This window comes from Pristiophorus japonicus, unplaced genomic scaffold, assembly GCF_044704955.1.
Source record: "Pristiophorus japonicus isolate sPriJap1 unplaced genomic scaffold, sPriJap1.hap1 HAP1_SCAFFOLD_130, whole genome shotgun sequence".
Taxonomy (NCBI): Eukaryota; Metazoa; Chordata; class Chondrichthyes; family Pristiophoridae; genus Pristiophorus; species Pristiophorus japonicus.
In genome coordinates, this window is record NW_027250967.1 from 562,237 (window position 1) to 634,325 (window position 72,089).

General features: G+C 45.9%; 5 non-coding genes across 5 annotated transcripts; 1 reads left to right on the forward strand and 4 right to left on the reverse strand.

Annotated features, from left to right (window-relative positions):
* Nucleotides 1–3,862: 3,862 nt before the first annotated feature.
* trnan-guu (transfer RNA asparagine (anticodon GUU)) lies at nucleotides 3,863–3,936 on the forward strand. The gene has a single exon. It is a non-coding gene; the product is annotated as a tRNA-Asn (tRNA).
* A 24,327-nt stretch (nucleotides 3,937–28,263) lies between these two features.
* trnaq-uug (transfer RNA glutamine (anticodon UUG)) lies at nucleotides 28,264–28,335 on the reverse strand. Its single transcript has one exon. It is a non-coding gene; the product is annotated as a tRNA-Gln (tRNA).
* Nucleotides 28,336–35,096: 6,761 nt separating this feature from the next.
* trnav-uac (transfer RNA valine (anticodon UAC)) lies at nucleotides 35,097–35,169 on the reverse strand. Its single transcript has one exon. It is a non-coding gene; the product is annotated as a tRNA-Val (tRNA).
* A 23,716-nt stretch (nucleotides 35,170–58,885) lies between these two features.
* Nucleotides 58,886–58,968, reverse strand: trnal-cag (transfer RNA leucine (anticodon CAG)). The gene has a single exon. It is a non-coding gene; the product is annotated as a tRNA-Leu (tRNA).
* Nucleotides 58,969–70,418: 11,450 nt separating this feature from the next.
* Nucleotides 70,419–70,490, reverse strand: trnaw-cca (transfer RNA tryptophan (anticodon CCA)). Its single transcript has one exon. It is a non-coding gene; the product is annotated as a tRNA-Trp (tRNA).
* Nucleotides 70,491–72,089: the final 1,599 nt, after the last annotated feature.

Consider the following 72,089-nt stretch of genomic DNA (forward strand, 5'->3'; position numbering starts at 1 on the left):
AATAAGAATTAATTTAATCACAGTTAAATAACCGATAACCTTTTTCAGGATGAAATAAATAATCATATAGTTACTGAGGGACAGTAGTATCTTTAATCATTCATTTTCTCTTTACATGTGATGAATTTTTATCCCTATCTCATTTACCTGCTGTATGAGAAATTGTAAGTGTTTATGACTCAGTTGTAAAACCATTGATTGTGTGTGTGTCTATTCTTGATAGGAGGAGCACTTGAGACCGAAGTTCCAGTTCGATATATGCATCAATAGAATCAATTTTCACCAGTTCCTTTAAACCCAATAACACAATTTATTTTAATTGGACTGGATGGAGGAACATGATCCATGTAAACAATTGTTATCGTTTTACTTGTGCTGAATGTTCATAAAAGTATTGGCGTGGGAACTCACTGGATAACAGCAAAGTTTGCAATGTTTGCGGAATATATTCGTGAAGAGAAAATGCACAATGACAACCCGGAACTGTGCGGCACCGAATCCTCGGGGAAAAACATTAAAGGGCTTCGCCCGGAGATGGGTTTGGATTACCCACCTTTCAGTTACCAGCCGAATGCGCTAAACCATAGAAACACAGATACACACTGAAAGACATGCAAAACCAGGGTGTCAGTCAGTTAAAGCTTCAGATTGCTCCGACCGGGATGGAACTTATCCACTCTCAGTTGTACTTTTCCCAAATAAAGGGTGGGACATTCATTGTGGATGTGTGGAAGCAGTCTGGTCCCGCACACTGCAGACACTTCCATGTCACCACCAACCAGCTCTCCCACAACCGGTGTGATCTACCTTCCAGCCTTCCAGTGCCTTGTCTGTGACGAAGTATGTTTCAAATATTTTGGAATAGTTGGTTCCATGGTGAAACGGTGAGGCCTCTTGACTTCAAATCTAGTGATTTGAGTTCAAATCTCAGTGAAACCTAAATTCTTGTTGTCCCAGCTGCTGAAAATTTGGGACAAACAAGTGAAAGACACCTGGTGCTGGTGGGCAGTTTTTTGCCTTTTTCATTGATGCTTGATCTACAAGTCCCGTTGTCAAATTGTGTGCTCCACCGTCAGTTATCTGCTACAAATCAGCGGAGGACAAATCACTTTGTTGTCGAATGCTGCCTTTGCCTGCACAATGTGTGCTGAGATTATCTGTGCAATATGCATTCCGGTGGATGAATAAAAGCAATGCTTTTTGAAATGCAGGCACTGCATGTTTTGCACTCGACAAAACGTTGCATTTTCTTTTCATTAATTTTACATTAATGCATTGCAATGCCAACGCACTTTTTACGTGGCAAGATCGATAATTAGCAGAGCAGAATGAAGAGAACACAAAGTTTCTGTTTAAAGAATGGACTCAGTCGAGAATATTTTGTGGATTTTATTTTTCTGAGACTATTTTCCCTGTGCTGGGGACACCCTGCGCAGATATGTGAAAAAGCTGGTTTTGTTAAAACTCCAGAGACCGCATGGCAGTTAGTTGGGACAAAAGACCTGTCTGTCATCCATTGACAAATGAGCTGTCAGCCAGGAAGGGGGGCCACTGACAAAGCCAGTCTAATTTGTAAAAGCACTTCTCACCTCCATCTCAGAAGGAGACACAGAACAATGAACCCACCAGCCTGGCCAGCCAAGGAGGAGCTGGGTCTTTCCCAACACAAAGGCTCAGAGAGATGCCCAGACTAAGGGCCATCAGCCCAATGCATGGGTGGGATGGCCCATCACTGACTAAGTACCCGTGCTTAGAAACAAATGGGTTTTAAAGATTGGCGGGAAAGATAGGGGTAGCAAGACTCCCAGAAAGACAGGGTCCTTTCCACTTTATTTATAGCTTGGAGCTTGGTGTGAAGCTTGGAGCTTGCAGTTTGCAGCTTGTGTCGAGAGAGAGCCCCCTCTCCCTCTCGCTCTCACTCCACCTATCGATGTACCAGAGGAAGGGGCCGCAGTACTGCAGAAGAAGCCACCGAGACTGTAGACCAGGCAGTGACTTCCCACAGCTGAGTTGAGCAAGAAAACGGGCTGCGTATGGTGGTGAACATGGTCGCGAGTGTCCCAAGCCAGTAACCAGATATCCCAGGCCAGCTGGGTAAGGGCTCAGGTTTTTCTCAGAAGTGAAGCTTTTCAGGGCTATTCTGGGGAGGGTAATTCATTGGTAGGGGTGGGGTTAGAATACACCAGGGAATTACTGTGTGTTACTAGGTTCATTTCTGTACTGTATGTATGTTGTTTGTAACCGGGATTTTATTCTCCACAGAGACAGTGATTTAGTTTAGCAGTGCATGTTTTAGACAGTGTATGTTAGACCAAATAAATATACTACGATTTATCACTGAAGCATCCCTTTCCATGACTCATTTAATTTACACTCTGAATAATAATTCCCGGATCTAGAACTTTCGTAAGGTGGGGGCGATTCAAACCGTCCGTCTGGCAATTGAGCGAGGATCACAAACACTTACAATATTTACGAAAGGATATACTTGCTTTGGAGGTAGTTCAGAGAAGGTTCACTGGGTTTACTCTGGAGATGAGCGGTCGACTTATGAGAAAAGGTTGAGTAGGTGGGGCCTCTACTCATTGGAATTCAGAAGAATGAGAGGTTATCTTATCGAAACGTATAAGGTAATGAGGGAGCTTGATAAGGTGGATGCAGAGAGGATGGTTCCACTGATAGGGGAGACTAGAACTAGGGGGCATAATCTCAGAATAAGGGGCCGCCCATTTTAATCTGTGATGAGGAGGAATTTCTTCTCTCAGAGGGTTGTAAATCTGTCAAACTCACTGCCTCAGAGAGCTGAGAAAGCCACGACATGAAATAAATTTAAGACAGAGATAGCTTCTTCACTGATAAGGGAATAAGGCTTATGGGGAACGGGCAGGGATGTGGACTTGAGTCCATGATCGAATCAGCCATGATCATACTAAATGGCGGAGCAGGCTCGAGGGGCCATATGGCCTACTCCTGCTCCTAGTTCTTAAGTTCTTATGTTCTGAATAGCGACACACAAAAAAATGCTTTGATCATGGTTACACCTTATCTTCACGTTTGTCAAACAGTTGGCTCGTTGGTCTCGGGCTGTGATTTCCCTTTGGAGTTGTTCATTGAAATTTACGAGGGGTTCCAGAGGAGCCCTGATATTGCTCGCATATTTTGAAATTGCATCGAACTTTTGCAAAGAAGGACTTGCATATCTGCAGCGCCTTTCAGGAACTCATGTCGCCCCAAAGCGCTTTTCAGCCATTGAGTTATGTTTGAAGTGTTGTAGTTTGGGGAAAGATGTGCCCAGATCACCAAACATGAACCTCAACTCTTTGCAGAGAGTTTGGTGCAAATAATCAGGCGTCTCAGGGACTTGGACTTTCTTTGAATAAGTTCTGTTTGTACCTGCATTCAAGCTTGAAACAGCAACTGGGCTTCCATCTCACGGGAGGTTTGGGGTTGATGTGCGTCGATTTCAATCTTTGAAATATCACCAAGCAAAGAAACGGTGAATCCAACTGTCCCTGTCAGCATTTAGTTCCCGTTGAATCAAAGGAATATCCGCAGTCAGGAGCTGAAAAGAAATTCAAACCTAATACCTGCTTCGGGACAAAAGAATACTTCGTCACAGACAAGGCACTGGAAGGCTGGAAGGTAGATCACACCGGTTGTGGGAGAGCTGGTTGGCGGTGACATGGAAGTGTTTGCAGTGTGCGGGACCAGACTGCTTCCACACATCCACAATGAATGTCCCTCCATTTATTTGGGAAAAGTACAACTGAGAGTGGACAAGTTCCATCCCGGTCGGAGCAATCTGAAGCTTTAACTGACTGACACCCTGGTTTTGGATGTCTTGCACCTTATATGTCCATCAGTCTCTGTGGCGCAATGGGTTAGCGCGTTCGGCTGTTAATCGAAAGGTTGGTGGTTCGAGCCCACCCAGGGACGAAGTGTTTAACTGTTTTTCCCCGAGTATTCGGTGCCGCACAGTCCCAGGTTGTCATTGTGCGTTTTGGCTGCACGAATCTAATCCGCAAATGTTGCCAGCAGTGCTGTTATCCAATTAGTTCCCACTCCAATATTTTATGAGCATTCAGTTCAAGTAAAACTATAACAATTTTTTACATGGATCATGTTCCTCCATCCAGCCCATTAGAAATAAATTATGTTATTGGGTTTAAAGAAACTGGTGGAAATTGATTCTGTTGGTACATATATAGAACTGGAACTTCGGTCTCAAGTGCTCCTCCTATCAAGTATAGACACACACACAATCAATGGTTTTACAACTGAGTCATAAACACTTACAATTTTAAACCATTCTCATACAGCGTGTAAGTGAGATAGGGATAAAACTTCATCACATGTAAAGAGAAAATGAATGATTGAGGATACCACTGTTCCTCAGTAATTATATTATTATTTATTTCATTCTGAAGAAGGTTATCGGCTAATTAACGGTGATTAAAAGAATTCTTACTTTTGCACGTTGGCTGCATGTCGTCAATTTTATCAGGTTTTGAATTTAAAAAGGGGTTACAATGCTGGTTGAATACATGACCCCAAAGTCTTTTTGGGATCACAGATTGAGTCTCTCTGGTGGTTTACGCTCTCTTGTAGAGCGCCTGAGTTGGGGCTCCGGTTGTTGGGCGCTGGCCTGTGTGTCTGCTGTTTGCGGTGCCTCAGGTCTGTCCGGACTGCCCACAGTGACTGGGCTCTCCTCCCTTTGGTTCCGGTGTTCGGGCACCTGTGCTAGAGTGAACTCAATATCATGTTCTTCCTCTGCTTCTTCTTTGGGTTTGCTGAACCTCCTTTTTGTTTGATCCACGTGTTTGCGGCAGATTTGTCCATTGGTAAGTTTAACTACCAGAATCCGATTGCCCTCTTTGGCAATCACAGTGCCTGCGAGCCATTTAGGCCCTGCAGTGTAGTTGTGGACAACAACAGGGTCGTTTACACAAATATATCGTGCCAGCGCATTCCTGTCATGGTAGTTATATTGTGATTGGCGCCTGCTCTCAACAATTTCTTTCATGGTGGGGTGTATAAGGGATAACAGGTTTTGAGCGTCCTTATCATTAGCAGCCCTGCGAGTGGAACCCCTGTGAGCGAGTGTGGTCGGGATCTATTGGCCAATAGGAGGCGTGATAAGTGGCTTTGTAGGGAACCGCCTTAGATTCTGAGCATACCCTGTTTCATTATCTGCACTTTTCGTTCTGCCTGGCCGTTTGATGCTGGCTTGAACGGTGCCTTTCTGACATGGTTAATTCCATTGCCTGCCATGAAGTCCTGGAATTCAGTGCTTGTGAAGCACGGGCCATTGTCGCTGACCAAGATGTCCGGTAGACCGTGGGCGGCGAACATTGCCCGTAGACTTTCTACCGTGGCAGAGGATGTGCTTGAATTTAAAATGTCACACTCGATCCATTTGGAGTGGGCGTCTACTACAACCAAAAACATTTTTCCGATGAAAGGACCTGCGTAGTCATCATGGATGGGTGACCAAGGCTTGTCGGGCCATGGCCAGGGGCTAAGGGGGGCTTCCCTGGGTGCATTGCCTAGCTGGGCACACGTGTTGCACCTGCGAACACAAACTTCCAGATCTGCATCTATCCCTGGCCACCAAACGTGTGACCTGGCAATTACCTTCATCATGACAATGCCCGGATGCTCATTGTGGAGTTCTCTGATGAACACCTCTCTGCCCATCTGGGGCATGACTACGCGGTTTCCCCACAGTAGGCAATCGGCCTGAATCGAGAGTTCATCCCTGCCCCTATGAAATGGTTTAAATTCCTCAGGGCATGCCCTGTACGTGGCTGCCCAGTCCCCGTTCAGGACACATTTCTTGACTGGAGACAATAGCGGGTCTCTATTTGTCCAGACTTTAATCTGACCGGCTGTCACAGGTGAGCCTTCACTTGCGAAAGGTTCAACAGCCATGACCATCTCAGCGGCATGCTTGGTAGCCCCCTCAGGGGTGTCTAGTGGGAGCCTGCTGAGTGCATCGGCGCAGTTTTCAGTGCCCGGTCTGTGCCGAATTGTGTCGTCATAGGTGGCTGACGTGAGTGCCCACCTCTGTAAGCGGACCGATGCGTTTGCATTTATGGCCTTGTTGTCGGCCAAAAGGGACGTTAGGGGTTTGTGATCTGTCTCCAGCTCAAATTTCCTGCCAAACAGTTATTGGTGCATTTTCTTTACCGAATATACACATGCGAGCACCTCCTTTTCTATCATCCCGTAGGCCCTTTCTGCCTGGGACAGACCTCTGGAGGCATAAGCTACCGGCTGTAACTGACCCTTGGCATTGACATGCTGCAACACACACCCGACACCATAGGGCGACGCATCGCACGTTAACACAAGTTTCTGACATGGGTCATATCGCGTGAACAGATTGTTGGAACATAACAAATTGCGTGCTCTATTAAAAGCCCTTTCCTGGCTGTCCCCCCAGACCCATTCGCGACCTTTGTGTAGGAGCACGTGTAGCGGCTCGAGCAGCGTGCTCAATTTGGGAAGAAAGTTACCAAATAGTTGGGGAGCCCCAGGAGCAAACACAGCTCCGTCGTGTTACGGGGTCTGGGTGCTCTCTGGATCGCTTCCGTCTTGGACGCAGTAGGGCTCATCCCGTCTACTCCTGCCCTCATCCCCAGGAATTCTACCTCTGGAGCTAGGAAGATGCACTTCGCCTTTTTCATTCGCAGCCCTACCCGGTCCAGTCTGCGTAGCACCTCCTCCAGGTTGTGGAGGTGTTCTTCAGTCTCGTAACCCGGGATGAGAATGTCGTCCTGAAAAACCATCGTCCCTGGAATCGACTTGAGGAGGCTTTCCATATTTCGTTGGAAGATCGCGGCGGCTGAGCGAATCCTGAACGGACATCTGTTGTACTCAAACAACCCCTTGTGTGTCGTGATGGTGGTCAGCTTCTTCAAACTCTCTCGCAAGCTTCTGGTTCATGTAAGCTGAGCTCACGTCCAATTTTGAAAAAAGTTTGCCACCGGATAGCATCGCAAAGAGGTCCTCCGCTCTCGGTAGCGGGTACTGTTCTTGGAGTGACACCCGATTGATGGAGGCCTTGTAATCACTATATATCCTGACTGACCCATCCGCTTTGAACACCGGTACAATCGGACTCGCCCAGTCACTGAATTCGACTGGCAAAATGAAACCTTCCCTCAGCAGGCGGTTCAATTCACCTTCTATTTTTTCCCGCATCACGGACGGCACCGCTCTGGCCTGGTGGTGTCCTGGCCTGTCCGGGTTTATCTGAATCACTACCTTGGCCCCCATGAAAGTGCCAATGCCGCGTTGAAATAATGAGTCAAATTTTTGTAGGATCTGTGAGCATGAAACTCGCTCCACAGAGGAAATAGCATTAACATTGCCCCAGTTCCAGTTCATGACAGCAAGCCAACTCCTCCCCAGTAGTGCGGGACCGTCCCCCGGGACAACCCAGAGTGGCAACCTGTTCTGCGAATCTTTGTGGGTCACGATTATCGTGGCGCTGTTAAGCACCGGAATGATCTCCTTGGTGTATGTCCGTACCTGTGCGTCAATCGGTGACAATTTTGGACGCCCACAACTTTTCAAACTATTTGATACCCATCAGGGACTGGCTAGCCCCCGTGTCTAGCTCCATTGATACTGGGATGCCACTGAGGAGCACTTTCATCATTATCGGTGGCGTCCTGGTGTATGAACTGTATACGTGCTCCACATGAACTCACTGAACTTCAGCTTCCAGCGATTTCCCCCAGCGTTCATTTCTGCAATTTCTGTAGGTATTTTGTTCATCTCTGCAAACTCCGGCTGAGTTTGTGCCTCCATGCCTCCAACATGAGCTGTTGTTGGAAACAAAAGATCCCTTGCTCATCAATCGTCGCTGACTACCCCTGTGACTGTCCTTGAGTGTGCCATTAACAGGTGTTGATGGCCCCATTACTGGCCACATTGTCCCTTGCAATGGTGTGAATCGCCGTTCTGCTTGCCATTATTTCTGTCGAACTCCCCCTCTGGGTTCGACTACATGTTGGGGCATGCCCGATTGCCCATGTCTGCCTGTAGAACTGTGTGCTGCTTCAACGATGTTTATTCTCTGTCCCAATCATTCCTTAACACAGTATCTCTCGTCTATTCTGCTAGCGGCCATGCTCACGTGGTTTAAATCCCAGTTTCTCGTCGCCATTGATACATCCTTACTATACAGTAGAAATGCACACGAGGCCCATGCTTGAGAGAAGGTCAGTCTGTGGCCTTTCCTTTATTCCTTAGCACTCAAGTGATGAAAGTGGGTGGAGCTTCCCCTTTTATACCTGAAGATCCAGGTTAGAAGTGTCTCCCACAAGTTCACCACCTAGTGGTCATTGTTCTCACAGTGTACAACTGAGGTCAGATTATATATGGGTTACAATGTTGGTTGAATACATGGCAATAAGCACTTAAAATTTTAAACCATTCTCCTAAAATACAGTGTGTAAACGAGATAGGGATAAAAGTTCATCACATGTAAAGAGAAAATTAATGATTGAAGCTAGTAAAATATCCTCTCGGAATAAGTGATCACAGTATGGTTGAATTTGTAATACAGATTGAGGGTGAGGAAGTAGTGTCTCAAACGAGCGTACTATGCATAAACAAAGGGGACTACAGTGGGATGAGGGCAGAGTTGGCTAAAGTAGACTGGAAACACAGACTAAACGGTGGCACAAATGAGGAACAGTGGAGGACTTTTAAGGGGCTTTTTCATAGTGCTCAACAAAAATATGTTCCAGTGAAAAAGAAGGGCAGTAAGAGAAGGGATAACCAGCCGTGGATAACCAAGGAAATATAGGAGAGTATCAAATTAAAAACCAATGCGTATAAGGTGGCCAAGGTTAGTGGGAAAATAGAAGATTGGGAAAATTTTCAATGACAGCAAAGAATGACTAAGAAAGCAATAAAGAAAGGAAAGATAGATTACGAAGGTAAACTTGTGCAAAGCATAAAAACGGATAATTAAAGCTTTTACCGATATATAAAACGGAAAAGAGTGACTAAAGTAAATGTTGGTCCCTTAGAAGATGAGAAGGAAGATTTAAAAATGGGAACTGTGGAAATGGCTGAGACCTTAAACAATTATTTTGCTTCGGTATTCACAATGGAAGACACAGAAACCAGCCAGAAATTGCTGGTCACAGGAATGTGGGAAGAGAGGACCTTGAAACAATCACTATCACTAGGGGGCTAGTGCTGGACAGGCTAATGCGACTCAAGGTAGACAAGTCCCCTGGTCCTGATGAAATGCCAGGGTATTAAAAGAGATGGCGGAAGTGATAGCAGATGCATTCGTTATAATCTACCAAAATTCTCTGGACTCTGGGGAGGTACCAGCGGATTGGAAAGCAGCTCATGTCATGCCTCTGTTTCAAAAAGGGGGCAGACAAAAGGCAGGTAACTATAGGCTGGTTAGTTTAACATCTGTAGTAGGGAAAATGCTTGAAACTATCATGAAGGGAGAAAGAGCGGGACATCAAGATAGGAATAGTGCAATCAAGCAGACGCAGCATGGATTCATGAAGGGGAAATCATGTTTAACTAATTTACTGGAATTCTTTGAGGATATAACGAGCATGTTGGATAGAGGTGTACCGATGTATGTGGTGTATTTAGATTTCCAAAAGGCATTCGATAAGGTACCACACAAAAGGTTACTGCAGAAGATAAAGGTACGCGGAGTCAGTGGAAATGTATTAGCATGGATAGAGAATTGGCTGGCTAACAGAAAGCAGAGAGTCGAGATAAATGGGCCCTTTTCGGGTTGGAAATCGGTTGTTAGTGGTGTGCCACAGGGCTCGGTGCTGAGACCACAACTGTTTACAATATACATAGCTGACCTGGAAGAGGGGACAGAGTGTATTGCAACAAAATTTGCAGATGACACAAAGATTAGTGGGAAAGCAGGTTGTGTCGAGGACACAGAGAGGCTGCAAAGATATTTAGATAGGTTAAAGGAATGGGCTAAGGTTTGGCAGATGGAATACAATGTCGGAAAGTGTGAGGTCATCCACCTTGGGAAAAAAAAACAGTAAAAAGGGAATATTATTTGAATGGGGAGAAATTGCAACATGCTGCGGTGCAGAGGGACCTGGGGGTCCTTGTGCATGAATCCCAAAAAGTTAATTTGCAGGTGCAACAGGTAATCAGGAAGGCGAATGGAATGTTGGCCTTCATTGCGAGAGGCATGGAGTACAAAAGCAGGGAGGTCCTGCTGCAACTGTATAGGGTATTGGTGAGGCCGCACCTGGAGTACTGCGTGCAGTTTTGGTCACCTTAATTAAGGAATGATATACTAGCTTTGGAGGGGGTACAGAGACAATTCACTCGGCTGATTCCGGAGATATGGGGGTTACCTTATGGTGATAGATTGAGTAGACTGGGTCTTTGCTCGTTGGAGTTCAGAAGGATGAGAGGTGATCTTGTAGAAACATTTAAAATAATGAAAGGGATAGACAAGATAAAGGCAGAGAGATTGTTTCCACTGGTCGGGGAGACGAGAACTTGGGGGCACAGCCTCAAAATACGGGGGAGACATCCATTGTGGATGTGTGGAAGCAGTCTGGTCCCGCACACTGCAGACACTTCCATGTCACCGCCAACCAGCTCTCCCACAACCGGTGTGATCTACCTTCCAGCCTTCCGGTGCCTTGTCTGTGACAAAGTATTCCGATTGTCCTGAAGCCGGTATTAGGTTTTAATTTCTTTTCAGCTCCTGACTGCGAATATTCCTGTGATTCAACGTGAACTAAATGCTTACAGGGACAGTTGGATTCAGCGATTGTTTGCTTGGTGAAATTTCAAAGATTGAAAGCGATGCACATCAACCCCAAACCTCGTCACCTACTCGCTAACCGCTACACGCTGCTTCCATGAGATGGAAGCCCAGTTGCTGTTTCAAGCTTGAATGCAGGAACAAGCAGAACTTATTCCAAGAAAGTCCAAGTCCCTGAGGCATCTGATTATTTGAACCGATCTCCTTCGCAAAGAGTTGAGGTTCGTGTGGGGTGATTTGGGCACATCTTTCCCCACACTACAACACTTCAAATATAACTCAACAGCTGTAAAGTGCTTTCTCTCTTCCTCTTGTCTGTATCCTGTGCTTTTATTTCTCTATTTATTCCCCCTGTCTCAATATCTAGTGTTTAAAAGGGAACAAAAGATGAAGTGGGTGTCACTGTGGAACAATTTCTCTCGCTCAAAGTTAGATGCACGACCGTTGCTCCATGAGGTCTCGGCAGCTAGCCGTTGATATTCAGGTCCATAAATAAATATATTTTTTGGTATTTATACAAATTATCGAAGCTGTTCTCTGGTCGCGTGGTTAAGATCTCGAGCATTAAACCTCTTTCCATTCTCAATCAGTTAATCGCAGAAACATAATTGAGGTGTGTGAGAGGATTAATGATTGCTGTAATCGCCGTTAATAACCCCACTACTATCTCCCGCTTCTCCTGCCCTTTGCCGGACACGTGTTCGGGGTTTAATTTTACAAACTGGGTGTGTTCGCTGATCGCGGGGAGATGATAGGAGCCTCTGTGGCCCCACTGTGAGGGTGTGGAAGTGAACACTGTGGCTGGGTGATCCATGACATTTCTGTAAAGGCAGCAGAGGAGAAGGATTGAGAGCTTTGAGTGTGGGACAGAAGTTGTTTAAGGTGAGCCAACACATTCCCGATCAGCACAGAGGGAGCTCACTGGTCAGCTCCCCTCTGTTGGGGTTATTTTGCCAGAGGTTTCCGTAGTGTAGTGGTTGTCACGTTTGCTTTATATGTATATGATCACTGGTTCGATCCCAAGTGCGAACTTTATGTTTAAACTTGCTGTGGATGAACAATTGGAGCCGAGTTCAGTCTCCGAGCAAATGCTGCCTGACATGCTGAGATTTCCAGCATTTGCTGTATTTATTGATTAAAGTATCAACTCTCCCTCAGTTAGCATTTCTTTCATTGTACAAAAGAAGGTGATGGGTTAATTAATGATGCTTTCCCGTGAAAGCAACACAAAAGTTTAACGAATAAACATACGGTGACTGGCAGGTGAGCGCTGCTTCTGACACCCAGTGGGAATGGGCGGGGATTTTAAAGCCCCTTTTATTGCAGAACCTTCATATAGATCAACATCTCAGACTCAGTGTTTCGGCCTCGTGGTGCAGCGATAGTGTGTCTGCCTCTTGATCAGAAAGTTGCGTGTTTAAATCATGTTGAGGTCCCTGTTTTTTTGGGCAATTACAGAATTAATATTTTCTTTGCTGTTTGGCAATAACCAGACCCTTGCTCCAAGGTCTGTCTCAATGTTTCCCCGGTGTCGGGCAGAGATACGCCTGCTTTCCTCATTTAATTCATGTGACAGGACACAAAAGTTCAAAATCAAACTGCAGGTGGCCACACATAATATTGAGCAGTCAGGATGGCCGAGCGGTCTAAGTTGCTGCATCAGGTTGCAGTCTGCTTTGAAAGCGTGTGTTCCGTAGTGTAGTGGTCATCACATTCGCTGAACACGCAAAAGGTTCCTGTTTCAAAACCAGCTGAAAACGTGCTCAATTAAATATGAGAAGCATTGAATAACGTGCATTTCTGGTTCAGTATTAACAAAGCATAATGTCTCCCAGTCCTGGTACATTTGTTGAATACTCTGTACAGTTCGGGACACATTCAAACTCTACAGTTTCCAGCCCTGACGGTGCAGAAAGCCCCTCTCAAAGCTGCACATTCCGGCTGCTTTCAGTTGAGTTGTGAGAGATTATTGACGGATCCTGCAGCTGTGAAAAGGAATGATGTGTTAGAGGGTTCATCAAACGAGGCCATGTGGGTTGAATTAAAGAACAAAAATGGGGCGATCACACTACTGGGAGTGCACTATAGACCCCCAGGCAGTTAGAGGGAGATAGAAGAACAAATATATGGGCAGATTGTTGAGAAGTGCAAAACCTCTGGAGCTGTAATAGTGGAGGATTTTAACTACCCGAATATTAACTGGTGAAATGATAGTGTGAATGGTACAGATGGTGGAGAATTCCTAAAATGCATTCAGGAGAACTTCTTTATCCAGTATGTAACAAGCCCATCAAGGGAGGGTCGGTTCTCGACTGGGTCTTGTGATCGAAGAGGGGCAGGTATGAGGGGTATTAGTGGGAGAGATCCTGACGGTACAGAGCAAGTATGTTCCCTTAAAACAAAGGTGGGACTAAAAAATCTAGAGCTCCCGGGATGTCAGGGGACATACAGGGAAAGTTAACGAAAAAAAGGGAAGCTTATGACAGATACCGATAACTCAATACTGCAGAAACTCTAGAGATGCAGAGGTGCAATTAAAAAATATATCAGGAAAGCAAAGAGAGAGAATGTTGGCAATTAAATCTGGGAAAACCCAAAGATGTTTTATGAATACATTAAGAGCATGATGATAACAAGATAAAGAGTGGAGCTTATTAGCGTCCATAAAGGGAATCTGTACGCGGAGGCGGAAGGCTTGGGTAGGATTCTTTATGAATACTTTGCATCTGTTTTCACAAAAGAGAGGGGCGATGTGGACTTTGCAATGAGGGTGGAGAAGTGTGAAATATTAGATGAAATAAACATAGTGAGAGAGGAAGTATTGGTGGTTTAGCAGCTTTGAAAGTGGATAAATCCCCAGGCCAGGATGAAATGTATCCCAGGCTGATAAGAGCAGCAAAAGAGGAAATAGCAGAGGCTCTGACCACCATTGCCCACAGGCTGGCTACAGGTGCGGGGCCAGAGGATTGGAGCACTGCTAACATTGTACCTTTGTTTAAAAAGGGAGAAAGGGATTGAGTAAATACAGGCTGGCCAGCCGAACCTTTTACAATTATTTGTAAAAATCCTGAGGGACAGGATAAATCTTCATTTGGAAAGTCATGGATTAATCAAGGATAGTCAACATGAATTTGTCAAGGGATAGTCGTGTCTGACTAAATAGATTGCATTTTTCGAGGAGGTAACCAGGAGGGTTGATGAGGGCAGTGGTATGATGTAATGTATATGCACTTTAGCAAAGCTTTTGATAAGGTCGCACTTGGAAGACTGGTTACGAATGTAAAAGCCCATGGGATTCAAGGGCAAAGTGGCAAGTTGGGTCCAAAATTTGTTCAGAGGCATGAATCAAAGCGAAATGGTTGATGGGTGATTTTGTTATCCAGTGGGGTTCCGCAGGGCTCAGTGCTGGGTCCCGTGCTTTTTGTGGTATACATCAATGACTTGGACTTAAATGTTGAGGGTATGAGTAAGAAGTTTGCAGATGACACTAAAACAGGCTGAGTGGTTGATAATGAAGAAGAAAGTGGCGGACTACAGGAAGATATCAATGGATGTCTCAAGGCGCTTTGCAGCCAATGAAGTACTTTTTGAAGTGCGGTCACTCTTGTAGTGTGGGAGACACAGCCGCCAATTTGCACACGGCAAGCTCCTATAGGCAGCAGTGTGATGATGACCAGATCATCTGTCTCTGTGATGTTGATTGAGGGATAAATATTGACCAGGACACGAATCCTGGCCACATTGATCCGCCCACCACTTCACACTGTTCTCCGAGGGACCAGCGCGATGATACTAAAACAACAAGCGAAGTTGGTAAGCTATCCATGCAGTCCATCGGAATCCAGCCACACCACCTTATACCACGGGTAACATCTCTCCATGGATTCTGGAATCTGGATCAACAAACCATAATCCCATCTTAGAAGGAATTCCGGGAGGTGCTTCAAGTTTTATTCCATATATGTTAACAGTTTTATGTTAACCCTGGTCGTCATTTTGGAGCGTGAGCAAGAACATCGGCAGGGCCCAGGTACAGAGAGGAGTGGGAAGGTCGGGGCGGATGAGCGGGGAGTGTTTGTGGCGAGATGCGGTGAATGGTTATGGTGGAGGAGCGGCGACAGATCGTGGAGGAGGTGCGACAGATGACGGTATGGGACCGAGAAGAGCCGAGGGCCCAGGGGCAGCACGGGCCAGCCCACACTGCGATATGTGTGGACACTGGGTCCATGCAGCAGAGCTGGTCTCCTGTCGTCTTGGTTAACACTTGCCACTGGACCAAGACGTCGCTCTGTCAAGCCCGTGTGGTGCCTGATGTGCAACGGTCACCCCACGTTAAAAATATCCATACAAAGGCATCTTCCACCCCCTCAATTGGAGTTCAGGACTGGAACATCGGGTCCTTCATCGAAACACCTGTGAACTCATGGAAGCAAATCGTCCTCGATCGAGGGACCGCCTATGATGATGATGATCAATGTACTGGTCAGGTGGGCAGAACTGTGGAAAATGGAATTCAATCCAGATAAGTGTGAGGTAATGCATTTGGGGAGGTTTAACAAGGCAAGGGAATATACATTAAATGGTATGACACTGAAAAGTGTAGAGGAACAAACGGACCTTGGAGTGCAGGTCCGCAGATTTCTGAAGGTAGCAGGCCAGGTAGTTAATGTGGTTAAGAAGGCATATGGAATACTTGTCTTTATTAGTCAAGGCATGGAGTACAAGAGCAAGGAGATTATGCTTGAACTGTACAAAACACTGGCTACACCACAGCTGGAATACTGCGTGCAGTTCTGGTCACCACATTCCAGGAAAGATGTGATTTCACTGAAAAGGGTGCAGAGGAGATTTACTAGAATGTTGCCTGGACTGGAGAATTTTGGCTATGAGGATCGTCTGGAGATGCTGAGTCTGTTTTCTTTGCAACAGAGGCATCTGAGCGGAGACCTGAAAGAGGTGCATAAAATTGAGGGGCCTGGATAGAGTGGATATGAAGGTCCTGTTACTCTTGGCAGAGGGGTCAACAAACAGGGGGCGTAGATTTTAAGTAATTGGGGAAGGTTTAGAGGAGATATGAGGGGACATTTCATCACCCAGAGGGTGCTGGGGTCTGGAACTCAATGCCTGAAAGGTTGGTAGAGGGAGGGACCCTCACCACAGTAAAAAGATACGTGGATGTGCAATTATAGTGCCGCAACATACAGAGCTCTGGACCGAGAGCTGGAAAGTGGGATTAGGCTGGATAGCTCTTGGTCGGCCGGCGTGGACAGGATGGGCCGAAATGGCCTCACTCTGTGCTGAAACTTTCTGATTCTATGATTCTATTAATATATATATATATATATATATATATATATATATATATATATATAATATATACAATTATCGTAATTTTCCCTTGGTGGTCGAGTGGTTAAGATCCCGAGCACTAACCCTCTTTCTATTCTCAATCAGTTTATCACATGAAAATAATTGAGTTCTGTGAGAGGATGAATAATTGCATACCTCGGGAGCCTATTATCAGCGAGGGCAGGCATCGACGACGAGGTTCAACACTGCCTCCAGTGCGCCAGTGCAGCCTTCGGCCGCCTGAGGAAGAGAGTGTTCAAAGATCAGGCCCTCAAATCTGCCACTAAGCTCATGGTCTAACGGGCTGCAGTGAGACCCGTCCTCCTGTATGGCTCAGAGACATGGACCTAATACAGTGGGCACCTCAAGTCGCTGGAGAAATATCACCAATGATGTTTCTGCAAAATCCTGCAAATCCCCTGGGAGGACAGACGCACCAACATTAGCGTCCTCGATCAGGCCAACATCCCCAGCATCGAAGCACTGACCACACTCGACCAGCTCCGTTGGACGGGCCACATTGTTCGCATGCCTGACACAAGACTCCAAAAGCAAGCGCTCTACTCGGAACTCCGACACGGCAAGCGAGCCCCAGGTGAGCAGGGGAAACGTTTCAAGGACTCTCAAAGCCACTTCATAAAATGCAACATCCCCAACAACAGCTGGGAGTCCCTGGTTAAAGACCACCCTCAGTGGAGGAAGAGCATCTGGAGGGTGCTGAGCACCTCGAGTCTCATCGCCGAGAGCATGTATAACACATGCACAGGCAGCGGAAGGAGCGTTTGGCAAACCAGTCCCATCCACCCTTTCCTTCAACCACGGTCTGTCCCACCTGTGACAGAGACTGTAATTCCCGTATTGGACGGTTCAGTCACCTGTGAACTCACTTTTAGAGTGGAAGCAAGTCTTCCTCGATTTCTAGGGACTGCCTATGATGATGATGAATTGCTGTAATCACCGTTAATAACCCCGTTACTTTCTGTTACACACTGAGTTTACAGACTCTCTGGCTTCTCCTGCCCTTTGTGGGACACGTGTAACTTTACAAACTGGGTGAGTTCGCGGCCCCTTATTCTAAGATTATGCCCCTTAGTTCTAGTCTCCCCTATCAGTGGAAACATCCTCCTTGTCAAGCCCCCTCATAATCTTATACATTTTGATCAGATCACCACCCATTCATCTGAATTCCAATGAGTAGAGGCCCAATCTACACAACCTTTCCTCATAAGTCAACCCCCTCATCTCCAGAATCAACCGAGTGAACCTTCTCTCAACTGCCTCCAGAGCAAGTATATCCTTTCGTAAATATGGAAAACAAAACTGCACGCAGTATTCCAGGTGTGACCTCATCAATGCCCTGTATAACTGTAGCAAGATTTCCCTGCTTTTATACTCCATCCCTTTTGCAATAAAGGCCAAGATTACATTGGCCTTCCTGATCACTTGCTGGTGATCTAGTTTGCTAGAAATGAAGGCCAGCTTAACATTAGTCTGATTTGATTATTTTCTGTACCTGCCCATGACATTTACATAAAAACATGTTGACTCTGTCGAATCATGTTATAATTTTCAAAGTACCCTGACACCACTTCCTTAACAATGGATTACAGCATTTTCCTGATGACTGATGTCAGACTAACTGTCCTGTAGTTCCCGGTTTTCTCTCTCCCTTCTTTCTTGACTAGCGATGTTACATTTTCTACCTTCCTATCCGCTGGGACTGTTGTAGAATCTGGACATCGTGGTGCAAAGGTTACGGGTCTAACACCCGATCAGGAGGCTGCATGTTCAAATCAGTTAATTTAGCTGTTGTTCTTCCGGAATTGATATTGTGTTTGCTGTTTCACAATAACCAGACCCTTGCTCTAAAACCTGTCTCACTGTTTCCCCAGGGGCACATTCATGTTACAATAAACATTCTGAATCAGATGCCTGAAGTGCAGTTTGTAAAATGGGATATGGTTTAACAGTTAACATGCAAAGCACAGAACCAATTATTCAATTATCGACTTTCCCTCAGTTGACATTACTTTCACTGTGCAAAACAAGCTGATTGGTTAATTAATAAAGTTTGCCCGAGAAAGCGACATAAAATTTAACGATAATGATTCGCCCAACATGGTGCTCAAACCCACAATAGTGAGATTAAGAGTCTCATGCTGTATCTACTGAGCTAGCCACGATTATGTAAATCACACATCCCTGTCGGTGATTGCTGCCAGGCGCCTGTTGGTTTCGTCCCATTTCCCAGTGTTTCCCGATCCTGTCTGTCTCTCTGGCTCTGCTTAATCTGTGTGTGGCCACCTCCAGTTTGATTTTGAACAAATACCTGTGTTTGTGTATTCAGTAAAAACAGAAAATGCTGGAAACACTCAGCAGGTCGGGCAGTATCTGTGGAGTTGGGGAAGTGGGAATAATCGATGGGTTTGTTTGCGGCTTTGCTCTGTTGCTAGGAAGTGAGGCAGCGCTGCAGGATGCTTTTTTTCGAGGTGTAGCAGAGGTTTCCGTCGTGTAACGGTTATCACCTTCGCTGCACATGTGAAATATCCTCGGTTTGAGCACGGACAGAAACATTATTTTGGAGAATATTTTTCTGTGGAATACATTTTTTAAAAGTAGCCCGAGGTTCCTTTTATCATGAGCGATGAACATCTTAACTCACTCTCCTAAAATACAGTGTGTGTAAAATCAGATAGGGGATAAAACTTCATCAGTAATTAAAGTTCCTTAACTCAGTAAAGTTCAGTTATTGAAGTTTCCATCAATTCATTACATAAATATAATTGAGGTGTGTGAGAGGATTAATAATGGGCTTTAATCGTTAATGAGCCCATTACTTTATGTTATTGACCCAGGTTACACACTCTCTTGCTTCTGAAAGAGTTGAGATGCGTGTGGGGTGATTGGGGCAGATCTTTCCCCACATTACAAGGCTCCATCGGTACTTCATTGACTTTAAATTACTTGAGGATATCCTGAGTTGTTGAAAGGCCACGTAAAAATGCAAGTCATTCTTTGCAAAAGTTCTAACCGCAAGTTCAAACTTCGCCGGCAAATGGAGGCTCACCAAGAATTTGTTCTGACACACGACAAAGTCCTTAAAAGTGGGATTCAGCAGTTCAGCTGCTCGCTTAACATTTCCGTCTGACCTGGTGCTGCAAGTGGAGATGTGTCCGCAGTGTAGCGTTTAACACGTTCACCTTACACACGGGAAAGCTCACTGGGCAGAAATATTTTGTTGGAACTTTCTCCTCAAACTTTTTCAGGGGAGAGATTGTTCTCCAGTGAAAGGACATAAGGTCATAAGAACGTAAGCATTCGGCCTATTTTAATGTTTTCAAAGTGATTTCACCCGGGGACCTTTGGTGTGTTTGGGGCACATGATAACCGCTACACTACAGACACACGGTGGTAGATGTTGTCTTAGGAACATAACCAGAGCTCTAACCAACACAGCTGGCCGATACTTCAGGAGCTGGTTTTACGAGAATAGAATGACGGTGCTATATTTAGGAAGGCTGTGAGAGTGGCCGGAATTGATCTCGTATTTCCCAGACTTTATACACAGGAACATGGGAACAGCAGGAGGCCATTTGGCAGCGAGTGGTTGGGATCCAGAATGCGCTGCCTGAAAGGGTGGCGGAGGCAGAATTAACCTTATCTTTCAAAATGTATTTGGATAAGTATCTGAAGGTACAATATCTCAGAGGTACGGGTAAAGGCCGGAGGAGTGGGACTAGCTGAGAGTCGGCACGGGCTCGACAGGCCGAACGGCCTACTTCCGTGCTGTAACCGTTCCACGATTCTATATTATGTTTAAACTTGTTGTGGATGAACAATCGGAGGTGAGCTTAGTCTCCTGGTAAAAACGCTGATGCTGCCTGACCTGCTGAGATTTCCAGCATTTCCTGTTTTTATTTGCTATTTATTCTCCAGGCAAAAGGGTTCCCTTATTCCTTAATTGCTCTTTATTTCACTTCAATAAATAGATAACTTTCAGTGGGAGAAAACGGATCCACCGGGGACCTTTCGTGTGTGAGGCCAACGTGATATCCGCTACACTGCAGCCCATCAAAGGGTGAGAAACCACTGAATATAAAGGATGAGCTCACAAATATCAGGGGCAGTGCAGTCTGGTCAACGTCAAACCCTCCTTTCTTATTCAGCAGAGGCATGAACGGGAGTCAGACGCCACAACGTTTAATTAAAGACACAAATACAAGTAACACTTCCAAATCTTTTCACTGTAAAATTATTTCACTTTATTTGAAATCCTACTGCGTTGAATCTGAAAATGAGCACCATGGGATTTTATCTTCACTACTGATTCTATTTCATCTTCACTACTGATTCTATTTTCTGTGCACGGTAGGAACAACTGGTGCTGTTAAAGTTGACAAAAGTTGCCCCAGATTCCTGGTGTCATCGGCAATGAAGATTTTAAACCAGACTCCTAAAATACAGTGTGTAAAATGGGTTAACATGCACAAGAACATAAGAACATAAGAAATGGGAGCAGGAGTCAGCCATACGCCCCTCGAGCTTGCTCCGACATTTAATACGATAATGGCCGATCCGATCATGGACTCAAGTCCACTTCCCTGCCCGCTCCCCAAAGCACAGGACAAATGATTGAAGTATCCGACTGTCCCTCAGTTAGCATTTTTTTCACTGTGCAAAAGAAGGTGAGGAGTTAATTAATGATGCTTTCCCGTGAAAGCAACACAAATGTTTCAGAAAAAAACATACAGTGACTGGCAGGTGAGTGTTGCTTCTGATTCCTGGTGGGAATGGGCAGGGATTTTAAAGCCCCTTGTATTGTGAAATCTTCATATCGGCGGATATCTTAGGCTCCCTGCGTAGGCCTCGTGGTGCAACGGTAGTGTGTCTGACTCCAAATCAGAAGCTTGTGTGTTCAAATCACATCTAGGTCACTGTAATTTTTGATATTGTTCTTCGAGAAGTAATACATTCTTTGCTGTTTCACGATAACCAGACCCTTGCTCCAAGGTCTGTCTCATTGTTTTCCCGGTGTCAGGCAGTGATACGCCTGCTGCCCTCATTTATTTCATGTGACAGGACACAAAAGTTCAAAATCAACCTGCAGGTGGCCAGATGCAGTTTTGATACTCAGGATGGCTGAGCGGTCTGAGGTGTTGTGTTGAAATTGTAATCTGCTTTGTAACGCTTGGCTTCTCATCCCACTTCTGACATGTGGTATTTTTAATCATTAAGCAAAACTTATTAGACACCACAACGAGCTCCTAAAAACTGGGATTCAGCAGTTCAGCTGCTCACTTAATATTTCTGTCTGACCGGGTGCTGAAAGTGGAAATGTTTCCGCAGTGTAGCGGTTAACACGTTCGCCTCACACGCGAAAGCTCACCGGGTGGGAATATTTTCTGTAGCTTTCTCCTCATGCATGCTCAGGGGCCAGTTTGTTCTCCTGTGAAAGGTCATAAGATCATAAACATGTAAGGATTTGGAGCCGGAGTGGGCCATTCGGCCCCTCGAGCCTGGTCCACCATTCAAGAAGATCCTGGCAGTTCCTCGACAGCAAGTTCAAACATCTGGGGCGGAGCCAACAGGCGCCTGGCTGCAATCAGTGACAAAAACGTGTATTTGGGCAGGAGGCCCGTGAGATCAATCGGTAGATCATGAAACTCTTAATCTCGAATTTGTGGGTTGGAGCCCTGCGTTAACTGTTAAAATATGTCCCATTTTGCACAGTGTGTTTCCGGGGTCTGGTTCAAAATGTTCATTTTTGGTAACATCAACAGGAGACTGGGGAAACACTGCGACTGACTTTAGAGCAAGAATCTGGTTATTATGAAACACCAAAGGAAATATAAATTCTAGAAGAATGACATCGAAAAGAAATGTGACCCCGACACCCAGAAAGAAGTGTTAAGGCAGAAGATTAAATGCTGCATTCCTCTGTGCAAAAAATTGCTTTCACAAACATTTCTTTGACAGAAACTGCACAAAACAAAAATGTTCCTTTCAAAGTCATTAAACTTCCGAATTTCCGCGCCCCCCGAATCTCCTGAATCAGATGCCTCTAGTTTTGCCGACTCAATCCATGTCCCTTTGCAATGTTCTGCTTCCACCCACACTATGAAATGTGCCACTAACTTATAGAATCATGGAATGGTTACAGCACGGAAGGCCATTCGTCTCGTCGAGCCCGTGCCGACTCTCAGCGAGTCCCACTCCCCCGCCCTTTCCCCTTAGGCCTGCAATTATTGTTCCTTCAGACACTTATCCAGCTCCCGTTTGAAAGATAAGATTGAGTCTGCCTCCACCGCCCTTTCAAGCAGTACATTCCAGATCCTAACCACTCGCTGCTAAATGGTCATCTCCTGTTCCTGTGTGTAAAGTCTGGCAAACACTAGATCAATACCTGCCACACTCACAGCCTTCCTAAATATAGCACCGTCATTCTATTCTCGTAAAACTAGCTCCTGAAGTATAGGCCAGCAGTGTAGCTTAAAGCTCTGGTGATGTTCCTGACATTGCTGTCGTGTTTCCGTAATGTAGTCGTTATCAGCTCACACGTGAAATGTCCCTGGTTCGAAACTGGGCGGAAGCATTTTGAAAACTTGTTGAATTAATTTTTATAAAAGATGGATTTATTCATATTAGTTGTTCAATATTAACAAAACACAATGTCCCACAGCCTTGTTAAATTTTTTGATATCTCTGTACAGTTCTGCACACACTCAAACTCGACACTTGAACTGCATGCTCATAAAAGTATTGGAGTGGGAACTCACTGGATAACAGCACAGCTGGCAATGTTTGTGGAATATATTCGTGACACCAAAGCACACAATGACAACCTGGAACTGTGCGGCACCGAATCCTCAGGAAAAAACAGTTAATAACATCGTCCCTGGGTGGGCTCGAACCACCAACCTTTCTGTTAACAACCAAACAGTGGTAACCCATTGCGCCACAGAAACTTACGCAAAGGGACATCGCAAGACATCCCAAACCAGGGTGTCAGTCAGTTAAAGCTTCAGATTGCTCCGACCGGGATGGAACTTGTCCACTCTCAGTTGTATTTTTTCCAAATTAAGCGTGGGACATTCATTCTGGATGTATGGAAGCAATCTGGTCCCGCACACTGCAGACACTTCCATGTCACCACCAACCAGCTCTCCCACAACCGGTGTGATCGACCTTCCAGCCTTCCAGTGCCTTGTCTGTGATGAAGTATTCTGAATGTCCCGAAGCCGGTATTTGGTTTTAATTCCTTTTCGGCTCCTGACTGCGGATATTCCTGTGATTAAATGTGAACACAATGCTTACAGGGACAGTTCGATTCACCGTTTCTTTGCTTGGTGAAATTTCAAAGATTGAAAGCGACACACATCAACCCCAAACCTCGTCACCTACTCGCCAACTCGACAAAATGTTGCATTTTCTTTTCATGCCAAGCATTTTGCATTAATGCATTGCAATGCCAACGCACTTTTTACCTGGCAAGACTGAAGTACAAGCTGTGATGAACAGTGTGAAACAGAAACAGCTACTTGAGAACCCATAACCTCGACGGTATCTGTGTGAATTGCTCTGCATCGATAATTAGCAGAGCGTAAAGAGAGGAAACTGACGAAGTGGATGAGAAAATGCTGAGCAAAAGTGCAATGTTGTCGATGATTTTGTTGTTTTTGAGAAATGTTTCAAAGATTTTACATTATCTGTTCAATGGTGTAATGGTGAGCACTCACGATTCTGAATCCAGTGATCTGAGTTTAAATCTTTGTGGGACCTGAATGCTTGTTGTCCCAGCTGCTGAAAATTTGGGACAAACAAGTGCTGGTGGGCAGTTTTGTAGCCGTTGTCATTGATGCTTGATCGACAAGTCTAGTTGTCAATTCGTGTGTTCAACCGTCAGTTACCTGTTACAAAATGGTTTAAACAGCTGTCTTGCTCTTTTCACTTCGTTGCTTTTAACCTCGAATTACCCGCACACACTCCGTTGTAGTAAAGGTAGGATCAGGTCTTTTATTTAAACATTCATACCAAACAAACCAAGTATGAAAGTTACTGAGAACACTTCACAAACGCAGCTTGCTTCGATTTCCGTGGCTGCTTGAGACACACACCTTCCGAATGTCCAGTGTCCCTGGTGTCTGCGTGTGTGAGTCTCATCTTTATACTCTTATTTCTTTGCATTTAGACAATCACGGCTAACTGCTTTGTGAATTGTTTAACATACAGACTTAATATTGCTTGTTTAACCTGCAGAGGTCATTAAATAGTAACATAGGTACAATCAAATATTAAACATACAGACAATGACCAGTTACTCATTTCAATGGCTGAAGGCACCACATTGTCTAACAGTCTCTTTCGATCCAAACTTCAATCTTCCTGTTTTTTAATCCAAACTTCAGACTGCGTGCTGAAGCAAAGAGTTCAGCAATGCGGGACTGTGCTCCCACATTCCCCCACTTCTTCTCCTCGCCTCTCTGCAGGTCTTATCTGGGTAACATACATTTGCATGGTGGCTCGAGCTCATTCAACAGCATTGTCCAGTTGTTGTCCTTGTTTTCTAACACAACATCCACAGTAAATCAAAATGACCAGCACGATCAGCTGAACCAGCACCAGCATAAGGACAGGGTGTATCATTGTGTTCATCACACCTGTTACCGTCGGGCTCCATCCCAACAATGACTCCCACCAGCTCACATGTTCAATCTGGTCCAAAGTTGTGTGCACCTTCTCGATTTCCGCATTGTGATGGTTAATGTCCACAACGATTGCTTGATTCAAACTCTGCAGCTGTTGAAATGTTGTATTCCATTTCCGTATTTCCTTCTTCCAAATAGCAGCGCGCTTAGGGTCAAAGTAGGGTTGTTGTAGATTCAGATTCTCAGGATGCCATTTTAAAGTCCGTTGGTCTGTGATCACCATATCCATTTTTACTTAAAAGTCAATTTTCAATTTTTGATGTTTCCAACTGAATTCCATGCTGTTTACATTCAGAAATGTAAACTCACAATCGGTGTCTTCGACTAAGTCTGTTGCACTCTGCACAGGTTTTAACAATTTCCTCTGCTTTGTGGGAGAAGTGTAACAACATAGAGTAAAGGATGACGGAAATGCTGAATAGTCAGTCGAGAGACCCAGTCCTTCTCTCAGTTCATCCTTCGGAACTGCTGTAATTCACTCTCTCGACATTTGCAACGATCCAACTTCTATTTCACATCCTTTAAGATCATGTTTGTAACTCCAACATTTCAGGTTTTCACTGAACATCTCATCAGGTCTGAGACAGCCCATTCCTGCAGAAACTTTAAATGTTTCTGAACAAGCTTCTCCCACTCCTTTCATCTCTGACTGTTCAGTAACTGCTCCTCGTGTATCTGGGGTGTTGGGGAACTGTCTCTGAAGAGGGGAATCCCCTTCCTCCAGGAGCACCTTCATTTGTCCGGCTGAGCCGGTGTCCATTTCCCGCTGCCCTTCCACACAAGCCTCGATAAGGGTATGGCCACCCCTATCCTGAAGTAAGGGTCCAAAAGGAACGACATGTGTGGTTGAGGCGCGGCATCCCTATCGGGATCATCCCTCACCTGCGGAATCTACCCTCGATCTCAGCAACTGAACCGAGGTATCATCCCTGTCTGTGTCTCCAGCTTCTCTTTCCTGATTCTTCAACTTTTCTTTTAACTTTTCTAATTCTTTAGCCAGTCTATCCCTGTCCTCTATCAACTGACGGCCACCACCTGGTCCTGCTCCTTTTATGTGACTCCTCGCGGGATTCATCCACTCAGGCCCTTCTGCATTCCATCGCTGTAACCCCTGACTCACTTCCATGACTGAAATTCCTGCAGCTCCCTGATACAAGCTTTCTACCCTTGCCAACCATTTATCAAAATTATCGTCCCCACCCCAGGCATCTACTTCCAGAACTACTGACGGGGATAGGAGAGTCAAAATGATCTCTCTATGTGTACCATCCCCGTAATGACTGATATCAATCCAATTACTTCCCAAACTTTTACACAACTGGAATATACGTTCCCCAGCTTCCCTGGGTCCTTCCCCTGGTAATAATGCAAGCCGCTTTATTAACTGTGGCCCTGAGTGAGTAACAAAGTTTGCAGCTATTATTCTACCAAGCATGAGACCTGGAAGTTGTTTCAAAACCTATTACCTTTCCCCGGTGATTCCCAAAAGCTCACAGAACCATGTGAACCCTCGGTTTCTCTGATATGTTCTCTGACTGCCACCATCCCAGAATATTACACCACCATTGGGCAAACGTTTTAAGATCCTGAAGAGGTGCAGGTCCCACTTCACGAAGGATAGCTCTCATGTCCTTTAACTGTACCCCTCCTCGCTCATACCAGGTATCCCCAAAACCACTTAAGGTCGTGTTCCCTTCACGAGCTCCACAGGGAGTAGAGGAATCATGATCCTGCTGTCGCCTTGTCCGCTCGAGCTTGCTTCCCCCACTCTCCACATTACCGGAAGGTCGTGTGTAATGTTTTGGGGTGTTAAGCGTCTGAGTAACCGAAGAGGCATCGAACTGCTCCGCCTCCGTACCTAACGTTGCCATGCGAACCACACGGGTTCGAGGCTCCGAAGTCAGAGAAGACAAAGGAGCTGTGGATGGGAACGGTGGGCATTCTCCCTGTCCCTTCATCCCCTTTTCAACTCTCAGACCCGGGGAATCCTCCGAATACCACCCGGCCTTATCAATTGCTGTCTCCGCTGGCTAACCTAATACCACCATCTGCTGCAGCTTAGATATTCCTTTCTCTAGATCTTGTTTACGCTTCTGTTCATCAGCAAGATGCTGATCTAGTGTCAGAACAGTCCTGGCTGCCCCGAGTGCCTGAAATCACCAATTCTCTACTTCTTTACTCACTGCTGTTAGCTGCTCTCTGAGTTTTGAGACTTCCCTATCTCGAGCCTCAGCCTCTTCTCCTAACGTTTGAATCCCCAGCATGAGACACTGCAACACGAACGCTTTTCTCTTTTTATCACGTTTTAACCCAAACACTTTAATCTTTTTTAACTGGACATTCTCCACTAAGGACTGCCGTGTCTCTCTCCATCCTCCTGTCATTGTTTCCTGTCTTATCCCATAAGGTCTCCCTTTCGACTCAATCCATTCATTAAGAAATGACTGGACTTCAACTGGAATATCTCCTGAGCCTCCCATTACTAACTGTAGATCCCTTTAATCACGACAACTAAGAGAATGCTCACCCCTCGAACTGATGTGTGCGAAACACTTCTTCCAACAACTCAGCCAACTTTCTGCTTCACGTCGGGGTCTTCGAATAAGCTAACGAACTTTTGAAAATCACGTCGGGATCACCAAAATGTTGTAAACGGCTGTCTTGCTCTTTTCACTTCGTTGCTTTTAATAGCGAATTACCCGCACACACTCTGTTGTAGTAAAGGCAGGATCGGGTCTTTTATTTAAACATTCATACTAAACAAACCAAGTATGAAAGTTACTGAGAACACTTCACAAAGGCAGCTTGCTTCGATTTCCGTGGCTGCTTGACACACACACCTTCCGAATGTCCAGTGTCTCTGGTGTCTGTGTCTCTACAGTCCACAAAAGTCTCATCTTTACACTGAAAAAGCCTTTGAACTCTTATTCTTTGCATTCAGACAATCCTGACTAACTGCTTTCTGAATCGTTTAACAGACAGACTTAATATTGCTTGTTTAACCTACAGATCTCATTAAATAGTAACAAGGTTACACTCAAATACTGAACATACAGACATCGTCAAATCGTTTAGTCCTGAATTTCCATTATTCCCACCGTAACAAGGTACTCAAATATTTAACATCCAGACAATGACCAGTTACTCATCTCACTGGCTGAAGGCACCACATTGTCCAACAGTCTCTTTTCCATCCAAACTTCAATCTTCCTGTTTTTTAATCCAAACTTCAGACTGCGTGCTGAAGCAAAGAGTTCAGCAATGCAGGACTGTGCTCACACAGAGCACACGATTTGACAACGAGGCTTACAGATCAAGCATCAATGACAAAGGCAACAAAATTGTCCACCAGCACCAGGTGTCTTTCACTTGTATGTCCCAAATTTTCAGCCACTGGGACAACAAGAATTGAGGTTCCACTGAGATTTGAACTCAGATTGCTGGATTCAAAGTCCAGAGTGCTCACCATTACACCATGGAACCAACCACACAATAACCCTTGAAACAGTTCTCAAAAGCAAAAAAGTCATCTCCAACATTACACTATGGCTCGGCCTTTTCTCATGTTTCGCGTCAGTTCCCAATATTGGGGATGTCCAGAACCATGGAATATAGTCTAGGAATAATGGGTAAGCCATTTAGGACCGAGATGAGGAGAACCTTCTTCACTCAGAGAGTTGTTAACCTGTGCAATTCACTACTGCAGAGAGTTTTTGATGACAGTTCATTGAATGCATTCAAGAGGGAGTTAGATGTTGCCATGACGGCTAAAGGGAGCAACAGGTATGGAGCCAAAGCAGGAATTGGGTACTGAGGTGAATGATCAGCCATGATCTTATTGAGTGATGGTGCAGGCTCGAAGGGCTGAATGGCCTACTCCTGCAAGTATTTTCTATGTTTCTATGAAGTGCTTGCATTTCAAAAAGCGTTGCTTTTATTCATCCTGCGGAATGCATATTGTACAGATAATCTCAGCACACATTGTGCAGGCAAAGGCAGCATTCGACAACAAAGTGATTTCTCCTCCGCTGATTTGTAAAATGTAACTGATTGTTGAGCAGACGATTTGACAAAGAGACTTGTGGATCAAGCATCAATTGCAAAGGCGACAAAACTGCCCTCGAACACCAGGTATCTTTCACTTGTTTGTGCCTAAATTTCAGCAGTTGCGACAACAAGCATTCAGGTTCTACTGAGATTTGAACTCAGATAATTGGATTCAAAGTCCAGAGTGCTCACCATAACACCATGGAACCAACTACACCAAAAACTTTGAAACATTTCTCAAAAACAGCAAAATCATCTCCAACATTACACTTTGGCTCGGCCCTTTTTTATCTCTCGTGGCAGTGCCTGCATTTCAAAAAGCGTTATTTTTGTTCATCTTGCTGAATGCATATTGCACAGATAATCTCAGCACACATTGTGCAGGTAAAGGCAGTATTTTAGACAATAAACTGATTTCTCCTCCGCTGATTTGTAACAGGTAACGGATGGTTAGCAACATAGAAACATAGAAAAAAACAGGCGCAGGATTAGGCCATTCGGCCCTTCGAGCCTTCCCCGCCATTCTATAAGATCATGGCTGACCATTCCTTCAGTACCCCTATCCTGCTTTCTCTCCATACCCCTTGATCCCCTTAACCGTAAGAGCCATATCTAACTCCCTCTTGAATATATCCAATGAACTGGCATCAACAACTCTCTGCGGCAGGGAATTCCACAGGTTAAGAACTCTCTGAGTGAAGAAGTTTCTCCTCATCTTGGTCCTCAATGGCCTACCCCTTATCCTAAGACTATAACCCCTGGTTCTGGACTTCCCAAACATCGGGAACATTCTTCCTGTATCTAACCTGTCCAGTCCCGTCAGAATCTTATACGTTTCTATGAGATCCCCTCTCATCCTTCTAAACTCCAGTGAATGAACACACGATTTGCCAACGAGACTTGTCAATCAAGCATCAATGACAAAGGCAACAAAACTGCCCACCAGGTGTCTTTCATCTGTTTGTCCCAAATTTTCAGCAGCTGGGACAACAAGCATTCAGGTTCCCCCAAGGTTTGAACGCAGATCGCTGAATTCAGATTCCTTACCATTACACCATGGAACCAACAATGCAAAAATTATTTGAAACATTTCTCAAAAACAATTAAATCATCTCCAACATTACACTTTGGCTCAGCCTTTTCTCTTCCATAGTGTTCCCCTCTTTACTAGAACCCAACAAACACCACGATTGGGAGATAGGAGGCCAGGTCATGGTGAGGAACCATGCTCAGGTCGGGGTTTGTGAAGCATTATATATGGGGCCATACATCATTGTCGACAAGGCAAGCCCGATGGTCTATGCCATAAAGCTGCCCTGCTGTACTAAGTGGTTCCACATCAACCAGTGCAAGCTGTACAACCCAGGGTCAGCCAAGCACAGAGGGCAGCCGGGAGGGGTGAAACGTCCTCAGGACAGGGATCCTCCGTTGGCCGCCCCCGACGGTGGAGGGCCCACAGGGAATGTGGCAGGCTCAGAAACCGTGCCTTTCGGGACGGTGAATTGCACTACTGGAGGGGCTATCCCACCCATCGTTTTCGATTCGGATGCACCCCCAGTAACCCAAGCCCTGAGAAGGACCATCCGTACACCACGGCCAAAGATACCGTGGTCACCGGCATCTGAGCCTCAGCGATTCTACCCGAGGAGAAGGGCAGCCTCACAGGAAAGGCTGAAGGTCAGAAGTACAGAGGCCACTCAGATTAGGGACCCCCAGCCAGCCGCCTCCAGCGGTGAGGGTCTCACAGGAGCAGTAGCAACGAGCTGTCCCAGAGACAAGGGTCTCCAGCTCACCGGCTGCGGGGAAACCCTAGCATCCAGAGGGCTATCAGACCGCACCAGGCATGGGCCTGACAGGGACTAACCAGGCCACCCGGAGACGGGTGGCGGCTGTACATAGCTCTAATTTTTAGTCTAAGGTAGCTGACTGCACCATTTTACATTTTAAGGTTTAGTTTAGAATTGAGGGTAATGTTGCAGTAATGTTTAGGTGATTGTTTTGAGTTTGTCTTGTGTGTCAGCCAGCCTGAGAGCAGTTCTCAAGGGCAGGATCCAGACATTACCAGGTGATGGACAAACCTCAGGTGACCAATTGATGTTGTTTAATTTTAATCTATGTTCTTCCTTCTGTAATGTGGTTGTACGTTGACTACATGCTGGTGAATATAATGTAATTGAAATGAAATGTAACTGTGCTGAAATGCAATTGTAGGGATGGAACCCCCTCCAAGCTGGGAGGGTGTAAACGTAAAAAGTTTGTACCTGTAAAGGGAAAAGTGTATATCTGTGGTGATGTTGCATAAGTGCAATGCCTATTTTGGTATTAGTTTAGTTAATTTACAGGGAAGGTTATTTCTTGAGAGCCAGGAACTTTGTTCACCTGTAAGATGACACCATAAATGACATGGTATCACAGGGGGGGAATGTAGAATTTACCAATATCTCGCAAAGATGCCTGGTACCTTTCCCCTGCAGAGGAGAAGAATTCCTTTCTGGGCTTTTACAATGAGTTTAAAGGGGCAGACGACGCCTGCAGGGGATAAAAGGGAATGCATTCATCGAGACCCCCACCCCCGCACCACAGTGTTTGGACCCATAGGAAAGAGAATTCAAAATGGACCTAAATTTCTGAAGCCTGAGATCCCCTAAACATCTATGGAAAGGAGCAGATCAATTTTAAGATTCTACAACATTTTGGCTGCGAAAAAGAGTTACCGAGTACAGAAGGTGGTGCTAAACTCTGTGAAGCAAATTCATGTATTAAGGATCCCAGACTGTGTGGGGGGAACTCTTCACCCCATAAGAGATAAGCGAATTACCCAATCAAGCACAATGGAAATCATGGTCAGGAAACTGGACAATCCTCAAACAATGCAAAACCAGTGATAGCACATTCTCACACCCTAATCGAGTTACTGCCGACAAAGGAGACATTTTAAAATCAATGGACAGAACAGTTTAAACAGAGCCCAAGAGATTTGATGGGAGATAACAAAGCCTTTTTTGGGGGATATATCTATCCCCCAGTTTTACAAGGAAAAACTAACAGAACACAGACTGGAACTCGCACTGACTCGAACAAGGACAGAGACTGGAACAAAGACACAGACACAAGCAGCCTGCTTCCTCTACAGTGAAGAAATGGAACAGTGAAGGAAACTACCAGAACTCATCAAGAACTGACCGAGCACGAGGCCCACGAAACGGAAGGTTGTCAGCAACCAAATTGACAATCACTCTTCAATCTACTTCTGAACGACCCAACGGGGGAGAAGTTACCAAAAGGGACGAACTAAAACTATTCCTAACCAAAGAAAGTGGGTACTTACTCCATACATCCAAAACGCAACTTAGCGCATCAACGGACGCACCCCAACCGAAGACTACGCAGTCCGAAGTCCTCTCCTCTGTCCGGGGTGCGGCTCGCCTAGAAGGCCAAGTGCAGCGAACCCCTAAACCACGAATCACCGGCAACTGTCTAAAGGGATTGGTGAGCATAGCCCCTGAACCCGATGATCTATAACTTAGTTAGTTGGGGGAATTGGGAGGGGCGAGGCTGGGATAACTTGTGTAAATGTATCTGCATTCTCCTCTTTACCCCATTTAGAGTTTAAGCTGTATTCTTTTCCCCACAGGCTGTAATTTGACAATTTATTCAATGTGCTGTACCCCTCAGTGTGTATTGGTGTGTGTGTGTTATTAAAGGTGTGCCTTTTACTTCTTTATAAACACAATAAAGCCATACCTTCTTCCTACCTTGAAACCGATTGTCTGTCCAAGTCTGTCACAGTCCCTTCATAATTCCAGTGTCGAGAACCAAGGGTCAGCGAGCGATTCGGAACCGCTCATATAAGGTCAGAAGGGAAATCTGACCCCCTGAAAACCACCCCTTACACTGCCGGCCACAACTCCTTCATAACCGATCTTATTCCTCTCACTACTTCTTGACCCACGGATTCCTCGTGAGGTTGTGGTGACCTGAAATTTCTAAAATCTTAATTTAAAACTAGAACTCTTCAACATTCTTAAACTCATATCGTGCTGTTATATACATCTGCCACCCGTCTCCGACTGGCCAAGTTAATCCCTGTTCTTCTCCTACCCTTATTCAGCCTCTGGTTTGCCTGTGTGGCCGGCGGTAAGGCGGTCTGTACCGCAGGACCCAGAGTGTTCTGACTGGAGGTGTGCCTGAGTCCCACATTATCGGGGGAATGGCCCCTCTGGGGCAACAACACACTTCCCCTTTAGGTGTGGCTGCTGAGTTCATTTCATTAACTGAGGGTTCTGCACAGCCTGGGGCTGTAGGCTGGGGACTCTCAGTTCATGGCTGGTCCACCACGACCTCTCCTGTGAGTCCCTCACCGCCGAAGGCTGCCGGCTGGGGATCCCTGTCCGTAGACTGATCCCTGATCTTGGGTATTCTCCAACGGATGGCCAACCTCCCGGGGCTGACCCACTGAAACTGGGGCACTGGTGACCACGGTGTCTCCGGGAAGCGAGCCGGGACAGCTTTGTCAGGAATCTGTTTGAACATCTTAAACAGATTCACTGGCAGGCTGCTAACAACATGGGCAATGAACTCAGCACTTTAGCTTGAGTGTTCAGGACAGAACGCGCCCCTGAGCATATATGAGGAAAAAGCTCCAGAAAATATTCTCGGCCAGGGAGCTTTCGCTTGTGAGGTGAACGTGTTAAGCGCGACACTGCGGAAACATCTCCACTTTCAGCACCAGGTCAGACAGAAATGTGAAGCGAGCTGGTGGACTGCAGAATCCCACTTTTAAGGAGTTGGTCGTGGTGTCAAACAAAGAGTTTCACTAAATGATTAAAAATAAGACATGTCAAAGTCGAACATGCATCTCCAGAGGAGACTGCGATCTAAACACAGCACCTTAAACCACTCCGCCACCCTGAGTATTCAATGCTAAATGTGGCCACCTGCAGATTGATTTTGAACTTTTGTGTCCTGACACATGAAAAAAATGAGGGCAGCAGGCGTATCTCTGCCTGACACCGGGGAAACAGTGAGACAGATCTTGGAGCAAGGCTCTGGTTATTGCCAAACAGCAAAGGAAATATTTTCTGGAAGAACAATGTTGAAAATAATTGCAACCCCAACATGATTAGAACACACAACCTTTCAAGTTGGAGTCAGGCATGCTACCATTGCCTGACAAGGTCCACACATGAAGTCTGAGATGTTCGGCGATATGAAGGTTTCACAATACAAGAGGCTTTAAAATCCCCGCCCATTCCCACCAGGTGTCAGAAGCAGCGCTCACCTGCCAGTCACCGTATGTTTTTTTCTTAAACTTTTGTATTGCTTTCACGGGAAAGCATCATTAATTAACCCCTCACCTTCTTTTGCACAATGAAAGAAATGCTAACTGAGGGAGAGTCGATACTTCAATCATTTGTCCTGTGCTTTGGGGAGTGGGCAGGGAAGTGGACCTGAGTCCATGATTGCATCGGCCATGATCGTATTAAATGTCGGAGCAGGCTCGAGGGGCGTATGATTGACTACTGCTCCTATTTCTTATCTTCTTATGTTCTTATGCATGTTGACCCATTTTACTCACTGTATTTTAGGAGTCTGGTTCAAAATCTTCATTGCTGATGACGCCAGGAATCTGGGGCAACTTTTGTCAAATTTAACAGCACCGGTTATTCCGACCGTGCACAGAAAATAGAATCAGTAGTGAAGATAAAATCCTATGGTGCTCATTTTCAGATTCAATGCAGCAAGATTTCAAATAAAGTAAAATAATTTTACAGTGAAAAGATTTAGAAGTGTTACTTGTATTTGTGTCTTTAATTAAACTTTGTGGCGTCTGACTCCCGTTCATGCCTCTGCTGAATAAGAAAGGAGGGTTTGACGTTGACCAGACTGCACTGCCCCTGATATTTGTGAGCTCATCCTTTATATTCAGTGGTTTCTCGCCCTTTGATGGGCTGCAGTGTGGCGGATATCACGTTGGCCTCACACGCGAAAGGTCCCCGGTGGATCCGTTTTTCTCACTCAAAGTTATCTATTTATTGGTTAAATAAAGAGCAATTCAGGATTAAGGGAGCCCTTTTGCCAGGAGAATAAATAGCAAATAAAAACAGCAAATTCTGCAAATCTCAGCAAATCAGGCAGCATTTCCCAGGAGGCTCAACTCGCCTCCGATTGTTCCCATTTGGCAAGTTTAAACAAAATGTTTCTGCCTGGGATCGAACCAGGGACCTTTTGCGTGTAAAGCAAACATGATAACCACTACACTACAGAAACCACTGGTACAACAGCCCCAACAGAGTGGAGTTGACCAGTGAGCTCCCTCTGCTGATCGGGAATGAGGAGGCTCACCTGAAACAACTTAGTCCCACACTGCAAGTTCTCAATCCTTCTCCTCCACTGCCCTTTACAGAAATGTCACGGATCACCCAGCCACCGTGTTCACTTCCACATCCTCACAGTGGGGCCACAGAGGCTCCTACCGTCTCCCCGCGATCAGTGGACTCACCCAGTTTGTATAATTAAACCCGGAACACGTGCCCGGCAAAGGGCAGGAGAAGCCAGGTAGTCTGTAAGCTCGGTCTATCACAGAAAGTATTGGTATTCATGGTGCTTACAGCAATTATTAATCGTCTCACAGACCTCAATTATTTTTATGCGATGAATTGATCGAGTATCGTTACCACGTCAGTGCGGCAGATCTTAACCCCTCGACCACCAGGGAACAGTTATGATAGATGTTGATATATTTATATATATTTATATAAGAACCTGAATATCAACGGCTAGCTACCTTGACCTCATGGCGAACAGCAGTGCATCTAACTTTGAGTGAAGTAAATTGTTCCACAATGAAACCCATTTCATCTTTTGTTCCCTTTTAAACGCTAGAAACTAAGACAGGGGGAATAAATAGAGAAATAAAAGCACAGGGATATAGACAAGAGGAAGAGAGAAGGGGAAAGATACTGTCCCCACCCAGAACTAATGCAGAAACCCCTCTGCTGCGCTCGGGGTGGCCACCCACAGCCTGGATACACTAACGGGAGAACACCAGCGGCAGGTCGGGGCCATAAAAGGAAAGGCGAGCGGCCCTGGGAGCAGCTTGGAGGTCCCGGGAGACTGCTCCAGGGAGCAGCGCGAGCTGGTGCAGGAGGGTGGCGGCAGCGAAGTGTGATGTCATCAAGGTCCAGGTCAGTGATTGGAGCGTGGGCAGATACAGCAGGAGCGGCGAGATCGGGACGAAGGAGCGGCGAGAGACTGTGGAGGGATGTGATCGGGGCCCAGGGGAGGCATGAGTTCAGGGCCAAGGGCCCAGGGGCAGCGCAGACCAGCCCACACTGTGATATGTGTGCACACTGGGTCCGTGCATCAGAGCTGGTCTCCAGTCGTCTTGTTTAACCCTTGCCACTGGACGAATACCTCGCTCTGTCAAGCCCGTGTGATGGCTGGGGTGCAACGGCCAGCACACGGTAAAAAAATCCACGCACAGGCATCTTCCACCCTTCAACATACATTTCAGGACTTGGAATATTGAAACACTGTGAACTCATCCTTTTTTGGCGAGGAAGCAAGTCATCCTCTCTTCGAGGGACTGCCTATGATGATGATGAACTGGATTTGCTGCAGTCCGCGGGCAGCAGGTGATGAAAGCGGGTGTGAGAGGGTGAGTGACAGGTGGGCACTGCTTCTGATGCTGTCTGACCCACGCTGGGAGTGGCCGGGGATTTTAAAGCCCTTTCATTGCACCAATGCAGGGTAAATGAAACTGTGTTTCAGGAACCTTCATGTTTCCAAACATGGACAATTTGCACTGTAGACCTTGTGGTGCAACTGTCGTGTGTCTGACTCCCGATCAGAAAGCTGTGTATTCAAATCATGTTGGGATCATTGTTCTTCAAATTTGCAAACTTCTTTGCTGTTTGGCAATAACCTGACACTTGCTCCAATGTTTGTTTCCCTGGTGTCAGGCACAGATATGCCAGATGCCTTCATTTACTTCATGTAACAAGACACAAAAGTTCAAAATTTAAATGAACTTACAGTCTGGATGGCCGAGCCGTCGAAGGTGCTGCGTTCAGTTTGCAGTCTGCTCTTAAAGCGCGGTTTCAAATCCCTTTTCTTATTTTTAGTCATTAAGCAAAACTCATTTGCTTGGCACCACGACCAGCTCCTTAAAAGTGGGATTCAGCAGTTCACCTGCTCGCTTAACATTTCTGTCTGACCGGGTGCTGAAAGTGGCGATGTTTCCGCAGTGTAGCGGTTAACACGTTCGCCTCACACGCGAAAGCTCATCGGGTGGGAATATTTTCTGGAGCTTTCTCCTCATGCATGCTCAGGGCGAGATTGTTCTCCTGTGAAAGGTCATATGATCAGAAACATGTAAGGATTAGGAGCTGGAGTAGGCCATTCGGCCCCTCGAGCCTGGTCCACCATTCAAGAAGATCCTGGCAGTTCTTCGACATCAAGTTTAAACATCTGGGGCGGAGCCAACAGGCGCCTGGCTGCAATCAGTGACAAAAACGTTTGCTTTAGCAGAAGCACAGCGAGCTCAGTTGATACAGCGTGAGATTTTTAATCTCAGATTCTCGGGTTCGAACACCAAGTTTGTTGATTGTTTTTAACTACATTTTTTGTTGCTTTCACGGGAATACATCGTTAATGAACCGATGATCTTCTTTTGCACAAATAAAGAAATTCCACATGAAGGAGATTCCATAATTGGATAATTTATCTCTGCTCTGCAAGTTAACTCTTAAACCATAAACCATTTTACACACTGCTTTCGGGGTCTGGTTCAAAATGTTCATTGCTGGTAACATCAAGAGGAGACTGGGGAAACAGTGAGACTGACTTTAGAGCAAGGGTCTGGTTATTGTGAAACACCAAAGCAAATATACATTCTGGAAGAATAACATCGAAAGGAAATGAGACCCGACACCCAGAAAGAAGTGTTAAGACAGAAGATGAAATGCTGCATCCCTTTCTGCAAAAAATTCCTTTCACAAACATTTCTCTGACCGAAGCTGCACAAAACAAAAATGTTCGTTTCAAAGTCATTAAACTCCCGAATTTCCTCTTCACCAGAATCTCCTGAATCAGATGCCTCTAGTTTTGCCGACTCAATCCATGTCCCTTTGCAATGTTCTGCTTCCACCCACACTATGAAATGTGCCGCTAACTTATAGAATCATGGAATGGTTACAGCACGGAAGGCCATTCGGCCCGTCGAGCCCGTGCCGACTCTCAGCGAGTCCCACTCCCCCGCCCTTTTAACGTAGCCCTGCAATTGTTTTTCCTTCAGACACTTATCCAACTCCCGTTTGAAAGATAAGATTGAGTCGGCCTCCACCACCCTTTCAAGCCGTGCATTCCAGATCCTAACCACTTGCTGCTGAATGGTCATCTCCTGTTGCTATGTGTAAAGTCTGGGAAATTCGAGATCAATTCCTGCCACACTCACAGACTTCCTAAATATAGCACCGTCTTTCTATTCTCATAAAACCAGCTCCTGAAGTGTAAGCCAGCTGTGTAGGTGAAAGCTCTGGTTATGTTCCTAACATCACTTCAATTGCAGTGTTTCCGTAGTGTAGTGGTTGTCACATTTTCTTCACCCGCGAATGATCTTTGGTTCGAAAGTGGGCGGAAACATTTTGAAAACCCGTTTAATTAAATATTAGAAAAAATGGATGTATTCGTATGAATGTTTCAATATTAACAAAACACAATGTCCCACAGCCTTGTTAAATTTTCTGATATCTATGTTCAGTTCTGTATACACTCAAACTCGACACTTGAACTGAATGCTCATAAAAGTATCGGAGTGGGAACTCACTGTATAACAGCACAGCTGGCAAAGTTTGCAGAATATATTCGTGACACCAAAGCACACAATGACAAGCTGGAACAGTGCGGCACAGTATCCTCGGGGAAAACAGTTGAAGTCCCTGAGAGGGCTTAAACCACCAACTTTTTGGTTAACAACCGAACACGCTAACCCATTGCGCCACAGTGACTGACACAAGTGTATACTGCAAGAAATCCCAAACCAGGGCGTCCGTCAGTTAAAGCTTCAGATTGCTCCGATCAGTTGGAACTTGTCCACTCTCAGTTGCACTTTTCCCAAATAAAGGGTGGGACATTCATTGTGGATGTGTGGAAGCAGTCTGATCCCGCACACTGCAGACACTTCCATGTCACTGCCAACCAGCTCTCCCACAACCGGTGTGATCTACCTTCCAGCCTTCTGGTGCCTTGTCTGTGACAAAGTATTCTGATTGTCCCGAAGCCTTATTAGATTTGAATTAATTTTCAGCTCCTGACTGCGGATATTCCTGTGATTAAACGGGAACTAAATGCTTGCAGGGACAGTTGGATTCACCATTTCTTTGCTTGGTGAAATTTCAAAGATTGAACGTGACGCACATCAACCCCAAACCTCGTCACCTCCTCGCTAACCGCTACACGCTGCTCCCGTGAGATGGAAGCCCAGTTGCTGTTTCAAGCTTGAATGCAGGTACAAGCAGAACTCATTCAAAGAAAGTCCAAGTCCCTGAGGCACCTGATAATTTGCACCAAACTCCTTTGTAAAGAGTTGAGGTTCGTGTGGGGTGATTTGGGCACATCTTTCCCCATACTACAACACTTCAAACATAACTCAACGGCTGTAAAGCGCTTTGGGGCGTCATGAGTTCCTGAAAGGCACTGCAGAAATGCAAGTCTTCCTTAGCAAAATTTCTATGCAATTTCAAAACTCGCCGGCAAAATAATGGACTCGTCCAGGATTGGAACCCAGGACTTCTCACAAATTTAATTTAACTTCGACTCATCTAAAGTCACACCTTTAGATCAATGAACCAACTGCTTGACAATCATAACGGTAATGTATAGCCATTATAAAAGCAAGTTTTTGTGTGAGGCTACACTTGATTAGAGAAGCACGTGAGACCGAATCAGTGACTTTGCTTTTTCGACCTGTCTTCTGAAGCGCCGCACGATCCCACTCCGACAGTCAATGAGCTGTTGGGACGTTAGTGTATCCAGGCTGTGGGTGGCCACCCCGAGTGCAGCAGAGGGGTTTCTGCATTAGTTCTGGGTGGGGACAGTATTTCCCCTTCTCTCTTCCTCTTGTCTGTATCCCTGTGCTTTTCTTTCTCTATTTATTCCCCCTGTCTCAGTTTCTAGTGTTTAAAAGGGAATAAAAGATGAAATGGGTGTCACTGTGCAACAATTTCTCTCGCTCAAAGTTAGATTCACGACCGTTGTGCCATGAGGTCTAGACAGCTTGCCGTTGACATACAGGTTCATATATAAATATATATTTTTATATTTATACAAATTATCGAAGCTGTTCCCTGGTTGAGTGGTTAAGATCCCGAGCATTAACCCTTTCCATTCTCAATCAGTTCATCGCAGAAACATAATTGAGGTGTGTGAGAGGATTAATGATTGCTGTAATCGCCGTTAATAACCCCACTACTATCTGTTACAGAATGAGCTTACACACTCTCCTGCTTCTCCTGCCCTTTGCCGGACACATGTGCCGGGTTTAATTTTACAAACTGGGCGAGTTCGCTGATCGCGGGGAGACGGTAGGAGCCTCTATGGCCCCACTGTGAGGATGTGGAAGTGAACACGTGACATTTCTGTAAAGGGCAGCGGAGGAGAAGGATTGAGAACTTCCAGTGTGGGACAGAAGTTGTTTCAGGTGAGCCAACACATTCCTGATTCTCCTCTCTTCTTCGGTAATCCCGGAGTCGAGGATGACTTGCTTCCACATTAAAAATCAGTCGTGATCAGCACAGAGGGAGCTCACTGGTCAGCTCCCGTTTGTTGAGGTCACTGTGCCAGAGGTTTCCCGAGTGTCGTGGTTATCACGTTTGCTTTACATATGCAAGGTCACCGGTTCGATGCCGGGCGAGAACATTGTGTTGAAATTTCCTATAGGGGAACAATCGGAGGTGAGTCTTATTTCCTGGCAAATGCTAACTGACCTGCTGAAATTTCCAGCATTTGCTGTTTTTATTTGCTCTTTATTCTCCTAGCAAAAGGAATCCCTTATTCCTTGATTGCTCTTTATTTCACCAATAAATAGATAACTTTTAGCGAGAGAAAATGGATCCATTGGGGAACTTTGGCGTGTCGGAATAACCGGTGCTGTTAAATTTGACAAAAGTTGCACCAGATTCCTGGTGTCGCCAGCGATGAGGATTTTGAACCAGACTCCTAAAACACAGTGTGTAAAATGGGATATGGTTGAACAGTTAACATGCAAAGCACAGAACAAATGATTGAAGTATCGACTGTCCCTCAGTCAGCATTTCTTTCATTGTAGAAAAGAGGATGACGGGTTAATTAATGATGCTTTCCCGTGAAAACAACACAAAAGTTAAACAAAAACATACGGTGACTGGCAGGTGAGCGCTTCTTCTGATACCTGGTGGGAATGGGCAGGGATTTTAAAGCCCCTTGCATTGCGGAATCTACATATAGACGAACATCTCACACTCCCTGTGTAGAACTTGTGGCGCAACGGTAGCGAGTCTGACTCCAGATCAGAAGGTTGTTTGTTCAAATCACGTCAAGGTCACTGCTCTTTTGGGTAATCCCAGAATTAATATTTTCTTTGCTGTTTGGCAACAACCAGACCCTTGCTCCAAGGTCTGTCTCACTGTTTCCCCGGTGTCAGGCAGAGAAACACCTGTTGCCCTCATTTATTTCATGTGACAAGACACAAAAGTTCAAAATCAACCTGCAGGTGGCCATATACAGCACTGGATAGTCAGGACAGCCGAGCGGTCGAAGCTGTTGTGTTCAATCTGCTCTGAAAGTGTGGGTTTGAATCCCAATTCTAGCACCTTTTATTTTTAGTCATTAAGCAAAACTCATTTCCTTGGCACAACGATCAGCTCCTAAAAAGTGGGATCCTGCAGTTCACCTGCTCGCTCAGCATCTCCGTCTGACCTGGTGCTGAAGGTGGAGATGTTTCCGCAGTGTGGCCGTTCACACGTTCGCCTTACTGTCATGTATCTCACACTACTCTACAGTTCTAATCATTTTGAACATCTCTTTCAGCCAGGTGTGGGTACCTTCAAAGGGGCTAAAGTTAAAATCTACATCACACAGGATGCCAGACCGGTCCATCACAAGGCTAGAGCTGTGCCTTATGTGATGAGGGAAAAGATTGAACACGAACTGGACCTGCGGGAAGGCATTATCTCATCCGTGGAATTTAGCGACTGGTCAAGTCCCATCATCCCCGTCATGAAGCCTGATGGATCCGTACAAATCTGTGGGGATTACAAGTCTACCATAAACAGAGTCTCCCTGCAGGACCAATACCCGCTGCCCAGAGCAGAGGACCTATTTGCCACGTTGGCTGGAGGAAAACTTTTCTCGAAACTAGATCTTACATCTGCGTATATGACGGAAGAACTGACAGAAGAGTCTCAGCTGCTCACCACCATCAACACACATCGAGGCCTTTTTATGTACAATCGATGCCCATTCGGTATCAGGTCGGCAGCTGCTATATTCCAGCGCAACATGGAGAGTCTGCTCAAGTCCATCCTGGGGACGGTTGTGTTTCAAGGTGACATACTCATCACGGGCAGGGACACCGACTCCCATCTCCGCAATTTGCAGGAAGTACTAAGTCGATTGGATCGAGTAGGCCTAAGAGTTAAGAAATCCAAGTGTCTGTTTCTCGCGCCTGAGGTTGAATTTTTGGGCAGAAGGATTGCCGCTGATGGAATCTGCCCAACAGAATCAAAAACCGAAGCAATTCGTCTGGCACCCAGGCCCTGGAATATCTCGGAACTGCCTGCCTTTCTCGGGCTATTCAATTACTTTGGGAACTTTATGCAGAACTTGAGCACGCTGCTGGAGCCTCTCCACATGCTACTCAGAAAGGGGTGCGATTGGTTTTGGGGGGACGCCCAAGAACGCGCCTTCAATAAAGAACTCAATCTTATATGTTCCAACAGTGTTTTAGCCTTTTTTGACCCAGGTAAAAAGTTAGTTCTTACATGTGATGCGTCAGCGTACAGGGTCGGGTGCATTTTACAGCATGTCAATGATGCGGGTAAATTACAACCCATTGCTTATGCCTCCAGGTCACTTTCGCGGGCGGCGTGCGGGTACGATATGGTTGAGAAGGAGGAGCTCGCGTGCGTGTACGGTGTCAAAAAGATGCACCAATATCTTTTCGTGGCCAAGTTCGGGTTAGAAACCAACCATAAACCCCTCACGTCCCCGCCACCTGAGTGCAAGGCAATAAACGCCAAAGCCTCGGCACGCATTCAGCGGTGGCCACTCATGCTGGTGTCTTGCGACTACACAATAAGGCACAGACCAGGCACAGACAACTGTGCCGATGCACTTAGCACGCTACGCCTGGCGACCACAGAACGTTCGGACGAACAGGACTGTGAGATGGTCATGGCAATCAGTGCCTTTGAATCCACAGGTTCGCCTATGATGTCGCACCAAATCAGAGCCTGGACGAAAGATGCATTTTAACTGGTGACTTGGCAGAGACCCGCGATGCCTGCCCCGAGGAGATCAAACCTTTCCATAGGCGCAGGCATGAACTATCACTACAGGCAGACTGCCTGATGTGGGCAGCCGAGTAGTTATGCCCTTGCGAGGCTGAGAGGCGTTTGTCCGGGAGCTCCACCGCGAGCACCCGGGGATCGTCCTAATGAAGGCCATAGCCAGATCCCACGTCTGGTGGCCTAGCATTGACGCGGACTTGGAGCTCTGCATCCGTCGGTGCACCATTTGTGCCCAACTCAGTAATGACCCCAGGGAGGCCCCCCTAAGCCCCTGGCCCTGGCTCACAAAAACCGTGGTCGCGGGTGCATGTAGACTATGCGGGCCCATTCATGGGCAAAATGTTCCTCGTAGACGTTGATGCATTTTCAAAATGGATCGAGTTCACCATTTTAAACTCGAGCACTACCTCCACCACTGTGGAGAGCCTGAGAACCATGTTTGCAATGCACGGAATTCCTGACATATTGGTCAGTGATAATGGTCCGTGCTTCACTAGCGCAGAATTTCAAGAATTTATAGTTGACCACGGCATAAATCACGTTAAGACGGCACCGTTAAAGCCGGCCTCCAATGGCCAGGCGGAGCAAGCAGTGCAGATCATTAAACAAGGCATGCTCAGAATCCAAGGTCCCACGCTGCAGAGCCGCCTGTCGCGACTGCTGCTGGCATACAGATCTCGTCCACATTCGTTAACTGGGGTTCCCCCCGCGCAACTATTGATGAAATGAACCTTAAAGACCAGGCTCTCGTTAATCCTCCCAGACATGCATGAAATTGTTGAGGCTAAGCGCCGGAAGCTAACTGAGTACCATGACCTAAATTTTAGGGGGAGTTGGAATGAGATAGGGGACAAAGTGCTTGTGCTAAACTATGGCAGGGGTCCCAAATGACGTACAGGGACAGTAGCAGGCAAGGAAGGAAACAGGCTACTGGTTGTACAACTGGACAATCGCCAAACCTGCCGGAGGCATGTAGACCAAGTAAAAAGTAGATTCACCAACAATACTGCAGGACGAGAGGCAGACTACAGTATGGAACTCACACCACACCTGGTCGACAGACAGAGGGAACAACCTGAGGAAAGGGCAGTCTCAACAGACAGCCCAGGCGAGATACCAGCAATCACACTGAAAGAAAAACAGGCACCAAGGCAAACAACTGAACCACAACTAAGACGCTCCACGCGAGAGCGTAGACCACCTGAGAGTCTGAATCTATAAAGACAATAAGACCTTGGGGGAGTTTGATGTCATGTATCTCACACTACTGTATATAACTGCATCTTACCATGCTATACATGACTGTAACTAGATATGACCTGTAACCACAAGCATACGTTACCACCAGAGGTGCACTTGCAGGAGACACTGCAGACCTGTTCCACACAGGTATATAAAGGCAGGTCTCAGGCAAGTGTGGCACTTGAGAGCTGTGAAATAAAGGTTCAGGTCCAGAGTGACCTTGACTTCAGCATGTGCCTCGTCTGAGTCTGTACTGCAGGGCCAGGACTTTACACTTACAAGCGAAAGCTCACCGGGTGGGAATATTTTCTGGAGCTGTCTCCTCATGCATGCTCAGGGGCGAGTTTGTTCTCCAGTGAAAGGTTATAAGATCATAAACATGTAAGGATTCGGAGCCGGAGTAGGCCTTTCGGCCCCTCGAGCCTGGTCCGCTATTCAAGAGGATCCTGTCAGTTCCTCGACAGCAAGTTTAAACATCAGGGGCGGAGCCAACAGGCGCCTGGCTGCAATCAGCGACAAAAAGGTGCATTTGGCAGAAGCCCGGCTCGGTCAATCGGTCGAGCATGAGAATCTTAATCTTGGATTCAGGGGTGCGAGCCCCACGGTAATTGTTTAAACATGTCCCCTTTTACACACTGTGCTTTAGGGATCTGATTCAAAATGTTCATTGCTGGTAACATCAACAGGAGACTGGGGAAACAGTGCAACTGACTTTAGAGCAAGGGTCTGGTTATTGTGAAACAGCAAAGGAAATATCAATTCTGGAAGAATGACATCGAAAAGAAATTTGACACCGACACCCAGAAAGAAGTGTTAAGTCAGAAGATTAAATGCTGCATTCCTCTGTGCAAAAAATTCCTTTCACAAACATTTCTCTGACCAAAACTGCAAAAATAAAAATGTTCCTTTCAAATTCATTAAACTCCCGAATTTCCGCTTCACCGGAATCTCCTGAATCAGATGCTTCTTGTTTTGCCGACTCAATCCATGTCCCTTTGCAATGTTCTGCTTCCACCCACACTATGAAATGTGCCACTAACTTATAGAATCATGGAATGGTTACAGCACGGAAGGCCATTCGGCCCGTCGAGCCCGTGCCGACTCTCAGCGAGTACCACTCCCCCGCTCTTTCCCCTGAGGCCTGCAATTGTTTTTCCTTCAGACACTTATCCAACTCCTGTTTGAAAGATAAGATTGAGTCTGCCTCCAGTACATTCCAGATCCTAACCACTCGCTGCTAAATAGCCAGCTCCTGTTCCTATGTGTAAAGTCTGGGAAACACTGGATCAATTCCTACCACACTCACAGCCTTCCTAAATATAGCACCCTCTTTCTATTCTCGTAAATGCAGCTCCTGAAGTATAGTCCAGCTGTGTAGGTTAAAGCTCTGGTTATGTTCCTAACATTACTTCAAATGCAGTGTTTCCGTAGTGTAGTGGTTGTCACATTTGCCGAACACGCGAAAAGTTCCTGATTCAAAATTGGGTGGAAACATTTTGAAAACTTGCTCAATTAAATATTGGAAAAAATGGATTGATTCATATTCGTGGTTCAATATTAACAAAACACAATGTCCCACAATCTTGTAAAATTTTCTGATATCACTGTACAGTTCTGTATACACTCAAACTCTACACTTGAACTGAATGCTCATAAAAGTATTGGAGTGGGAACTCACTGGATAACAGCACAGCTGGTAATGTTTGCGGAATATGTTTGTGCAGTCAAAACGCGCAATGACAAACTGGAACCGTGCAGCACCGAATCCTCAGGTAAAACACAGTTAAAAACTTTGCTTCTGGGTCGGCTTGAACCACCAACTTTTAGGTTAATAGCCCAACGCGCTAAACCATTGCGTCACAGAGACTGACGCAAGTGCACACTGCACGACATCCAAAATCAGGGTGTCAGTCAGTTTAACCTTCAGATTGCTCCTACCGGGATGGAACTTGTCCACTCTCAGTTGTACTTTTCCCAAATAAAGGGTGGACATTCAGTGTGGAAGTGTGGAAGCAGTCTGGTGCCGCACACTGCAGACACTTCCATGTCACTGCCAACCAGCTCTCCCACAACCAGTGTGATCTACCTTCCAGCCTTCCGGTGCCTTGTCTGTGACGAAGTATTCTGATTGTCCCGAAGACGGTATTCGGTTTTAATTCCTTTTCTGCTCCCGACTGCAGATATTCCTGTGAATAAACGCGAAGAAAGTGCTTACAGGGTCAGTTCGATTGACCGTTTCTTTGCTTGGTGAAATTTCAAAGATTGAAAGCGACGCACATCAACCCCAGAAAATGCTGGAAACACTCAGCAGGTCGGGCAGTATCTTTGGAGGTGGGAAAGTGGGAATAATCGATGGGTTTGTTTGCGGCTTTGATCTGCTGCTGGGAAGTGAGGCAGCGCTGCAGGATGCTTTTTTTCGAGGTGGAAGCAGAGATTTCCGTCGTGTAACGGTTATCACGTTCGCCACACATGTGAAATATCCTCGATTTGAGCACGGACAGAAACATTGTTTTGGAGAATATTTTTCTGTGGAATACAATTTTTAAAAGTAGCCCCAGGTTCCTTGTATCATGAGCGATGGACATTTTAACTCACTCTCCTAAAATACAGTGTGTGTAAAATCAGATAGGGGATAAAACTTCATCAATGATTAAAGTTTCTGAACTCATTAAAGTTCAGTTCTTGAAGTTTCCATCAATTCATTTCATAAACATAATTGAAATGTGTGAGAGAATTAATAATGTGCTTTAATCGTTACGGACCCCATTACTTTATGTTATAGACCCAGGTTACACACTCTCTTGCTTCTGAAAGAGTTGAGGTCCATGTGGGGGTGATCTGGGCACATCTTTCCCCACATTACAAGTGTGTCAGGAAACCAACCATCCAAAGCCCTTTCATTAACCACAGGGGTTCCCGCAATTGTCTGGTCTCAAAGCGGTTTTAGTCCTTGTCAATATCTCTTGTCCATTTCCCGATGTTTCCCGATTCTGTCGGTCTCCCTGGCTCTCTTCAATCTGTGTGTGGCCACCTACGGATTGGATTTCAATGAATACCTGTGTTTGTGTTTTCAATAACAACAGAAAATGTTTCTTATATATTTCTTATGTTCTCTCCAAATCCTCGATATCCTTCCTAAATTGTGGTGCCCAGAACTGTAAACAGGATCCAACTGAGGCCTAAGCAGGGATTTATAAAGCTTTGGTGTAAGTTCCTAACCAGTGTAATCTATTTCACGTTATAAAGCCAAGGGTCCTGTATTCTTTTTTAATAACCTTATCAACTTGTCTACCCACCTTCAAATATTGCTGTGTGTAAATCTCTCGGTCACTCTGTTTCTGCATCCCCTTTAGAACAACACCATTTAGTTGAAGTTTCCAAAGATCACCACCGTGTGTTTCCCAGACCTTACACAGAGGGACATAGGAACAGGAGGAGACCATTTAGCCCCTCGAACCTGTTCCACTATTCAGTGAGATCATGGCTGATCTGATCTTGGCCTCAGCTCCACTTCCCTGCCATCTCCGCCTAACCCTTGACTCCCATATCGTTCAAAGATCTGTCTACCTCCACCTTAAATATATTCAATGACCGAGCCTTCACAGATCTCAGGGGTAGAAATACAAAGATTCACGCCCCTCTGAGGGAAGAAATTCCTCCTCATCCCCAATTTAAATGGGCAACCCCTTATTCTGAAACTATGTCCCCTCGTTCTAGATTCCCCCACGAGGGGAAACATCCTCTCTGTATCTTCCCTGTCTAGCCCCCTCAGAATCTTACACCTTTCAAATATATCATCTCACACTCTGCTAATCTCCAATAGGTAGATCCCAACCTGTTCAACCATTCTTCATAAGACAACCTTGTGAACCTTCTGTGAAATGCCCCCAATGTAAGTTTATCCCTCCTGAAATCAGGAGAGCAAAACTGTACGCAGTACTCCAGGTGTGGTTTCACCTGTGCTCTGTACAGTTGTTGCAGGACTTCTGTACTTTTATATTCCATCCCCCTTGAAATAAAGGCCAACTTTCCATTTGCCTTCCTAATTACTTGCTGTATCTGCATGCTAACTTTTTGTGATCAGGAAGGCCAATGGTATCTTGGCCTTTATTGCAAAGGGGATGGAGTATAAAAGCAGGGAAGTCCTGCGACAGCTGTATAACGTATTGGTGAGGCCACACCTGGAATACTGCATGCAGTTTTGTTTTCCATATTTACGAAAGGCTATACTTGCTTTGGAGGCAGTTCAGAGAAGGTTCACTAGTTTGATTCTGGAGATGAGGGGGTTGATTTATAAGGAAAGGTTGAGTCGGTTGCGCCTCTACTCATTGGAATTCAGAAGAATGAGAGGTGATCTTATCGAAACGTGTAAGATTATGAGGGGGCTTGAGAAGGTGGATGCAGAGAGGATGTTTCCACTGATGGGGAGACTAGAACTAGAGGGCATGATCTTAGAATAAGGGGCCACCCATTTAAAACTGAGATGAGGAGAAATTTCTTCTCTCAGAGGGTTGTAAAACTGTGGAATTCCCTGCCTCAGTGAGCTGTGCAAGCTGGGACATTGAAAAAATTTAAGAGAGAAATTGACAGCTTTTTAAATGATATGGGGATAAGGGGTTATGGGGAGCGGGCAGTGAAATGGAGCTGAGTCCATGATCGGATAAGCCATGATCTTATTGAATGGCGGAGCAGGCTCGAGGGGCCGTATGGCCTACTCCTGCTCCTATTTCTTATGTTCTTCTGTAAAAGGACTCCCAGATCCCTCTGCTCCACAGCATTTTGTAACCTCTCCCCATTTAAGTAATTATTAGCTTTTTTTGTTTTACCGACCAACGTGGATAACCTCATATTTCCCACATTATACTGCAGCTGCCAATTTTTTGCTCACTCACTGACCCTATCTATATCGCTTTGCAGATTGTTTGCGTCCTCCTCACAACTTGCTTTCCCACCATATCTTTGTATCAGCAGCAAATTTGTCTACATTACAAACATGCAGAGCCCAGAACAAATAATTTTGCACCCTGGCGATGTTTTCCCATTGCCTTTGAAGGCGTATATCGCAGATTACCCAGAATGAAACCGTACATTTAAGATTTATACTATGAGGGAAAATTGCACCTTATTTTATTAGTTCGAGGTGTTTCATTAATTCATTTGACATGCTGTATTTGTTTGAGGTGCTGTGGAAAAATGGATCCTTACTCATTGCTGACTCTAAGTTAGAACAAATGAGTGTTCGACAGTAAAATGAGCACTGCACTTTAATTGAGAATTACATATCCAGAGTTATAGTAGGTAGCCGCATACCGCAGTGAAGTAGAGCAGACCCGAGAGACTCAGCTAACATTTGGAAAGTAATCACTGAATTAACACAGAAGAGTGCAAAACATTCATCAGAACAATATACAATCAATACAATGTGTCTGATTGTGTTTGAAGGAACACGGCCATTGGAGAGAGTGCATCATTTCCAATTACATTATATAATAAGTCTGATCAACATTTTCCAGTTTTGGGACGTTTAGCTTCAATTTCGGAATTTTGCATTTAAACATATTCTATGTCATGGGGGACTCAAATCAGCGGCCGTAATGTGTTTGTTCAAACAAGTGAAACTAATTTCAACTCTGTTGCATCTTGACTGTCCCAGTGGGGAGCCCACAGGATATAATTGAAAGGCTCCAGGAATATTTCAGAGTTTAATTCAGAGAGATTGCCTAAAGCATGAAGAGGCAGCATCGCTTTACACAGAAAATGCCTGATACGTCCTTACTACAGAGTATAAATACACATGAGGCCCATGCTTGAGAGAAGGTCAGTCTGTGACCTGTCCTTTATTCCTTCGCACTCAAGTGATGAAGGTGGGTGGAGCTTCCCCTTTTATACCTGAAGGTCCAAGTTAGGAGTATCTCCCACCTAGTGGTCAGTGTTCTCACGGTGTACAACTTAGCTCAGTTTATACATGGGTTACAATGCTGGTTGAATAGATGACATCACCTCCTACCCCAAAGTCTTATTGGGATCACAGGTTGAGTCTCTCTAGTGGTTTACGCTCCCTTGTAGAGCGCCTGAGTTGGGGCTCCAGTTGTAGGGCGCTGGCCTGAGCGTCTGCTGTTTGCAGTGCTCAGGCCTGTCCGGACTGCCCACAGTGACTGGGCTCTCCTCCCTTTGGTTCCGGTGTTCGGTCACCTGTGGTGGAGTGAACTCTATATCGTTCTCTTCCTCTGCTTCTTCTATGGGGTTGCTGAACCTCCTTTTTGTTTGATCCACATGTTTGCGGCAGATTTGTCCATTGGTAAGTTTAACTACCAGAAACTTATTTCCCTCTTTGGCAACCACAGTGCCTGCGAGCCATTTGGGCCCTGCAGCGTAGTTGAGGACAAAAACAGGGTCATTTACATCAATACATCATGCCCTCGCATTCCTGCCATGGTAGTAATATTGTGACTGGCGCCTGCTCTCGACAATTTCTTTCATGGTGGGGTGTATAAGGGATAATCGGGTTTTGAGCGTCCTTTTCATTAGTAGCTCTGCGGGTGGAACCCCTGTGAGCGAGTGTGGTCGGGATCTATAGGCCAACAGGAGGCGTGACAAGCAGATTTGTAGGGAACCCCCTTGGAATCTGAGCATCCCCTGTTTGATTATCTGCACTGCTCGTTCTGCCTGGCTGTTTGAGGCTGGCTTGAACGGTGCCGTTCTAACATGGTTAATTTCATTGTCTCCCATGAAGTCCTGGAATTCAGTGCTTGTGAAGCACGGGCCATTGTCACTGACCAAGATGTCCGCTAGAATGTGGGCGGCGAACATTGCCCGTAGACTTTCTACCGTGGCAGAAGATGTGCTTGAATTTAAAATGTCACACGCGATCCATTTGGAGTAGGCGTCTACTACAACCAAAAACATTTTCCCCATGAAAGGACCTGCGTAGTCCACATGAATGCGTGACCAAGGCTTGGCCAGGGGCTAAGGGGGGCTTCCCTGGGCGCATGGCCCAGCTGGGCACATGTGTTGCACCTGCGAACACAAAGTTCCAGATCTGCGTCTATCCCTGGCCACCAAACGTGTGACCTGGCAATTGCCTTCATCGTGACAATGCCCGGGTGCCCATTGTCGAGTTCTCTGATGAACACCTCTCTGCCCATCTGGGGCATGACTACGCGGTTTCCCCACAGTAGGCAATCGGCTTGAATCGAGAATTCATCCCTGCCCCTGTGAAATGGTTTAAATTCCTCAGGGCATGCCCTGTACGTGGCTGCCCAGTCCCCATTCAGGACACATTTCTTGACTAGAGACAATAGCGGGTCTCTATTTGTCCAGACTTTAATCTGACGGGCTGTCACTGGTGAGCCTTCGCTTCCGAAAGCTTCAACAGCCATGACCATCTCAGCGGCATGCTCGGTAGCCCCCTCAGTGGTGGCTAGTGGGAGCCTGCTGAGTGCATCGGCGCAGTTTTCAGTGCCCGGTGTGTGCCGAATTGCGTAGTCATAGGCAGCTAACGTGAGTGCCCACCTCTGTATGCGGGCCGATGCGTTTGCATTTATGGCCTTGTTTTCGGCCAAAAGGAACGTTAGGGGTTTGTGATCTGTCTCCAGCTCAAATTTCCTGCCAAACAGTTACTGGTGCATTTTCTTTACCACATATACACATGCGAGCGCCTCCTTTTCTACCATCCTGTAGCCCCTTTCTGCCTGGGACAGACTTCTGGAGGCATAAGCTACCGGCTGTAACTGACCCTTGGCATTGACATGCTGCAACACACACCCGACAGCATAGAACGACAGATCGCACGTTAACACAAGTTTCTTACGTGGGTCATATAGCGTTAACAGATTGTTGGAACATAACAAATTGCGTGCTCTATTAAAAGCCCTTTCCTGGCTGTCCCCCCAGACCCAGTCACGACCTTTGCATAGGAGCACGTGCAGCGGCTCCAGCAGCGTGCTCAATTTGGGAAGAAAGTTGCCAAAATAATTCAGGAGCCCCAGGAACGAACGCAGTTCCGTCGTGTTACGGGGTCTGGGTGCTCTCTGGATCGCTTCCATCTTGGATGCAGTTGGGCTGATCTCGTCTGCTGCTACCCTCATCCCCAGGAATTCTACCTCTGGAGCTCGGAAGACGCACTTCGCAGTTTTCAGGTGCAGACCTACCCGGTCCAGTCTGCGTAGCACATCCTCCAGGTTGTGGAGGTGTTATTCAGTATCGTAACACGTAATGAGGATATCGTCCTGAAAAACCACCGTCCCTGGAATCGACTTGAGGAGGTTTTCCATATTTCGTTGGAAGACCGCGGAGACCGAGCGAATCCCGAACGGACATCTGTTGTACTCAAACAACCACTAGTGTATCGTGATGGTGGTCAGCTTCTTCGACTCACTCGCCAGCTCCTAGATCAGGTAAGCTGAGGTCAGGTCCAATTTTGAAAAAAGTTTGCCACCGGATAGCGTCGCAAAGAGGTCCTCCGCTCTCGGTAGTGGGTACTGGTCTTGGAGTGACACCCGATTTATGGTGGCCTTGTAATCGCCACATATCCTGACTGACCCATCCGCCTTGAGCACTGGCACAATCGGGCTCGCCCAGTCACTGAATTCGACTGGCGAGATGATGCCTTCCCTCAGGAGGATGTCCAATTACCTTCTATCCTTTCCCGCGTCACGTGCGGCGCCGCTCTGGCCTTGTGTTGTACTGGCCTGGCGTCCGGGTTTATGTGAATCATTACCTTGGCCCCCATGAAAGTGCCAATGCCGGGTTGAAATAATGAGTCAAATTTGTCCAGGACCTGTGAGCATGATACTCGCTCCACAGAGGAAATTGCATTGACATCACCCCATTTCCAGTTCATGACAGCAAGCCAACTCCTCCCCAGTAGTGCGGGACCGTCCCATGGGACAATCCAGAATGGCAACCTGTTCTCTGAATCTTTGTGGGTCACGACGACCGTGGCGCTGGTGTAAGTTCGTAGCTGTGCGTCAAACGGCGATAGTTTTGGCCTCCTGGCATTGGATGCCCACAACTTTTTGAACTGTTTAATACCCATCAGGGACTGGCTGGCACTTGTGTCTAACTCCATTGATAATGGGATGCCATTGAGGAGCACTTTCATCAATATTGGTGGCGTCCTGGTGTATGAACTGTATACGTGCTCCACATGAACTCGCTGAAAATCAGCTTCCAGCGATTTCCCCCAGTGTCCATTTCTGCAATTTCTGCAGGCATTTTGCTCATCTCTGCAAACTCCGGCTGAATGTCTGCCTCCACGCCTCCAGCATGAGTTACGGTTTGAAACAAAAGGTCCCTTGCCAGTCGATCGTCCCTGACTGCCCCTGTTATTGTTCTTGAGTGCACCATTAACAGGTGTTGATGGCCCCATTACTGGCCGTATTGTCCCTTGCAATGGCGTGAATCATTGTTTAGCTTGCCATTGTCTCTGTCGAACTCCCCCTCTGGGTTCGACTACATGTTGGGGCATGCCTGACTGCCCTTGTCTGCCTGGAGAACTGTGTGCTGCTTTAACAATGTTGAATCTCTGTCCCAACCATTCCTTAACACAGTACCTCTCGTCTGTTCTGCTAGTGGCCATGCTCGCGTGGTTTAAATCCCAGTTTCTTGTCGCCATTGATAGGTCCTTACTTCACAGTATAAATGCACACAAGGCCTATGCTTGAGAGAAGGTCAGTCTGTGACCTGTCCTTTATTCCATAGCACTCAAGTGCTGAAGGTGGGTGGAGCTTCCCCTTTTATACCTGAAGGTCCAGGTTAGGAGTGTCTCCCACCTAGTGGTCAGTGTTCTCACGGTGTACAACTTCGGTCAGTTTATACATGGATTACAATGCTGGTTGAATACATGACAATGCCTACGACATTTTCCATCATTGATAAAATATTCTACGTGATCCTTGCAGTCACTGTTCTTCCTGGTCAGTGAATATAGTCATTGACGTTGTGAAACTCTGTGTGTGATGCATATTTGGCCTTGTTCTGTATCTGACAATGTAGTGATGACCATTAAATGATAGGGGCAGTGACATAATTTCAAAAAATCGTAAGTCCACATTAGCCAAATTCCCACTGCTCATTTATGCCGTTCCTTTAACAGAAACCGTAACTCTGTACTCTGCAGACATGCAAATGATGAAGTTATTGCTGTTGTTGGAACACTTTGTATACTTGCACCTGCCCTCGGCACTAAAAGCTCTCTTTCTTACTGGGAATCGCTGTCACAATAGAGTTGTGAGAGCTGAGAGGCACTGGGCAGACTGCAATATCTGACCGGACTGAATCTGTATTACTGGGACTATCTGTCATTGTACAACTGTATTGAGTGTCGTTCATTGACTGGGGTCGAACATCTGACCATAGTGGCCATGTAATTACTGGAATTCTTTGAGGATACAACGAGCATGGTGGATAGAGGTGTACCGATGGATGTGGTGTATTTAGATTTCCAAAAGGCATTCGATAACGTGCCACACAAAAGGTTACTGCAGAAGATAAAGGTACGCGGAGTCAGAGGAAATGTATTAGCATGGATAGAGAATTGGCTGGCGAACAGAAAGCAGAGAGTCAGGATAAATGGGTCCTTTTCCGGTTGGAAATCAGTGGTTAGTGGTGTGCCACAGGGATCAGTGCTGGGACCACAACTGTTTACAATATACATAGATGACCTAGAAGAGGGGACAGAGTGTAGTGAAACAAAATTTGCAGATGACACTAAGATTAGTGGGAAAGCGGGTTGTGTAGAGGACTCAGAGAGGCTGCAAGGAGATTTGGATAGGTTAAGCGAATGGGCTAAGGTTTGGCAGATGGAATACAATGTCGGAAAGTGTGAGGTCATCCACCCTGGGGAAAAAAAAACAGTAAAAGGGAATATTATTTGAATGGGGAGAAATTACAACATGCTGTGGTGCAGAGGGACCTGGGGGTCCTTGTGCATGAATCCCAAAAGGTTAGTTTGCAGGTGCAGCAGGTAATCAGGAAGGCGAATGGAATGTTGGCCTTCATTGCGAGAGGGATGGAGTACAAAAGCAGGGAGGTCTTGCTGCAACTGTATAAGGTATTAGGAAGGCCGCACCTGGAGCACTGCGTGCAGTGTTGGTCACCTTACTTAAGGAGGGATATACTAGCTTTGGAAGGGGTACAGAGACGATTCACTCGGCTGATTCCAGAAATGAGGGGGTTACCTTATGATGATAGATTGAGTAGACTGGGTCTTTACTCCTTGGCGTTCAGAAGGATGAGGGGTTATCTTATAGAAACATTTAAAATCATGAAAGGGATAGACAAGATAGAGGCAGAGAGGTTGTTTCCATTGGTGGGGGAGACTAGAACTAGGGGGCACGGCCTCAAAATAAGAAGGAGCCAATTTAAAACCAAGTTGAGAAAGAATTTCTTCTCCCAGAGGGTTGTGAATCTGTGGAATTCTCTGCCCAAGGAAGCAATTGAGGCTAGCTCATTGAATGTTTTCAAGTTAAAGATAGATGGATTTTTAACCAATAAGGGAATTAAGGGTTACGGGGAGAGGGCGGGTAAGTGGAGCTGAGTCCACGACCAGATCAGCCATGATCTTATTGAATGGCGGAGCAGGCTCGAGGGGCTAGATGGCCTACTACTGTTCCTAATTCTTATGTTCTTATGTTCTTATGTTCTTATAACACGGCGATGAGAATTGTACAGTGTACTGCAAGTGTGGTCCAAAGAAAGTTTGATACCAGTTCAACAGAACCTCACTACTTTTCAACACTATCCGACTTGAATTAACCCTTGGTGCTCCATTTTCTTTTTATGGATGTATAACCCGCATCACGACCTTTACTGTTTATTTGTATTTCAACTCTGAGATCCCTTTGCTCCTTGACCTCACTTAGATTCTTATTCTCACGTAGTATTTGACCTTATCTTTCTTACCAAAGTACATGACCTCACTCTGTCTGTGTTGGATTGAATTTGCCAATTCAATGTCCAGTCTACAAGATTATTAATGTATTGTTGTAGTTTGTTGCAGTCCTCCTCAATAATGTCTATCAGCCCCACCCCAATTTGGCCTCATCTGAAAGTGTAGAAATTGTTTTTTTGATTCCAAAGTCTAAATGGACAATTTAAATTGTGAACAGCATTGGTCCCACACTGATCCTCATGGGAGCCCACTTTACATCTTCTGCACTCAGAATAACAGTCCTATACTTCTGCTTTCTCTCTTGGGGTCAGCTCGCTATACATTCCACGACTTGTCCCCTAACACCGCAAGCTCTGACCTTATTCATTATCCTAATATGTGGTACCTCATCAAAGACTTTTTGGAAATTTAAGTATATTATATCGACCACATTACCCTGGTCTACTCTCCCTGTTACTTCTTCAATGAAATCAAAGAAGTTGGTCAAGCAAGACTTTTGCTTTTGAATCCACGCTGATTATACATAATTATATTTTTGGTTTATAGATATTCTTCTATTCTCTACTTTAGTAGGGATTCCATTATTTTCCTACCACCGAAGTTCCACTGACTGGTCTATAGTTCCCCGGACATGTTCTATCTTCCATCTCAAATATAAGTATTACGTTAGCTATCCGCCATTCCTCTGACACTGAACATTTTTCAAACTAATCATTAAATATTTGTAATAGTGCTCCTGCTATCTCTTCGCTGAATTATTTTAAAGTGTATGGATGTAATCCATCCAGACCAGGGGTTCAATCCTCCTTTCATTTGGTTCGTTCATTTAATATTTCTCCTCTTTACTTATTGCAGTTATATAATTTCCCATACATTATTCCACCGTCATGTCCATCTGCCCTGTGTCCCTGGTAAATACACAGGCAAAGTAATTATTTCATATTTTATGTAATTTTTCCATCGCTTCATGTGATTTAATATTGTTCATCGATTTGTGGCCCTATTCCCATCCGACATTCTTTTTTAAATGAATGTGCCTGTAGAAAGTTAGATGAGCGATTATTTTATCAGCCATCTAATAGTGGGAAGGATAAAGAGGTGTAAATTTAGGTAAAATGCAGAAAGATTCAAGATCTGTCGTGATAATGTGGGACTTCAACGTAAACTGGGAAAATAACCATGCAAAGGGAAAATGCAGGGGAGGATTTCCTGAAATCTGTATTCGAACTTTCTCCATCAGTATGTTTCCAGCACGATGGGGAAGAAAGCAGTTCTGGATCTCGGAAATGGATTAAGTAGAGCATGTTTCTGTGGAGGAGCATTGAGGAAACAGTGATCACAATATCATTAGGTTTAGAGTAGTTATGGAAAAGGAGAAGGTATAATCATGTGTGAAAATACCCAACTGTAGGAGGACTAATTTTTTGAGTTGAAAAGGATCCGGCCCAGGTAGATTGAAACCAAAGATTTCTCAGTAAAACAGTAAATGCACATTGGGAGACATTCAAAAAGGAGATAGATCGGGTAATGACTAGACACGTTCTCATGCAGGGTGCAGAAATAGCATGATAGCTAGCTACAGCTCGGTGGATGAATGAAGATCAACTAAAACACAAAAACGGAAGCTTGTGATAAACTTCAGGCTCATATTTCAGTAGAGAACCAAGCAGAATACAGAATGTACAGAGAAGGAGTTTCAAAGGAGGAGGAAGTAGAATCAGCAGAAAAACAGGATATTCGCCCATAGTACTTATCTGAGGAAGGACACACTTGCCTTGGAGGTGGTGCAACAGAGGTTCAACAGATTGATTCCTGGGATGAGAGGGCTGTCCTATGATGAGAGATTGTGTAGAATATGCCAATTCTCTCTGGGGTTTCGAAGAATGTTGCTTTCACAGGAAAACATCATTAATGAACGCATTTTCTTCTTTTGCACAATGAAAGAAATGCGAACTGAGGGAGAGCTGATAATTTAATCATCTGTTCTGTGCTCTGCATAAGAACACAAGAACCAGGAGCAGGAGTCAGCCATTTGGCCCTTCGAGCCTGCCTTCTTTTGCACTGAAACAAATTATAACCGTGAGTTTAAATTAGCAGTGCGGGATATTTATCGGGCACCTTTCAATGCTTCACAAAACCATTCCTTTCGCTACAGCCACCCGGGATCGTTTCCCGGTTTGGGAAGTAACTTTGATATCACCGTTTGTAATTGAAGTGGAGTAATTTTATTATGTTAGATGGATGCCCCAAAGCACTTCAGAGTGGTGTCAAAACAAATGAGTTTGCAATTAAAAACACTGAATGTCAGGAGTGGGATTTTAACCCACGCCTCCCGTGGAGACTGCGACCTGAACGCAGCACCTTAGACCGCTCGGCCATCCTGACTGTTCGATGCTTCAGTTACAAGTTATTACTCGTGAAAGTTTCAGACCAGGCGCTTGTTCAGTGTTGCTGGAAGGGCCAGTGTTCGGGATATCCTCTCCCCCGGGGTTTTCCTGAGCCTGTGCTCGGTGCACGGGGAGGTTTGGCCCGGGTCTGAGGTAGCTTGCATCCCAGGGATGAACAATAACCCTCTGAGCTCTGGCACTGGGGAAGGGCGAATAATTAATGAGCCGTTTGTGGGTTTCAAATGCAACTTAGATCTGATGGAAGAAACCGATAGTGTTGTTTCACAGAATGAAAGAATTGCAAACAGGGACAATCGAAATTTCAATAACTGAACTTTAATAATTAGTGAAACTTTAACCCTTGATGAAGTTTTATCCCCAATCTGATTTTACACACTCTGTATTTGAGTAGATTAGTTTTAAAATGTTCATTGCTCATGCGACAATGTACCCTTAATTGCTTTTGTTCAATTTAATTGCAGATAAATTTTGCTTCACAAATAATGTTTCCGCCCAGGCTCGCAACAGAGACCTTTCGCGTGTGAGGCAAACATGGTAACCGCTACACTGCGGAAACTGCTGCTTAGCTCAGTGCCCAGAGAGAAGTGTTCAGCCACAAGCTGAAATGCTCAATCCCTCTCTCTGCAAAAAGTTCCTTTCACAAACATTTCTCTGACCGGAACTGCACCAAACAACAATGTTCTCCTTTCAAAGTAATTAAACTCCCCAATTTCCACATCTACAATTTTATGGACAAGGACTGAAAGTGCTTTGCGATCAGAAAATTGCCGGAAACCCCTGTAGTTAATGAGAGGGCTTTTGATGGTTGATTTCCGTACACACCTTGTGTTATGTATTTAACCCTTGGCGATCTGTATCACACCACCACCAGAGGGCCGACCTGTTGGAGTCCCAAGGAATTCCAGCATCCATTGGGAGCATGGTATATAAGCACTCTGGAGCCTTATTAAAGGAGCTAATGTCACACTTACTCATTGTTCACAGTACTCAGTTTCATTCTTTATTATGAGCGTATCAATTGGCGACGAGACAATGAACAGCCACGCGAAAATGCAAGTAACAGTTGGTATAACTTGATAACAGCACAGCTGGCAATGGTTGCGGAATATATTCGTGCAGCCAAAACGCACAATGACAACCTGGAACTGCACGGCACCGAATCCTCAGGGAAAAACAATGAAAGGCTTTGTCCCTGAATGGGCTACGATCCACCAACCTTGCAGTTAAAAGCTGAACGCACTGATCCATTGCACCACAGAGACTGACAGATGCACATATTGCAAGACATCCCTGTGATATCTTCACAGAGCACAGCACACACAGCTTCCTAACATGCAGGCTGCTCTCTCGGAACTCTCCGGAAAGAGCCTGTTCTGTTTAATGATTAACTGTACAGTTGCAGTACACAATACGTCCACATCCACAGTGTGGAGCTACAAGCATTACATGCTTTCAGACATTAAAATCCCAAACAAGGGTGTCAGTCAGTTAAAGCTTCAGATTGATCTGACCGGGATGGAACTTGTTCACTCTCAGTTGTACTTTTCCCAAATAAAGGGTGGGACATTCATTGTGGATCTGTGGAAGCAGTCTGGTCCCGCACACTGCAGAAACTTCAATGTCACCACCAACCAGCTCTCCCACAACCGGTGTGATCTACCTTCCAGCCTTCCGGTGCCTTGTCTGTGACGAAGTATTCTGACTGTCCCGAAGCCGGTATCCTTTGTCATCAATCGGGTTTTAAGTTGTTTCGGTAATTTTTACCAGCTGGACAGTCGAGGCACAAATTGTAGAGTGGAAAACTTGCGTGGTCCCCGGTTTTCTAGTGGTTGATTTTCCTGGTTGTGTCCGTCGGTCGCGGTGGTCCGGTTGATGCCTGTTACCAAGTCAGTTGGTATTCATGTTCCACTGATTGTTTTTTTGAAGTTCTTTTCTCCGATGTCGTGATGTCTCTTCCTGTGTTTTCTGGCCGTGTGCTCTCGATCTTGATCTTGTTGTTCCAAAGTAATGGTCAGAAAAATAGATTGCTCTTGGCACGATAGGCTCCCAGTTATACTCTGAGAGGCTGCTTAATCTTCGTGCCAATTCTAATGTTTCTTTTGTTTAAGTTTTGCTGCCGATTGATTTTAAGTGGTCTTCTTTGTATAAGTGTTGGCAGACTAGCTAACTGAGACTTGATTAAATGTTTTAATCTGGTGTTGATAGACTTTGGGATGGTGATACTCCTTCTTTATGAACTGATGAACTCTTGTCCATTGTAATAGCACTGCTTTGGCTTCGGGAAGTCTGGGCTGAGCCAGATATTTCCATACATGTTGAAAAGGTGTTGGAATATGGATGTGATATTTGGGTCCTGTGGGTGGGGTGGATAATGTTTCTTCCGTGGTCGATTGTTTAAATGCTAATGTTTTCTGGGAGCCTGACTACGGTTAAACAGCTCCCCAAGACAAACTGATTAGCTACAATATCCAAACTCTAAATCCCACCCTTCTGTCACTGCAGCTTTTCCCCACAGGCCCAAACATGCCTTTTAAAATCCCAAACTTGGTTAAGAATTGTAGATTTCCTCCATATGCTTTTTAGAATCCCAAACTTTATGTTTAATAGTCCTAAATCGAATTTCTTTTTCAGTGAGTCCAAACACTGGGGGGTTTCCATGAATTTTGGAATCTACATTGGCAGACCCTTGGAATCGAGGAAGACTTGCTTCCACTCCTAAAGTGAGTTCTTTGGTGGCTGAACAGTCCTATACGAGAGCCACAGACCCTATCACAGGTGGGACAGATAGTCGTTGAGGGAAGGGATGGGTGGGACAGGTTCTGCTGTCTACACTTGATTTCTGCATGCACTCGGCGATGAGACTCGAGGTGCTCAGCGCCCTCTCGGATGCACTTTCTCCACTTAGGGTGGTCTTGGGTCAGGGACTCCTGGGTGTCAGTGGGGATGTTGCACATTATCAGGGAGGCTTTGAGTGTGTCCTTGTAGAGTTTCTGCTGCCCACTTTGGCTCGTTTGCCATGAAGGAGTTCCGAGTGGAGTACTTGCTTTGGGAGTCTCGTTTCTGGCATGCGAACTATGTGGCCTGCCCAGCGGAGCTGATCGAGTGTGGTCAGTGCTTCAAAGCTGGGGATGTTAGCCTGAATAAGGCTGTTGATGTTGGTGCATCTGTCCTCCCAGGGGATTTGTAGGATCTTGCGGAGACATCGTTGGTGATATTTCTTCAGCAACTTGAGGTGTCGACTGTACATGGTCCATGTCTCTGAGCCTTACAGGAGGGCAGGTATTACTACAGCCCTGTAGACCATGAGCCTGGTGGCAGTTTTGAGGGCCTGGTCTTCAAACACTCTTTTCCTCAGGCGGCCGAAGGCTGCACTGGCGCATGGAGGCCGTGTTGAATCTCGTCATCGATGCCGGCTCTTGTTGATAGGAGGCTCCCGAGATATGGGAAGTGGTCCATGGTGTCCAGGGCCGCGCCGTGGATCTTGATGACTGGGGGGTAGTGCTCTGCGGTGAGGACAGGCTGGTGGAGGACCTTTGTCTAACGGATGTTTAGCGTAAGGCCCATTATTTCATACGCCTCAGTAAATACGTCGACTATGTCCTGGAATTCAGCCTCTGTATGTGCGCGGACGCAGGCCTTGGTGAGGCCTCACCTGGAATATTGTGTACAGTTTTGGTCTCCGAATCTGAGGAAGGACATTCTTGCTATTGAGGGAGTGCAGCGAAGGTTCACCAGGCTGATTCCCGGGAGGGCAGGACTGACATGTAATGAAAGACTGGATCAACTAGACTTTTCGTCACAGGAATTTAGAAGAATGAGAAGGGATCGCAGAGAAACATATACAGGTCTGATGGGATTGGACAGGTTAGAGGCAGGAAGGATGTTCCCGATGTTGGGGAAGTCCAGAACCAGGGGTCACAGACTAAGGACAAGGGGTAAGCCATTTAGGACCGAGATGAGGAGAAACTTTTTCACTCAGAGAATTCTGAACCTGTGGAATTTTCTACCACAGAAAGTTGTTGAGGCCAATTCGTTAGATATATTCAAAAGGGAGTTAAATGTGACCATTACGGCTAAAGGTATCAAGGGTATGGAGAGAAAGCAGGAAAGGGGTACTGAGGTGAATGATCAGTCATGATCATATTGAATGGTGGTGCAGGCTCGAAGTGCCGAATGGCCTACTCCTGCACCTGTTTTCTTTGTTTTTATGTTTCTATGTTTCTATGCAAAGCACAGAAAAAAATAGTTGAAGTATCGACTCTGCCTCAGTTAGCATTTCTTTCATTCTGCAAAAGAAGGTGACGGGTTAATTAATGATGCAATCCCGTGAAAGCAACACAAAAGTTGAACAAAAAAAAATACGGTGACTGGCAGGTGAGCGCTGCTTCTGACACCTGGTGGGAATGGGCGGGGATTTTAAAGCCCCTTGTATTGTGAAACCTTCATATAGTCAAACATTTCCGATGTGCTGTATCGACCTCGTGGCGTAACGGTAGTGCGTCTGACCCCAGATCACGTCGAGGTCACTGTTCTTCAGGGTAATTCGGGAATTAAAATTTTCTTTGCTGTTTGGCAATAACCAGACCCTTGCTCCAAGGTCTGTCTCACTGTTTCCCCGGTTTCAGGCAGAGATAGACCTGCTGCCCTCATTTATTTCATGTGACAGGACACAAAAGTTCAAAGTAAACCTGTAGTTGGCCACATATTGCCCTAAATAATCAGGATGGCCGAGCGGTCCAAGGTTCAGTGTTTAGGTCGCAGTCTCCTCTGGAGGTGTGGGTTCACCTCACACTTCTGACACTTCCTGTTTTTAATCATTAAGTGAAACTCATTGTTTGACACCACGACCAACGCCTAAAAAGTGGGATTTTGCAGTCCACCTGCTCGCTTAACACTTCCGTCTGACCTGGTGCTGAAAGTGGAGATGTTTCCGCAGTGTAGCGGTTAACATGTTCGCCTCACATGTGAAAGCTCACCAGGCGGGATTATTTTCTGGAACTTTCTCCTCATGCATGCTCAGGGGCGAGTTTGTTCTCCTGTGAAATGTCATAAGATCATAAGCATGTGAGGATCAGGGGCCGGAGTAGGCCATTCGGCCCCTCGAGCCTGGTCCACCATTCAAGAAGATCCTGGCAGTTCCTCGACAGCAAGTTTAAACATCTGGGGCGAAGCTGTAATCAACGACAAAAAGGTGCATTTTGCAGAAGCCCAGCTAAATCAGTCAGTAGATCATGAGATTCTAAATCTCAGGGTCAGAGGTGCGAGCCCACGTTTGGTGATTATTTTTCATCGAATTATATAATCAGAAGTTTACAGCACGGAAGGAGGCCATTTCGGCCCATCGTGACCGTGCCGGCCAATAACAGGCTCTCCAGCCTAATCCCACTTTCCAGCTCTCGGTCTATAACCCTGCAGGTTACGACACTTCAGGTGCACATCCAATCACTTTTTAAATGTGGTGAGAGTTTCTGCCTCTCCCACCCTTTCAGGCAGTGAGTTCCAGACCTCCATAACCATCTGCGTGAAGAAATTTCCCCTCAAATCCCCGCTACACTTTCTACCAATGACTCAAAATTTATGCCCCATGGTTGTTGACCCCTCTGCTAAGGGAAATGGGCCCATTCTGTCCACTATATCAATGCCCCTCATAATTGTATACACTTCAATGATGCCTCCCCTCAGCCCACTTTGTTCCAAGAAAAACAACCCCAGTCTATCCAATCTGTCCTCATAGCTAAGATTCTCCACTCCCGATAACATCCTCGAAATCTCCTCTGTAAGTCTCCAGTGCAATCACAGTCTTCTTCCTGTAAAGTGGTGACGAGAACTGCACGCAGTACTCCAGCTGTGGCCTAACCAGTGTTTTATATTCAAGCATAATCCACCTGCTCTCTTATTCTAGGCCTCGGCTAATAAAGGCCAGCATTCTGTATGCCTTCTTTACCAGCTAATCCACCTTGCCTGCTACCTTAAGGGATCTGTGGACATGCACTCCCAGGTCGCTTTGTTCCTCTACAATTCTCAATGTCCTACCATTTAATGTTTAATCTCTTTCTATTGTGTCTGTAAGCACTCAAGTAATGACTCCATGAGGCAAGGTATTGTACTTGAACTGTGGTGACCTGAGTCCATTTATTGCAGCTCCTGAGTGAGGGGACAATATGGTGAGCTCCGTTTTATACCTAGTTACCTGTCGTGTGCCGGCGACCACAAGATCTCCACCAGTTGCACCCTCTGGTGGTACAGGCATCGTATATACAGTGTGAAGATACATCCAGTAGTCTTATGTAACTGTACATTGTGTGTACAGGGAGTATACTTATATTAAACAGACACAACATCACTCTCCCCAATGTCTTGTGCCACTGGCCTTTGCATTGTGTGCTCTGGCCCGAGACTTGAATGCCCAAAGCCCTTGCACCTTGTCGATGCTTTGGCTTGGTTCTCACCCTGTGGACCCCCAAGTCCTTATTACCACGACATTGGGAAATGTTCAGCAGTGGATAGTTGGAGGTTGCAGTGGGGGTTGAGTGGGTTCTGGGTGCGATCCATGTGTGTCCATGGCTACGTACATCCATTCACCCCACTGCACCCTCCCCCCCCATACATAGACCATGTGTGTGGCTCAACACCTGCATGTGCAGACCTGTACAGACAGAAAGAACAAAAAAACATCGGATTAGTTACATCACTGTTTGGGTTCTACAGTAGTGGAACAAGTACATTTTACAGTTAAGGTACATACTTGGTATCACAGTCTTGCCCCTGGGTTGTGTAGGTGCAGGTGGGTGAGGACACTAGTTCCAGAGTAACCAGACTGTGTCCAGGTTGTCTGATGGTGGCGCTGTGTCCCCTGCCAGCTGGGTGGGCTCAGATCGCTCACCTGGCTGAGTCTCAGAGCCTTTGCCGTTGCCTAGTGATGGGCAGAGCCACAGGAGTGTGTGGCCTCCCTGTCCTCCTTTGAGGGCTGCGGTGTCTCCCTGCTGCTCTTCAGCGATAGTGGGAGCCTGGTCATCCCAGGTCCCGTTGGGAGGGCAGGAGGGTGATATCCGCTCGCTCCCAGTACTGGCTCTGGTGGCCAGAGAGTTAGAGCCGGTCGGGGGCAGGGTACCGGTCGTGGTGCCTTTGCCGTCCGCTGATCACTGGCCCTGCAGCTGGTATGCTCCCTCTGTGTGTGGCCACACTTCCTGGGGTATCACATTGGTCCCGGAGGGGCAGGCTACATGATCGCGGGACCTGGGTGCTGACGGGAGGTTGCCCTTGGTTTTGTCGGCATGCTTGTAAATCCCAGCATCGCACGTCATCACTTCGTTTACTCTCACAATACATTGGTTCTGACCGCAATTGCCCGACTTATCATGATTCGTTACATTTACAAACTTGAAATTGTCAGTTACGTCTTTTACATTTGTATCACCATCATCGCTGTATAAAGAGTGGAACTGTCCCTTTAATTGTGATGGGTTGCCGGTCTCCTTTAAGAGGGTCTTTCAAACTTTACCCCAATCCTGTTCGCCGTTCGGCATCACGTGTTGCTCCCTTGTGGTCTGGCTGCCGCCATCTTGACTTCAGGCCCTTCATCTCGTGGTCCAGACGCCATCTTCTTTCTCTCCATGAGGTAGGCTGCGGTGATCCTTTTCTCCCCAGGCTCTGCCACGGAAGACAGGAAGTTATCTTCTGCGCGAATTTTCTTCTCCGGAGTCCTGCCACTGGAGCCTGGAAGGTGAGGTCTGGTTGTTTGGGCTGGATCATCTCGCCGTTGGGTTGAGCGGTCTGTGTCGTCGCCTCACAGTCGAGTTGGGCGGTTGGTTTTTCAGGTGTTGTGCTAGATCCAACTTCGGGGCCATGGGGGATGTCGATCGCTGGAGGTTGGAGCTATTCCCAGCTCCAAGTGATCTTTTTCATCCATCTTCTTCCTAATAGCTTTGGACCATCCCCAGCAACGATCCACAAATGTAACCTGTGCATCTCGCCGCGATGGGACACCTGGACATCCACGCTGCCAACGACTGCGATGTATCGTTTGTGTCGGTGAGCAGTTTCACTTCGATCGGGATCATTTTAGGTCGTTCGATTGGATTGTCCCAGAGTTTCTCAAAGGCTGCCTGATTCATCAGTGACTGGCTCGCCTCTGTGTCCATCTCCATCGTGACTGGAACATAGTTGACTTCAACTTCCATTTTCACCGGGGAACTCTCGGTGGTCCAGGTAAACACTCCGTACACCTCATCGTCGATGGACTCCGGATGATCAGCCAACTCTTCATCGACTCGGTGAGTATGATTTCTCTTGCATATTCGCTGGAGGTGGCCCTTCATGTTACAGCCTTTGCAAGTATAGTCTTTATAGCGGCACTGGTGGGCCCTGTGATATCCTCCACAGCGCCAGCATGAGGTTGGCCGGTTGGCCACATGTGGCGGAATCAGGATTGTGGGACTCGGGGTTCTGTTCTCTCTTCCCTGAGAGAGACTGCTAGCAGCAGCCCTGCCTCTAAAAGGCACCTTTCGGTTCACAGTACTTGCCGGGTTAGAGTCCTGGGGGTGAGACATCCACTTGGAATCGCAGGCCGAGATCATGAACGCCTGGCTCACGTTAATTGCCTTCTGCAGGGTGACCATGGTGTCCGCAGAGAGAAGCCTGTGGAGAAGGCCCTTGTGACCGATTCCAATAACAAAGATGTCCCTGAGTGGTGAGGTGAGGTGATCACTAAAATCACATGGTGCAGCCAATCGTCTCAGGTCTGCAGCATATTTTGCGATTTCTTGGCCTTCGGATCCACCGGTGGGGAGAGAACCGGTGTCTGGCTGTGAGGATGCTCTCTTTAGGTTTGAGCTGTTCCTGTATCAGCGTTACGAGCTCAAGATATGTTATTGTCTTCTCTGGGACTAGCAGGTCCCTGACAAGGCCATATACGGTGGGCCCACAACTACTGAGCAGGATAGCTCTGCACTTATCAGCCAGCGAGGTCGTGTCGTCTCCCCCCATGTTATTTGCAATAAAGAAGTGTTCAAGCCTTTCCACAAAGGCCTTCCAATCTTCCCCATCGGCGAATTGTTCAAACGTGCCAAGGTTAGCCATTGTCACATGGAAATTCGTAATTCTCGTCACCAGTTATTGTGTCTGTAAGCACTCTAGTAATGACTCCACGAGGTAAGGTATTGTACTTGAACTGTGGTGACCTTAGTTCACTTATTGCAGCTCCTGAGTGAGGGTACAGTTCTGTGAGCTCCCTTTTATACCTGGTTACCTGTTGTGTACAGGTGACCCCGAGGTCTCCACCAGTTGCACCCTCTGGTGATACAAGCATAGTGCATACAGTGTGAAGATACATCCAGTGGTCTTATGTAACTGTACATTGAGTCTACAGGGTGTATACTTATTTTATACATGCACAACAAAGATCATCGGTTAATTAATGGTGTTTTCCCGTGAAAGAAGGATAAAATTTATCAATGATTTAATTTCTGCATTTGGAAAGACATGGGTTAATCACGGACAGTCAGCATGGGTTTGTTCAGGGAAGGTTTTGTCTGACTCACTTGATTAAATTTTTTGAGGAGGTAACCAAGTGGATCGATGAGGGCAGTGTGTATGATGTAGTGTATGAGGATTTTTGCAAAGCTTTCGCCAAGTTCCCACATGGAAGACTGGACACGAAAGTAAAAGCCCATGGGATCCAGGGCAAAGTGGCAAGTTGGATCCAAAATTGGCTCATAGGCAGGAAGCAAATGGTAATGTTTGATGGGAGTGTTTGGGACTGGAAGGATGGTTCCAGTGGGGTTCCACAGGGCTCAGTGCTTGGGCCCTGACTTTTAGTGGTAACATCAATGATCTAAACTTAAATATAGGAGGTATGATTAAAACGTTTTCAGGTGACACTAATTTAATCCAGAGAAGTGTGAGGCTGTGCATTTGGGGAGGGCAAACAAGGAAAGAAACACACATTAAATGGTCGGACATTGAGAAGTGTGGAAGAACAAAGGGACCTTGGAGTGCATGTCCACAGATCCCTGAAGGTAGCAGGCCAGTTGGATAAGGTGGGTAAGAAGACACACGGAATGCTTACCTTTATTGGCTGAGGCATGGGACAGAAGAGCAGGTTGGTTATGCTTGAAATGTACAAAACACTGGTTTGGCCACAGCTGGAGTATTGCATGTCGTTCTGGTCACCGTATTACAGTAATTATGTGATTGTACGAGAGGGTAAAGAGGAGATTTACGAGGATGTTGCCAGGTGTGGAGAATCATAGCTGTGAGGACAGATTGGTTCGGCTGGGTTTGTTTTCATTGGAACAGAGGAGGCTGAGGGGAGACAACATTGAGATGTATAAAATTATGAGGGGCGTAGATATAGTGGATAGAAGAGGGGTCAACAATCAGGGGGCATATATTGAAAGGAATTTGGTAGAAGGTTTAAAGAGGATTTGAAGGTAAAATTCTTCATGCAGAGGTTTGTGGGGGTCAGGAACTCGCTGCCTGAAAGAATGGCGGAGGCAGATACCACAAGTAAAAAGTATTTGGATGTGCACCTGAAGTGCCATAACCTGCAGGGTTATGGACCCAGAGCTGGAAAGTGGGATGAAGCTGGATCGCCTCTTGTTGGCCGGGGTGGAAGTGATTGGCCAAAATGGCCTCCTTATGTGCTGCAAACTTCTCTCAATCTATAATTCTATGAAAAATGTAAATGTCCAATGTGGGTGTCGAAACCACGACCCTGAGATTAAAAGTCTTATGTTTTCCTGACTGAGCTCGCCAGGCTTCTGCCAAACATACCGTTCTCTCACTGGTTGCAGACAGGCGCCTGTTGGCTCTGCCCCAGATGTTTAAACTTGCTGTCGAGGAAATGCCAGGATCTTCTTGAATGGTGGACCAGGCTCGAGGGGCCGAATGGCCTATTCCGGCCCCTAATTCTTACATGCTTATCATCTTATGAACTTTTCACAGGAGAACAAACTCGCCCCTGAGCTTGCATGAGGAGAAAGCTCCAGAAAATATTCCCATCTGGTGAGCTTTCGCGTGTGAGGCGAACGTGTTAACCGCGACACTGCGGAAACATCTCCACTTTCAGCACCAGGTCAGACGGAAATGTTAAGCGAGCAGGTGAACTGCTGAATCCCAGTTTTAAGGAGTTGGTCGTGGTGTCAAACAATGAGTTTCGCTTAATGATTAAAAATAATAAATGTCAGAAGTTGGATTCAAACCCACACCTCCAGAGAAAACTGCGATCTAATCACAGCAACTTGGACCGCTCGGCGGTGTGTGTGGCCACCTGCAAGTTGATTTGGAACTTGTGTGTCCTGGCACATGAATTAAATGAGGGCAGCAGGCGTATCTCTGCCTGACACCGGGGAAACAGTGAGACAGACCTTGGAACAAGGGTCTGGTTATTGCCAAACAGCAAAGAAAATATTAATTCTGAAAGAACAGTGGCCCCGACGTGATTTGAACACGCAACCTTCTGATCTGGAGTCAGACACGCAACCGTTGCGCCACGAGGTCTACACAATGTGTTTGAGATGTTCCTCTATATGAAGCTTTCACAATACAAGGGGCTTTAAATTCCCCGACCATTGCCACCAGGTGTCAGAAGCAACGCTCACCTGCCAGTCACCGTATGTTTTTTTCTTAAACTTTTGTGTTGCGTTTATGGAAAAGCATCATTAATTAACCCGTCAGCTTCATTTGCACAATGAAAGAAATGCTAACTGAGGGACAGTCGATACTTCAAACATTTGTCCTGTGCTTTGCGGAGCGGGCAGGGAAGTGGACCTGAGTCCATGATCGCATCGATCATGATCGTATTAAATGGTGGAGCAGGCTCGAGGGGCGTATGACCGACTCCTGCTCCTATTTCTTTTGTTCTTATGTTCTTCAGCATGTTGACCCATTTTACACACTGTATTGCCGATGTCACCAGGAATCTGGAGCAACTTTTTTCAAATTTAACAGCACCAGTTATTCCTTCCGTGCAGAGAAATTAGAATCAGTCGTGAAGATAAAATCCCATGGTGATCATTTTCAGATTCAACGCAGTAGGATTTCAAATAAAGTGAAAGAATTTTACAGTGAAAAGATTTGGAAGTTTTACTTGTATTTGTGTCTTTAATTAAACTTTGTGGCGTCTGACTCCCGTTCATGCCTCTGCTGAATAAGAAAGGAGGGTTTGACGTTGACCAGACTGCAGTGTCCCTGATATTTGTGAGCTCATCCTTTATATTCAGTGGTTTCTCGCCCTTTGATGGGCTGCAGTGTGGCGGATATCACGTTGGCCTCACACGCGAAAGGTCCCCGGTGGATCCGTTTTCTCTCACTGAAAGTTATCTATTTATTGGTTAAATAAAGAGCAATTCAGGAATAAGGGAGCCTTTCTACCAGGAGAATAAATAGCTAATAAAAACAGCAAATGCTGGAAATCTCAGCAGGTCAGGCAGCATTTTCCAGGAGACTAAACTCTCCTCCGATTGTTCCCTTAAAGCAAGTTAAACCATCATGTTTCTACCCAGAATCAAACCGGGTACTTTTCACGTATAAAGCAAATGTGCTAACCACTGCACTACAGAAACCTCTGGCACAGCAGCCCCAACAGAGGGGAGCTGACCAGTGAGCTCCCTCTGTGCTGATCGGGAATGTGTTGGCTCACCTTAAACAACTTCTGTCAACACAGAAAGCTCTCAATCCTTCTACTCCGCTGCCCTTTACAGAAATGTCACGGATCACCCAGCCACCGTGTTCACTTCCACATCCTCACAGTGGGGCCACAGAGGCTCCTACCGTCTCCCCGCGATCAGTGAACTCACCCAGTTTGTAAAATTAAACCCCGAACACGTGCCCGGCAAAGGGCAGGAAAAGCCAGATAGTCTGCATGCTCGATCTATCACAGAAAGTATTGGTATTCATGGTGATTACAGCAATTATTAATCGTCTCACAAACCTCAATTATTTTTATGCGATGAATTGATCGAGAATTGAAACCAGTTTAGTGCGCCGGATCTTAATCCCTCGACCACCAGGGAACGGTTATGATACATATAGATATATTTATATATATTTATATATGAACCTGAATATCAACGGCTCGCTACCTAGACCTGATGGTGC